Source organism: Schistocerca piceifrons, chromosome 5, assembly GCF_021461385.2.
Source record: "Schistocerca piceifrons isolate TAMUIC-IGC-003096 chromosome 5, iqSchPice1.1, whole genome shotgun sequence".
Lineage (NCBI taxonomy): Eukaryota > Metazoa > Arthropoda > Insecta > Orthoptera > Acrididae > Schistocerca > Schistocerca piceifrons.
In genome coordinates this window covers 680,464,846-680,536,934 of record NC_060142.1, presented here as the reverse complement: position 1 = coordinate 680,536,934, position 72,089 = coordinate 680,464,846, and the positions used below count along the sequence as shown (strand labels likewise).

Sequence of the window (72,089 nt, the reverse complement as noted above, 5' to 3'; positions counted from 1 at the left end):
AATCACTCCTTCGAAATTTTATATTTACAGCCCGTATGAGACAACAGTGCGGTGCCTACTCTGTCAGACATGACCGGCACCATACATTTCGTAGGTACATTATTGTCTCTGCAATGCTGTGCCTATTCTTACGTCGTCTTTGTTGCTAGTTTCAAACTGTAGATGTTCTTATGAAAAGAGTGCTGATCGCTTTTTCCAGTTTCTCAGATATGGAAATTTCACGAAAAAAGAGTACTCGTTGTTTTGTAATTTTATTTATAAACCAAAAGTGGCCGAGCGGTTCTAGGAACTTCAGTCTGGAACCGCGCGACTGCTACGGTCGCAGGTTCGAATCCTGCCTCGGGCATGGATGTGTGTGATGTCCTTAGGTTAGTTAGGTTTAAGTAGTTCTATGTTCTAGGGAACTGATGACCTCAGATGTTAAGTCCCGTAGTGCTCAGAGACATTCAAGAAACCAAAAATCTCAGCGCTGCCGCTGTGGCGAATGTTAAGCCTGTATTTCAACCAGTTCTTAGCAGAAAATTGAAAGAATCCTGTTATAACCAAGACTAAACACATACTGAAAAAAACCGCTTGCTCAGGACTAAAATACCGGTATCGGATTTACCCGGCTGATAATTCCTATCCCTAGCGCACAGACCCATTGTAGCACTTACTGGTGACCAACTGGAAACAAGAAAGTGAATTAAATTACCTTTTTGCATGATACTTACAACTCCACTTTAGTCAATATATCTGTCCCAAAGGAATAAGTACCTGTGTTGATATTTAAAACATTTCTCATTTATTCTTCATTCTGCAAGTGAGACTGAAGAATGATGAAAGGTGTTTTAAATATCACTTGTAACTCCATTCCCCTCGCAGTTCTGCGTGCCACCCATTGTGTGCTCAAAAATGGTTCAAATGGCTCTGAGCACTATGGGACTCAACTGCTGAGGTCATTAGTCCCCTAGAACTTAGAACTAGTTAAACCTAACTAACCTAAGGACATCACAAACATCCATGCCCGAGGCAGGATTCGAACCTGCGACCGTAGCGGTCTTGCGGTTCCAGACTGCAGCGCCTTTAACCGCACGGCCACTTCGGCCGGCATTGTGTGCTCAAACAGGTCTCAGAAGACGAGTAATCAAGCCCGCAGGCTATCCATTCAGCCGCGGTCAAAAAGCTGGAACAGAGAGAATACTAGCGACAGTCACACATGAAGCAAATTGGTATACCCGAGCCATCAACTACATGCGTTTCGGTTCAAACTGATACGGCTTGAAAACCGTAAGACTTTATTCAGGCATATTGCCGCATAAGACTTCGAGGATCGAAGCTAGTTTTCACGCATCTCAGTGTTTATGACATTGTATCAGCTGACCTACGCGTGTTACAATAACACAGGGTGACTCAGAGAAACGGGAACATTTCCACAATCCAATAAAACTAGAAGTGATAAAGGAAAGAAATTACATTCATAGTAATTGAAAGCTTACAACTTTGCCGTATGTGAAACATTGATGGCATTTATCATGTTTTTTTTTAAATTACGTCCTTTAGATGGCGTCTTCCTGTACGAATACATTCGTGAAATCTGCTTTTGAGATTCCTCATTGACCACTGCAACATCTCAGCTGGGATACTGTGAATTGCATCCCGAATTGTCTGTTTCAACTTATCCAGGGTTCTTGGTCGAGTCGTGTAGACTTTTCTCTTGAGGTAGCCCCACAAGAAAGAATCACAAACGGATAAATCTGGCGATCTAGGAGGCCAGGGAACGTTACCGACTCGTGAGATCAGACGGCTGCCAAACAATTCTCGCACATATGCCATTGATTTCCGTGCAGTGTGTGATGTCGCTCCGCCCTGTTGAAACCAGGAATCTTAAACGTTTGGAAAGTTGTTCAGTGCAGGTGTAACGAAAGTTTGTAACAACTCCAAGCAACGATCGGCATTAACAGTTATTGTGTTTTCCTGTTCACTTGCGAAAAACTACGGTCCGATAATCCCATGTGATAGAACACCACACCATACTGTTACTTTACTAACTTGTAAAGGGCGCTCATGAACGTCATTAGGATTTGTGTTTGCCCAGTAACGGTAGTTCTGTTTATTCACACAACCTGTGAGATAAAAAAGTGCCCCATCTGACATCCACAACTTGTTTAGAAATTCATTGTCATTGTTCATGTTTGTTATCGTTTGTTGACAGAATCCTAATTGTAACCAGTAATTGTTTTCCTTCAATTGTTGCACCATCTGTAGTTTGTACGGATGATGTTGTATACATAGTTCCGCATAGTCAGTGCGCGTACACAATTTTCCCACTAGAGCGCGCCCCGCTAAGCAAAACAGCGCAGGCGCAGCGCTCGTCCGTCTCCGCACTACGAGATGGCGCTGCCATAGAGACGGACCAAATTCTGCTTCCGTTGATCCACGTATTAATACGTAATGCAGCCAATGAGATTGCTGCTAACGGAGAACCTTTTCTCCTCGCGGATCACACTCGCGCAGTGATACATGAACGCGTGAGGTATTATAATGAGTGTACAGACCTCCGATTAGTCAGTCTGCATTTGTATGCACCAGTCTGTATAAGTTCTACATTTGTCTGTACCAGTCTATAGTCAAGTTTCAGTCTGCACCTAATAAGATTACCATATTCCTGTATGTAGCCATGAAGATAAATGTATAGACACTTTTGTCAAGTATCAGAGATATATGTGAAAATAAGATTAACGTACCAATACCAAAGGAACTTCAGGTTGTCAATTGTAAATAGCATCCAGAACCAAGTTAAGTAATTTTTATGCTTGTTATTATTTTAATAAATGTGTGTAAAAATTAATCAAGTTCTGTTTAAAGTTGGTTACCGTCAAGTGCAAGTGGCATTTCTATCGTCTGACCTAATGGCAGATGATAAACATGCCACGATAAGCCCACGAGACATGTTGCTGACATTCGCCTACTTTGTTAGAGCGACAAGTCACTCTGATGGTGTGTATACTGAAAGTCTTACAGTACGCACACCACAGATGAAATTTTAAATCAAGGTGAAGAATTCTGCAAATACTCTCCCGGGACATTCCAACCACTGCTGCTTGCTTACGAATTGAACGCCATGTTCCCCATAAGTCAGACTCTTGTACAACGTCAATATTCGCTGGAGAACACACACTTCTTGGTCGTTCTGATTCTTCTTGAGGGTGGATCCAGTCTCTTCAAAGTTATTAATCCAACATTCTATCGCGTGTTTTGACGGAATGGCATTATGACATCCTAAGTTATAAAAACGTCGAAACTGCCTCTGCGCCGCTACCAAACTATCATTGTTTTTATAAAACATTTTTATAGCTAACGCACACTGTTGTCCGTTCCGCTGATCCATGGTTACTGAAATGGCCGACTGTTAACTCTCTAACTGTCATGAACCTGCAGTGCTGCCACCTGCCCATGGCTGCCACTACTCATTTCCAACGTTCCCGTTATTCTGTGTCACCCTCTATAATTTTTCAAGTACTTTCACTGGTATACAGTATGTGGTTATTGTCTGCAAAATGTGCTACGAGAGGTGTTAGTATTAAAAAAGTAATAAATCCATACAGGAGAGATTCAGCAAAGTTTTGAAAGTACAGGAGAGGAGGTCCTGCAAAGCTGAAGGATCGAGAGTTGTGTCTGGGTAGCTCGCCAAAGGCACACAGCCTTCAGCGTCATAGAAATTTAAAAATAGCCGAGCGAGAGTTTCACTTTGAAAAGGTTCTGTTCAGTACTCAGAAATACGAGAGCCAACTGATCTCTGGTAAGTTTTGGGTATCTGAGAAACTAATTTTGCATCAGTGAAAGGCTGAAATTGATGCACTGTAACCTTCCCTGCGTGTCAACATATTTGCTCGATCTTTGTTATTTACCAAGCATGTCGCTAAGTACCACAGTAATTACAACACAAAGAAGCTGACGTGAACTTATCTGATGTTTCAGAAGGTTGTGTCATTACACCCTTTGTTGTTCTTGATTTACATAAATTACTTGGGAGACAACTTGAAAATCCCTCTCCTAGATAGACTGAAGATTTTGCCGCCGTTTACTGTCAAGATGGAGCTATGAAAGGTCAAAATTAATTACAAAACGGTTTTGTCAGGCTATCTGAATTGAGCGAAAAAAAATTGACCCTGAACAATAAATAATGAGATCTTCAACATTACGTTGAATTTCTGTTAGATGCTAATCATTACAAATTAAGAGGTTACCGATTCCACTTAATATCTAAGGTTTACAATTACAGGTAACTTAAATTCAAATTAGAATTACAGGTAACTTAAATTCAAACACACACATAGGAAACATTTTAGGGAAATCGAGTGGGGATCGTGTTTCATTTGCAGAACACTCAGAAAGTTTAGCAAATCCACTAAAGTAGCTGCTTGCTCTACACTCAGTCGCTCTCATATTGATTATTTCTGCGCTGTTAGGTCTTCTTACTAGATATGTTTGATGGAAATAATCGAAACACTCAAAAGAGGCAGGCGGATTTTTACCAATAGGTAACAGGGGAGAGAGTGTCAGTGATATGGTATGTGAAATGGACTGGAAATTATTACAACAAAGTCGTATTTCATTCCGAATTTTTCCTCCGAATGTCAAACCATTCTGTTGTCTCCCAGAGGTGAATGATCATCGTCGTAAATATGAGACAACAGGTATCCCATTAAGCTTTTTAGGTTCTCATTTTTCTGATGCGCTTTTCAAATCTAGAACATTAGAGATATAGCCTTAAAGTGGTATATAGAACCCTTTGTGAAATACAGTTTTAGAGTAAATATAGGTGTACTTGGGACAAGATACTGAATACAACAGAATATCATGCCTGTAAGTTTTTTTTTTTTTTAAATATAAAGTCTCATTTATTTAACTGGGCTAAATGATTAATATCAAAATGCTAAGCTACTACAATTCCCTCATTTGTCCTTTTGAGTGTGGAACCAGATCTGAAATTATACCATTTGGCTGTCAGCTGTCAATCTGCGATACAGGAGGCTGTTATCAACGTCACTCACGCCATCTCAGATCTAAAACAAGAATTTCGTGCTCTGATTTTCTTGAGACTTCAAACTGGAAAACTGTACGGAATGTTACCTTCTGTTGTAAGGCTACACTGCAGACTAGCAATCTCTGAAAAAACTTCCCTACGCTTACATTTGTATTATAGGTTAACATAGTTTTCATTTTCAGAAAACGTTTTCTCGCTCTTTTTACCCTGTACCTAATATTCCCTTCCGCACCACCATACCGAAACTGTCAGGCAAAGTACTCGTGTCCCGGATGGTGTAAGTGAAAAGAACTTGCTCCTGTTTGCGAGCCAGATAAATATTAATAGACGTCGGAATCTATAAATCCCGATCAAGTCTGAGACCATGGGAAGCACTGAATAGGTCATCGATTTGTATGGATACTGAGGAAAGGTGGTAGGAATAGCAACAGTAACAATAAAAAGATTTCGAAAATATAAGAACAGAGGCGTATTCTGAATTCTGTACAGGACACGGTACTGTTTAACGAGGTCAGCCTCTACTGATACAAACACAGTCACAAAACGACACAAAGACTGACTAGTGAACTAGAGCTACACACACATACACACGGACGCACACACGCACACACACACACACACACACACAACTGGGAACACATCAGAGAGAGAACACTAAACCAAGATAACCAGGTTACTTCTCCTTCTTTCTGCGTTTTCTCTATAGCATCGCCGTCTCTCTCATCCAAGTTTACACATCCTTCTATCTTACCATTCCTCTTCTTGCATGGCTCTGTCCAGCATCGCACGCCTCATTCCATCATTCCAATGTAGCCGGTGTCTTCCCCTTTTTCTGTGCCGTGGAGGTCCCCAGAGCCACATTTCAGAAGGCCAACTTTCCTCTGACATTCTTCTAAGATGATCATATCATGATAGCCGTTTATTTTCAATTGTGTCTACAATGCACTTTGTAATTCCAATCTGTTAGCGTAATACTTCATTTCTTATCTTCTCTCTTCTCCTTACTTCACAACTTCACTTCCAAAACTCTATTTCCATTGCCTTTAATTACTTCTCACTGACCCTGGAGACCTAACACAGTTCAGCACCATAAAGAGCCATGCCCTCAACTATAGTTTCATATATTCTCCTTTTAAAGATTCTTCAAGAAGTTTCATTCCAAACAACGGAGTGTAACTGCTTAATTGACACCTTTCCCTTTCCTATTCAATGCTTTACTTCCTACTTGCTTCTATCTTTTTATCCGAAGTGATTGAACCTAAATATTTATATGACCGACTACACTCTACTATGGATCCATCATCCAAAACAAAATTCCTTCCTATACGACCGACATTGTAGTCTTTGTAAAGTTATCTTTCATGCGTTGTTTACACAACAAAAAAAGGTGTGTGACGGGAGGGCGGGGGGGGGGGGGGTGATGAGACTTCGATGAACCTTACCGCATGTCTAGCCCTGCTGCTTTGCCGTTGTATCGCGAAATACCCATGGTCACCAAACGACCGATACACGGCGGTCGAAACCGAGTGACATCACTAACCTGTGTCCAAAGTGATGAACGGTTGAACTTAACTGAAGCATAGCAGTGAGCGCCCATAGCGAAGACGCGACTGTAGGCAAGACGGCAGCTGCTGGTCCTTCCAAGAAGATTTCGCCGAATCGGCTGTTGCGGCTGCGAGCTCGGGTTTTGCTAGCAGGCCGGCGCTGCAAACTACAAAAAATACCCCTGCTGCCAACCTTCGGGGAGAGCCAAGAGCTAGTTCTCGCCAGCTGGGCCGTAGAACTGACCGCTTACTTTTTTCTCCAGAAGTTGCCCTCCCTGTCGCCACTACAACCGCCAGAATGGCGGACTTTTCTCCGTCCTTTGCGCTTCTCACTACGAAGAAGACGTTTCGTTCAAAAATAAATTTTTTCCTTGGGCGCCACGAACTTAAAGTAATTTTTAAGGTAAAGTGCCCATAATCATACAATGTAGGCTTTCACGGCCAGTGGTGTCACGACTGAGAGGCCGTGGTCGATGTATAAAATTTCCGGCAGTAGCCGGACGACCTCAGAAGATGTCTCCCGCAGATGGAGACGAAACGTTAGGTGGAAATTTTATACATCGACCACGGCCTCTCAGCCCGGAAGTTTTAACTAAAGTGCCCTTATTTAGGGTGGTTGCCTTATTCCGGATGGATAGAAATCTTCCTTGCTTGGTGATGCACACTGTAATCTCTCCGACAACCAGTAGCGAAGGGCATTTTCATATGTCAATGCGAGTTTGTTGCTGCCGATGTTAACGTTTCGTTCTCCACAGTTATTTTCGCATTGTGGTGAAGATAAACATTTTCTAGAAGATTCAGTTGGAAGCCATTCCTCAAACCAAATAAGACGTACGTTCAAAGTGTTGCATGTGAGACAGCAGTCTGAGGAATGCTCCTTCATATCTAATTGCTAGAACGTGTCGTCCACCGTTCACTTATGGGTTAGGTAGTATCTAAAAAAAAAGAAAGAGATGGTCCTTAATAGCGGGTAGTAACAGGTTGCTTTTTCTCGGGTACCTAAAATTTGGTGCCATTTATACGAACAGATGTTTTGATTTTTTTTAATGATTGCCCCAAGAAAGTGACATTTATGGGAACCGGAAGCTATATGGAAAGCCTTGGAAGTTATCCCAAAGAAGGAAATAGACTTCTGGAAGCATTCAAAAACTTCAGCGTACCATCAACAAATTTGGAAGACTATGTGAAAACGTGCAAAGAACGAGATATAAATGTAGTGCCGAATTAGAGCATTGGCAGAAAACCTATACTTCCGGCATAAATAGAAAACGATCTTACCTACTATTGCAGAATTACAGAATTATGGTATTATGGACTTACGACTGAGATATCAGGCTTCTAGCATTCCAGTTTCCAGCGCGTAATAAATTACCACAGGTTTTCAATGAGAATAAGGCTCCTGCGGGTAAAAAATGATTGGAGGGTTCCTGAAATGACATCCTGAACGGAGATTTCGGACACTTACGAAGCTTTCTGCAGACAGAGCTAAAACTTTGAAAGATAATGCCTGACTCCTGCAATTTACTACTCATCGAAATTTCAATTGTGGCAAGACCGGAAACAGTTGAACAGCGTAGATCTGGTGGGGTTATAAGTTTGAAAGCCTAAAGACGTGTCTTAAAAATATCTCCAGCAGAATGAGGAGGTTTTACGACTCTTGCTACGTGTATGGCCAACGGCCTAGCCGCAGTGGTAATACCGGTTACTGTCAGATCACCGAAGTTAAGCGTTTTCGGGCTGGGCTAGCACTTGGATGGGTGACCATCCGTCTGCCGAGCGCTGTTGGCAAGCGGGATGCACTCAGCCGTTGCGATGCAAACTGAGGAGCTACTTGATTGAGAAGTAGCGGCTCCAGTCTCGTAAACTGACGTACGGCCAGGAGAGCGGTGTGCTGACCACATGCCCCTCCATATCCGCATTCAGTAACGCCTGTGGGCTGAAGATGACACGACGGCCGGCCGGTACCGTTGAGCCTTCCTAGGCCTGTTCGGAGTTACATGTGTGAGTACAACCGGTCATTTTGTACCTCCATGCATGATTTTTCCGCGTAATAGCAAAGGCCCTAACCTTGGCATTGGAACTCCTATAGGCTCTGTGATAAAGTGTCATACACCTGGTTGGATGTCGCTTTCCCATCTTTACTGAGTCTTTCGATCACTTCATAAACAATGTAAAAATTACACACGAGGGATCCAGTGATCCTTATTTTCGATGGACATCACTATCACATTCGTAACATTGATGTTGTTGATCATGCACCATAACATGTTATCACACTGTGATTCTTGAGTTTCTCCCGGCGTATTTCATAACCAAAATATCCACGGGTGAACTGCCGATCTAGTGTCCAACGGGCACAATATTTCGGCGATCATACATGTCGCCATCATCAGGTGAACTGACGGACTGAGCTCCTGTGAACGTGCCGGCACGGAGATCCGTACACTATGGCTGCTCAGAGGGAACTGGGTTCGGTCGCGGCGGCTGCCGATTTAAATACCCTCCGCCCGCGGCGCGCTCACTCCGCCGTCCGCGCCCCGCGCCACGGTTTAAACCGTGACTGGCTATAATCTTAGCAAGGCTTGGGAACCAGCGATTGGGTTAATTAAGAGTAAATCGAGCAAATGTATAGTTGTGACGACCACGGCGGACAGAGCCATCACACCGACGTCATCTCAGACGCCGTCGCAATATGTTCCACCGCGCGACCGTGGCGCGGGGCGCGGACGGCGGAATGAGCGCGCCGCGGGCGGAGGGTATTTAAATTGGCCGCCGCCGCGACCGAACCCAGTTCCCCCTGAGCAGCCATAGTGTATGGATCTCCGTGCTGGCACGTTCACAGGAGCTCAGTCCGTCAGTTCACCTGATGATGGCGACATGTATGATCGCCGAAATATTGTGCCCGTTGGACACTGTAGACCAGCAGTACACCCGTGGATTTTTTGATTATGTTATCACACTATTCTGCCAGCAACCTCATGCAACACACCTGTTACAACCTCCTCACGAGTCTTTTAGGGACCCATTCAAGCGCTTCTTCAAGAGATGGAAAGATAGCTGGCTCTGCATACCCTCCAGTGTGTAAGAGACAAAGACGTTGGGCTATTGATGGGCAACACACCATTGAGAGCCGCAACAATAGTTCTGGGTGCAAATGGTTTCAATAAATGTGGGATTCATCCTTATGACGCCTGGCTTTATCATCTACAGATTCTGTTCCTCACAATCTTCAACAAATGCTAATGAGGCCTCAGAAGCTACAGCAGGGTCATTGTCGACTGCAGTTAATAGAATAAAAATAACCGCTATATCTATTTTCGACATCAGTCCTCCTTCTTGACTTCCACCATCAAATCCAAAAAGAAGACTAGATAAACGAGCAGTGTTGACTTCATCTTCTTTTTAAAACGCTTTGGAGCAGTCTTTGTCTAAGGGAAAAAAGAAAGCAAGTACAAGAACATAGGAATGACATAAGGTTCGACATAAACTTCTCTGGTCGCTTCATTTGATACACCTGATAGACCTCCAACGTCTGGGGCTTCCAAAACGAAGCTGTTCGTATGAAGCCATGGTGAAAGACTCACCATCTGAGTATGAAGAGGACGAGGAGTGCATTTACTTTCTGCTACCAATCATGGGTAACTGATAACTCCGAAGAGATCTGAATTCAATGCATCGGTTGCTTTGTGCAGGTGTTGACAATGATACTTTCATTTGACTTCTGTAGCAAAAAGACTGAATATTTTTCTTGTTAGTGCCGAAATGTCTACAGAGTGACAAACAATTATGCAGCGCTCTTCACTTTTGAAACAAACGTTTGGTCCGAATAAAGGTTACGTTACGAACTCAATTAAATTTTAGTTTTTATTTCCAAACCGCAAATAGGAAACCCTAAAACCTGAAATTAGGAACAATGTTTTCTGGAGATAAAATTTACATATTTTTATTCTTTGCCATACTCTTACTGAATGAGAAAATGTTGGGAATAATTTTTTTGCAAGAGCAGTATTTAAATATTCCTTAGTAATAGCAGAGCATATATTCCATAATTTAATTAAAAACGGTGTACGATAAGCGGCACTTTCCCCTAATTTTTCTCAAAATGACGGCAGCCGAAATTTATTTACAGATTCTCGTTCCTCTGTTCTTTGGGAATTATTATTAATAAGGTTTCTTTCCTCTCCGTAGTTACTTTAATGCTCTAATCAGAAATTAAATTTGTAGGTAATTCAAGATAAAATTCATCTACATCTAAATCCATACTCCGCAAGCCACCTGACGGTGTGTGGCGGAGGGTACCCTGAGTACTTCTATCGGTTCTCCCTTCCATTCCAGTCTCGTATTGTTCGTGGAAAGAAGGATTGTCGGTATGCTTCTGTGTGGGCTCTAATCTCTCTGATTTTATCCTCATGGTCTCTTCGCGAGATATACGTAGGAGGGAGCAATATACTGCTGGACTCTTCGGTGAAGGTATGTTCTCGAAACTTTAACAAAAGCCCGTACCGAGCTACTGAGCGTCTCTCCTACAGAGTCTTCCACTGGAGTTTATCTATCATCTCCGTAACGCTTTCGCGATTACTAAATGATCCTGTAACGAAGCGCGCTGATCTCCGTTGGATCTTCTCTATCTCCTATATCAACCCCATCTGGTACGGATCCCACACCGCTGAGCAGTATTCAAGCAGTGGGCGAACAAGCGTACTGTAACCTACTTCCTTTGTTTTCGGATTGCATTTCCTTAGGATTCTTCCAATGAATCTCAGTCTGGCATCTGCTTTACCGACGATCATTCCATTTTAAATCACTCCTAATGCGTACTCCCAGAAAATGCGCCGGCCACGGTGGTCTCGCGGTTCTAGGCGCGCAGTCCGGAACCGTGCGACTGCTACGGTCGCAGGTTCGAATCCTGCCTCGGGCATGGATGCGTGTGATGTCCTTAGGTTAGTTAGGTTTAAGTAGTTCTAAGTTCTAGGGGACTGATGACCACAGCAGTTGATTCCCATAGTGCTCAGAGCCATTTGAACCAGATAATGCAAATTATGGATATAGAAGCGGTCTGTTCCTTCTCAAGGTCCACAGAGTGCCCCGAGATTTAATATTCACTGATTACTTCTCGACTCATCCTTTGTTTTTGGTCTTGTGTGGCCGCCTAGGTCTCGTCACGGTGTGTGGCGTTCTGGGCGGGCTTCGTAAAACGATGCTTGTCCCATTCTCATATATGCTGATGGTAACATCTTTTGAGCCATTACATGATGTCATATTCCTCATGAAACCTCTTCAAATCTCGATATTTCCTTTGCTGCGCTGACCGCTGTGGTCGAGCGGTTTTAGGCGGTTCAGTCCGGAATCGCGCTGCTGCTGTTACGGTCGCAGATTCGAATCCTGCCTCGGACATGGATGTGTGTGCTGTCCTTAGGTTAGATAGGTTTAAGTAGTTCTAAGTCTAGGGGACTGATGACCTCAGATGTTAAGCCCCATAGTGCTTAGAGCCATTTGAATCATTTTGAATCTTTGCTGGGATCTTCCTGAATGTTTCACTGGTGTCTCTGTATATCTGAACGTTGTCGAAAGACAGTGTCGGGTTCACTTAAAAAAGAACTGTTCTCCCTCACTTTTCTCAAGAAATTGAGTTACTAGCTAAAATTCTTCAAGCTGCCGTTAATAAGATGTCATCATTGTATATGTACTGAAAGCAGATATGAAAGCGCACGAGTGATGGGGCATAGTATCTCCGAGGTAGCAATGAAGTGGGGTGTTTTCCCGTACGACCATTTCACGAGTACACCGTGAATATCACCTATTCTGTGAAACATCAGATCTCCGACATAGCTGCGGTCGGAAAAATATCCTGCAAGAACGGGACCAGCGACGAGTGAACAGAATCGTCAACGTGACAGAAGTGCAACCCTCCCGCAAATTGCTGCAAATTCCAATAGTAGGCCATCAACAAGTGTCAGCGGGCGAACTATTCAAAGAAACAAAAGAAACATCATCGAAATGGGCTTTCGGAGCCATGGAACCTGCATATCAGTAGGGGACTGTTCAAGCTGATGGAGGCGATGTAATAGTGTGAGACGTGTGCAGCTGGGGTGATTGGGACCCCTGATACAACACGTACGTAAGCATCCAGTCTGAACACTTGCTTCCATTCATATCTATTGTGCATTCCGGCGGACTTCGGAAATTCCAGTAGGACAATGCGACACCTCACACGTCCGGAATTGCTACAGAGAGGCTCCACAAACACTCTTCTCAGTTTAAAAACTTCCTCTGAACATCAAACTCCACAGACATAAACATTATTGAACATATCAGGGATGCCATGGAACGTGCTGTTCATAAGATATCTTCACCCCCTCGTATTCTTGCGGATTTATGGACAGCCCTGCAGGATTCATGCTCTTATTCCGTCCAGCACTATTTCAGACATTAGTCGAGTTCATTCACGCCATGTTGCGGCTCTTCTGAGTGCTCGCGTGGGCCCTACGCGATATTGGGCAGGTGTACCTGTTTCTTGGCTCTGCTGTGTATATAAATGAGCAAGAAGAAAGTTTGTATCGGACCAGGACTCGAACCCAGGTTTTCATCTCGCTAGGCAGATGCGCTGATCACTAAGGCATCCTGGACACAGTGGTCACCGCAACTACACAGACTACCCCATCACGTCTCCCGTCAGATCCAAATCTCATCTTATACCAAGAGTTCGAGCTCGGGTTGCGTTGCACTGAAGGAATCATCGGCCGACATCGCCGTAATGATATATTATGTGGTCTCCGTTCTTTCTGACATTCATACCACATATGTGAAAACATTATTCAATAAAATGGAAAAGCATGTGAATTTGTCAATTTCAGGTTTATTTACTTGATGACTAGTTTTGCGTCGTTGTATTTTTTATGACTAGGGAATATTGAGATAAATACAAAAGATGAAACCTCCTGGCAGATTAAAACCGTGTGCCGGACCAAGACACGAACTCGGGACCTTTGCTCTGAATAACCGGATGTCACCCGTTGGGATTTCTTGTGATCTATCAAAGGCTTTTGATTGTGTAAATCATGGAATACTTCTAGATAAGCTCAAGTACTGTGGTATGAATGGGACATGGGTCAAATGGTTTATTTCATACCTAACTGGAAGAGTGCAGAATGTTGAAATAAACAGTTCACATAATATGCAAAAAACTGGTGATTTCTCAAACTGGGAAACAATCAAGAATGGGGTGCCGCAAGGTTCGCTCTTGGGCCCTCTGCTCTTCTTAATATATATTAATGACTTGCCATTCTATATTCACGAAGATGCAAAGCTGGTACTTTTTGCTGATGATACAAGTTTAGCTATCACACCCAACAGTCAAGAATTAACTGGTGAAATTGTAAATGATGTTTTTCAGAAAATCATTAAGTGGCTTTCTGCAAATGGGCTCTCATTAAACTTTGACAAAACACAGTATATACAGTTCCACACAGTAAAAGGAATGACATTAATAAATATAGACTTCGATCAGAAATCGGTAGCTAAGGTAGAATATTCAAAATTTCTAGGTGTATGCATTGATGAGGGGTTGAACTGGAAAAAACACACTGAGGATCTGCTGAAACGTTTGAGTTCAGCTACTTATGCTATTAGGGTCATTGCAAATTTTGGCGATATACATCTGCGTAAATTAGCTTACCACGCCTATTTTCATTCTCTGCTTTCGTATGACATCATATTCTGGGGTAACGCATCATTGAGTAAAAGAGTGTTCATTGCACAAAAGCGTGTAATCAGAATAATTGCTGGAGCTCATCCAAGATCATTCTGAAGATATTTATTTAAAGAGCTAGAAATCTTCAATGTAGCCTCTCAATATATTCACTTACCAAATTTGTTATTAACAAGCCGAACGAATTCAAAAGTAATAGCAGTGTACGTGGCTACAACACTAGGAGAAAGGATGAACTTCACTTCTCAAGGTTAAATCTAACTTTAGCTCAGAAGGGGGTAAATTATGCTGCCACAAAAGTCTTTCGTCACTTACCTAATAGCATCAAAACTCTGACAGATAGCCATATAGCATTTTAAAGGAAATTAAAAGAATTTCTTAATGGCAACTCCTTCTACTCATTAGATGAATTTTTGGATATAGTAAGTGGGTAATTTCCCCAACCCCCACAAAACATTAAAAATATTAAGTGTCATGTAATATTTTGTGTAATGTAATATCTTGTATAGACACCTTTTATTAACCTGACACGTTCCACATCTTTATGAAGTGTCGTATTCATGATCTATGGAACAATTACTAATCTAATCTAATCTAATCTGCTTTTCGCGGGGAAGTGCTGTACCATCTGAGCTACCCAAGCACGACTCACGCCCCCCTCCTCACAGCTTTACTTGCGCCATACCTCGTCTCCTACTTTCCAAACTTCACAGAAGCTCTCCTGCGAACCTTGCAGAACTAGCACTCCTGAAAGAAAGGATATTGTGGAGACATGGCTTAGCCACAGCCTGGGGGATGTTTCCAGAAAGTAGGAGACGATGCACTGGCGGAAGTAAAGCTGTGAGGACGGGGCGTGAGTCATGCTTGGGTATCTCAGATGGTACAGCACTTGCCCGCGAAAGGCAAAGATCCCGAGTTTGAGTCTCGGTCTCGCACACAGTTCTAATCTGCCAGGAAGTTTCATATCAGCGCACACTCCGCTGCAGAGTGAAAATCTCATTCTGGAAACATCCCCCAGGCTGTGACTAAGTCATGTATCCGCAGTATCCTTTCTTCCAGGAGTGCTAGTTCTGTAAGGTTCGCAGGAGAGCTTCTGTGAAGTTTGGAACGTAGGAGACGAGGTACTGGCGGAAGTAAAGTTGTGAGGACGGGGCGTGAGTCGTGCTTTGGTAGCTCAGATGGTAGAGCACTTGCACGCGAAAGGCAAAGGTCGTGAGTTCGAGTGTAGGTCCGGCAGACAGTTTATTAATCTGCCAGGAAGTTTCATATGTGTGCACACTCCGCTGCAAACTGAAAATCTTAATCTGCCAGGAAGTTTTATATCTGCGCACACTCCGCTGCAAAGTGAGAATCTCATTCTGTAAACATCCCCCAGACTGTGGCTAAGCCATGTGTCCGCAATATCCTTTCTTCCAGGAGTGCTAGTTCTGCAAGGTTCGCAGGAGAGCTCCTGTGAAGTTTGGAGAGTATGAGACGAGGTAAGGGCGGAAGTAAAGCTGTGAGGACGGGTCGTGAGTCGTGCTTTGGTAGCTCAGATGGTAGAGCACTTGCCCGCTAAAGGCAAAGGTCCCGAGTTCGAGTCTCGGTCTGGCACACAGTTTTAATCTGCCAGGAAGTTTCATATCACTGCACACTCCGCTGCAGAGTGAAAATCTCATTCTGAATACAAACGATGTTTACTGTAATTAAATAGGGCGACCCCTTCCCAAGGTTTCCTTACGGCAGCGGGAGGAGTATACTGACAGCTATCTGTGTGTCTGTAATTCCTGATTTGCGCTTAGTTACTCGCATGTGTATGTTATTTTGCCTTTTTGATAATCGGGTGCGTAAACCATAATAATTTGATAACATCTGTATTGTACTTTACCGTATTTTTTGTTTTCTGTCCTGTAGCATAATTTTGGCTGTTTTCCGTTACACTGATTAACACAAGTTTCTGCCTGCAGTTGCCCCGGAAATCTGGAAGTTCGAAAATATTATCATTGTACCGCCTTAGAAGTAGCTAACGTAACTGGAAATGACGAACTTGCAGGTGTAGGCGGAGGTCAAGCGCGTCGTGTTGTTCCTCCAATCGTAACAACAGCTGTGGAACCTTAAGCGTAACGGACGTGGCGCGCATTAACTGTTAGTAGCTGGCGCCGTCGTTTCGTGCTGGGCAGGTAGTGCAGTATCGCTGTTAAGTGGTCAGCAGGTCGGGCCATTTCGCTGTCTCACGCAGACGGACCTTGCGGCCCAGAGAGCGAATTTTTGCGTTGCTAGCGAGGCCAGTTTTTTCTTAGAACTGTCGCGCCGAGTTCTTGAAGCACTCGCTGAGGAGTAACTTCCCAGCCATTTCGTGAATTGTTCTATTAGGTTGCCAAGAAGGTACTTTCAGTATACGTTTTAAGGCGCTATTTTTCGCTGTCTGCAGTATCAACAGGTTCCGTTCTGCTGAGATGCCCCATACAATAGCAGCGTATTGGAATACTGGCAGCAGCAGAGTTTTATGTAAGGCGAACCTTATGTGAGAAGGAAGGTAAGACACAGGACTTAAGAAAGGTTAAATCTTCCTCATACACACATTTCAGAAGATTGCAAGAGCTCACAAGTTCGAGGATTATCACACAATCGGCATAATAGCTCATGCATTGAAGTTGCTGACAAGAACAGTATTAGAAGAATGAAACAGAAAATTTAGGAGCTGTTAGACGATGAGCAGTTTCGATTTAGTAAAAGTAAGAACACCAGACAGGCATTTCTGATGTCGCGTTTGCTAATGTAAGCGAGAGTGAAGAAAAATCAAGACACGTTCATAGGATTTTTAGACCTTGAAAAAGCTTTCGACCATGTAAAACGCTGCAAGAAGTTCTAAACTCTGAGAAAAATAGGGGCAAGCTACAGGGAAAGAAGGGTAATATGCAATATGTACAGAAACCAAGAGGGAACTATAAGAGTGGAAGTACAATGTGAACGGATTGAGAAGAATGTAAGGCATGTAGTTTCTCGCCCCTACTGTTCAATATATACATAGAAGAAACAACGAGGGAAATAAAAGAAAGGTTCAAGAGCAGGATCAAATTCATGGTGAAAGATTACCAGTGATAAGATTTGCTGATGACATTGTTGTCCCCAGTGAAAACTAAGAAGAATTACAGGAATTATTGAATGGAATTACTACTGAATATGAATTGAGAGTATATCCAAGAAAGACGAAAGTAATGAGAATAGCACAAATAAGAGCAGCGAGAAACTTAACTTCAGAATTGGTGATCACGAAGTAAATAAAGTTAAGTAACTCTGGTACCTAGCCAGCAAAATAACCCATGATGGACGGACCAAGGAGGATACAAAAAGCAGACTGGCACTGGCCAATAGGCATTCCCTACTAAGAGAAGTCTGCTAGTACCAAATATAGGCTTGAATTTGAGAAAGAAATTTTTGAGAATGTACGTGTAAATTTGGAGCATAGCATTCTATGGGGGTGAAACATGGCCTGTGAGAAAATCGGAACGGAAGAGAGTAGAAACATCTGAGATGGGGCGCTGCAGAAGAATGTTCAGAATTACGTGGAGTGGTAAGGTGCTGAATGAGAAGGTTCTACGCAGAGTCGGAGGGGAAAGGAATATACGGAAAACACTGCAAAGAAAAAGGGACAGGATGACAGGATATGCGTTAAGACATCAGGGAACAACTTCCATGGTACCAGAGTGAACCAAAGATGGTAAAAACTGTAAAGGGAGACAGGGATCGCGATACATCCATCAAATAATTGGAACTTCTTCCCATAGGAACTCGAGTCCTGAGCGTAAGCTCCTGCTGTCACGGATGCAATCTACAAGCGAAGACAGTGTGTTCATAGCGGCTTGATTCGGGGCTAAGTGATAGGAAGATTGTCTGTGATTTTCTTACATCAGTTAATACAAATTCTGGGGTTAATCTTTTGACAGTAAGGCTGCAGATTTCTTTCGCCATCGACGCCGACGGAATGTTAGGCCCTAATTTCCCTTTTATCAGTGGTGCACGTTGTCTGAAGAGTTTGGCTAGGTGTCTTGAACACCCAGGCTACTGCAATAACATTTCATATTTCCCTCGTCACAGAATGTCTAGTTTTGGTTGGAATAATATCATTCGTACCCAACGGCTGGCTTTCGGCGTCAACTAAAGTGCGCCGTGAATCTGTCAAATGGAGCATGTATTTTCCCTGAATACTATGCATAGTAGCGCAAGCTCCTTACGGAAACTATACCAATCGAAAATTTTCTGCAGGCCATCGCTTTATATCGGAGGATGAGAAAGTACCATCATTCTTCCGTCTAACCAGAACGTCCACGAATGGTAAACAGCTAATTTTTTTGAATGATAACTTGCTTATTTTTATGAAAGGAGCTATGATAGTGAGAAAACTCGGTTATTGTTCTTTCTCCTTCGTCGATAAACCTCTACCAAACTGACCTATGGGCTTTATTGTTGGAAAGCACAGCTGATCATTTTGTTTCTCATAAGGGATTTTCTACTATGAAAGCAATACATGATCTCAAAAACTTAGATCTGGTAGAACTAACGAAGACCCATTGCACTTTTGCCGCCTCCTGTATATTTTCCATGGCCTTCGAATGTGTAGACTCTGAAACTGCACTGGTGCAACTAAATAGTTATGAAACATCCGCCGTGCATCCATAGAGACATATTTTAGCAACAGAAAACAGAGTCCCATTAGCGAATGATAACATACGAATGAAATTAAATTCTGAGTGAAAAAGCATTATATTTAATGGTTCCTCGCATGGTTCAGCACTTGATTCACTCTACATCTTGACCTAGATAAATTATTTACCTTAGTGAGTGGAGCACACTTAAAAGTGGTACTTCTGATGATGCCAATGTTACTGAGAAAGAGTTCCAAAACATCTAAGCCAACCAGTAAATAGTGGAACTGGTTTACAACTGATACGTAACAAATATTCTAAATATTCTTCTTATAACATCTCATGATATGTAGTTCCATAAGGATGACTTACAGCTACCAGAAAGAGAGATCAATGTTTACCACTTGCTTGATTGTTTTCTACATTAACATATAGGTAGTACAATTTTTTTTTCTTACTTTAATTTGTAGTGAACTCCACGTGCAATCTTTTTAACACATACACATACTCACGTACACATTACACCATTGCACATTCTGAAAAAGCTTCTGTAGAGTCGATGTTTTCAAATAGTTGAAGTTTTCAAATACATGTGATTTCAGTTTGAGTGTGAACTTAACCATCAGCTATTAGATGTTTCACATCACTGGGAAAGTAGTCAAATATCTGTATGGTTGAAGACACTACTTCTTTCTTTGGCACAGTAAAGCTACATGAAGGATAAAGTAAGTCGTTTCCACTTGTAGCGTTGTACAGGATATTGCATTTAAAAAAAGGAGTGTACCATGTTCTCGAAGGAGATAGAAGTGCTTAAAAATAAGGAAAAATCCTGTAAACATATCTCTAGATATTCTGTTCTACGATAGACTTCTGTCTGTTGCCCCTGTAGGTGGTGCTCAGTGTGGTTACCACCCATTCCTACGCATCCTTCAGCCTCCTTGTCAAAGGATTACGAATTCACGCGAACGCACTTGATTGCCTTCGTATTTGTCATATACTTGGGATACACGTTTCCGGTGGTTTTCCAGTATACCAATGCCCTTAAATTTCGTCTGGGTCAGAAATGAAAGGTATTATGGTCTGCTTATGAGTTACATCTCTGTCAGTTTCGCTTTTGGGAAGTTATGTACACCAGAGAGGCAGTTCCGCTGTGTGCCTGCTAATGGAAGCAAGATTTAAGAAAAGTAAATCAGCTTTAAAAATAAAAAAGAAGGATTTGTCAACCTGAAAAAAGTATTCGACAACGTAAAATGTTCAACGTGATTTAAATACTGAGAAAAATACGATTAAACAACAGGGAAAAGGGTATAATCCTTACAGAGCGGGATAAAAGGTTTTTGGTTTAACGGACCAGCGGTCGTTTGTGTAGCCATCTGAATATCTTTCTTACTGTAGCTATGTTACAGTACATTAAGCAAGGTTTCAACAACCAACCGGGCCTGGCGCCTAGGAATAATGTGCGAATCGATTAATTCCTTTTATAAAAGATTTTAACTGGACTGAAATTAATGCCCAGCTAATGGCACCATTTGCATGAGCGCCGTTCGTTTTTTTCCGTGCAAAAACCGTCGTTCTGATTTTACATGCAAAAATATTGGACTTGGTCTAAGTTTTAAATGTTTGAAAAAATTTTGCTTCATTTGGATTTTACATGCAAAAAAACACGTTTTCCTGTGAGGTCTTTGGTGTGTGCTACTTCTATATTTTAAACTTGAATGAATCGGTTAAAACTTTGCACGATGGTAGATAGATGATGAGTGAAAACGAAACTTTTTCATCGTCGAAATACGTACTACGATTTAAAGTTGAGCTAGGTGTAGCAAGTAAAATTCGTTCTTACGTTAAATGAATGAGCGAAAACGGTTTAAACTGAATTAAATAAACGAAAAGTGCTTTCTCACGATAAAATTGAACTTTCAAAAATCCGGCTTCATTCGGATTTTGCGTGCATAAACAGGTTTTTGTGAGTTTTTTTACGGGTACCACTTCTATGTTTCAGTCTTGTGCGAATCGGTGCATATTTTGTAAGTAGGTAGACAAATGCATGTAATTAATCGTTGTCCAGTTGTTCTGTGAAATCTTTATCCGTTGCCACGATACAGCGATCTTACGTCGCACATATAATGAACGCAAAGTCCGGTTTTGTGCGCATCGCGCGTGCTGAGAAAGTTTACAGTGACACAGATGATAAAAAAAAAATATATACCTCCGGTAATTATAAGAAGCGTTGGCAGAAGTCATTCATCGTTGGAGATTTACGTGCGAACTTTTAAATAGCACAATAATGTACAGTCTCGTCTTGCTGTTAAAATAGCTGTAAGCTTTTTGCCGTCCAGACGCCGCTTGACAAGCAAACTTTTTTAACAGCAGTATGTGGACACCGAGAGATTAGCCCATCTTCCTAAGTTTCAATGCTATTATTTCACTTAAACCAACTGACCACGTTTTTTTTGGTATAAGCATCCTACGTTTTTCTTCGCATCATAAATTTATCTATGTAATGTGGTCGTATCGTTAGTTTATCAATGTAATATAAGCTGTTCGCATACATTATTATCATAAACTTCGCAGTGTGTTTAATATTTCGTTCGGTTTCATATTTATGTTTGCTGTTATTCTGTGCACTGTGTTAAGTATTTATGGCTGTTATTCGTATGTTTGTGCTTACACTGTCATGCATACACGAATAAAATGTGTAACTGTAAAACAAAACATTAAAAAACAATAAAAAATTTAAACAAAACGTTAAAAATTAAAACAAAATAACAAAAATATTATAACAATTAAAAATATGAAAAATAAAACAAAAACGCTCACGTGGTCATGTAACGTTGAAGTGGTGATGAAGCTTGTGTTATCTGAAGGTCCAGTATGCTATACTGGGCAGATTCAACCGTAGCAGGCAGGCAACCGTAGAGGCGCAAGACTAAAGGTGCCCAACTCAAGTAACATGGTTCGAAAGACAATAAAACAAAAGAACTATACCATATCAGTCGCCTCCGAGTCAACAAAAACCTACGTTGGTTGTCAAGCTATATTGTAGAGTAAAAACTGGGAACCAGTATGGAAACTGGGCAGAGATAGGGATGCAACAAGACGGAACTACCTATTCGACTTACTTGGGCACTTCAAAGACATCTGAATCAAAAAACCTTGACATGTTTGAATTTTTTTACGACTTAACCCTCCTTCCCCAGCGTAGTGAGCTCTCTAAGCTGTGCAGTGTTGATACACCTATATCTTGCAATTTAAAACCCCTGACCCTGTGCCCAAAATCCAGAAGATTCCCCAGCCGTAGCAAACAGTATATAATATCATATATCATATGGCTGAAAAGCACACTCGTAACAGCTTAGAAAGATTTTCTTGGGGGATAGAATTTCCAGGCGTGGATTTGTTTATGGAGGGACGCTAAGACAATTTCTTTTTCTGGGTGGTTGAGGGATTGGTGCTTTCTCCTAGGAGACCATTTCTCTCCAAACCCGTTCCCTGCTGGCTGTATGGTGAGGGATGTTAAGAACAAACACAGAGTGGGATGGGTCTACCATATGAAGTATCCGAGAGTTGCTGTCCATCTACATTAATAAGTATCCCAGAGCGGGGATGCATCCATCTTAAATTTTAATGACACACTGTGGCGTATTGTGCGACATGACAAATGGCATGTTGAATGACATGGTGGTATGTGTCATGTTGTACGACATGACAACATGTACCACGTTATTTTATTTGGCACCACGTATTACATTACATGACATGGGTGCTACTAGTAACAAAAACGCACCATATAAATCTAAAATATTGTCCCCTTCTCTTCTCTTCTCTTCTCTTCTCTTCTCTTCTCTTCTCTTCTCTTCACATTTTAAGTTTTGAGAACTTATATTTTCTTCTCTATAAATAAAAGCAACACAAAACATGAATGGTAGCACTGAAGATCTATTAACCGAAGTTAACAAATATCAATGGTTGTGCAGAGATGAAAAAACATAAATCTTACATCATTTCAAAAGCTGAAATTTTCCGAATTAAATATGGTGAAAAAGTTTTATTACTTTTAGATGACAAATTTAAAATTACTCTTCCAAATCGTTATACTAAAATCCTTTCAGAAAACGATGATAAATCAGAGAAAATTATTGGATGACACTTTATTTATCGCGGTAAAAAACAAAATAAAGATGGTCCGAATTAATGTTATTGAATTAGAATAAATTTTAGATTTTTCATTTATTTTAAAGGCCCAAAATCGAGGCTCTTAAATTTTTTTAATTCAATTTTTTGAGTATCAATATTTAATTGAATAATTTATTTTTTAATTAAATGAAAATTTCTCTTTTTGAGGTATAGATAAATTTTTGATCTGGTGATGTGGTGAAATTGAAATCTTGGCATTCTTAATCAATACGCTCTTTGAGCCGGAAGTCTTTCATATACTACTTTCATCGATTATGTTGCTACCCTCAGTAAAAGTAAAGAATTAATACAGGACATATTGAATGGAACGACCAGTCTTATGAGTACAGAATATGGGTTCAGTATAAAACGTAGAACGACCAAAGTAATAAGGAGTTTCCGGAATGAGACTAGCCATAATCTTAATACCGTTACTGGGGACCGCAAAGCAGATGAAATTAAGGAATACTGGTAACTTGGAACAATACATGATGGACGAAACATATAAAAATCGAAGAGTGTATTCTTGGCCAAAACAAGTCTACAAACATCGGCCTTGAGGAGGAAATTTCTGAAAATGTGCGTTTGGAGCACAGAGTCGTGCGTTACTGAATCATGGACTGTGGGAGAAGTGTCACTTCTGAGACGTGTTGCTACAGAAGAAAGTTGAAAATCGGATGGACTGATTATAAAAGGAATGAGGATGTTCTCCGTACAATCGGCGAAGAAAATAACACACGGTAATAGCTGACAAGCAAAAGAAAGAGGATGACTGAACGTATGTTGAGACATCAGGGAACAAATTGGAGGGAGCTATAGAAAGTAAAAACTCTAGAGGAATACAGAAATTGGAATACAATCAGCAAATAATTGAGGACGTATGGTGAGACGATGAAGTGGGCACAAGACAGAGACAGGACACATCGTACCATTCAAAAGACGAACGACCCAGAAAAAAAGAAAAAAGAAAAATGAATTAGTGAAAGAGAAGAGAGTGCTGCTGGGCCTCCTCGTGCGCTCCACCTCTCATTAAATGCTTCTATGCAACTAACAGTTTCCACAACTCGTGGTCTTATCGGTCAGTATGACGCCATCATAAATCAGTAAATGGAAAGAGAAAAAGTACGTAAACTTTTTGACAGTTTTACGTCCACAGTCTGCTATTATCCGTAATGCAGGAACTGCAGAGAGTAGGTGTTTCAGATCTGAAACGTGTGACAGGTTCATATCAACATAAACATCTATGATTTCAGAATAATTTTTTTCATTCGTTGATTTAACCTGACGTATTATATCTACCAGTGTAGTGAGAATTTGTGTAGTGCAGAACTGTAACCACAAGGCTAGCTGTTGGTGCTACATTGGGGAATCCCCAGTTGGGGATAAGTATTTAGGAGGTGCTTACATGTCATGGTATTTACTCGAGAACGAAGGAAAGCCACCCGCCCTCCCCATAAAACTTGGTCGGTACTTGTGGGCTCAATCTATACTGTCTAACGAGAATATCAAGCACAGGACATGGTCCGGCGTCAGTGTAACTTCGTATACGTCGACACCATAGGCGACTATGAAAATGATTAGAGCTGCAATTCTATGCAACGACTAGAATGACCACCAGAGTGCATTAGTGTTGTTGGTATTTGGTGCTGTTACAGCCTTTACCGTGTATGTGAAGGATACGGAGACGATGCGTACTCGTGTGAAACATCGAGCGAGGTGGAGCCATGGTTAGCACACTGGACTCGCATTCAGGAGAAGATGGTTCAACTTTCCGTTCGGCCATTTAGATTTCAATTTTCCGTGATTATCCTCAATCGCTCCAAGAAAATGCCGGTATGATTCTTTTGAAAACGGCAAGGTCTTTTTCCTTCCCGAGCTTGTGCTTCGTCTACGATCTCGCTGTCGACATGCCATTAAACCCTAATCTTCAATCCTCTTCCGTGTGAGACGGCGTTATCAGCGACTGACAGAGTCATAAAGCGAGCCCGTTGTGGGTCCCCATTTGGCGGGGTTGTAGGATCGTCCAATATCCAGATTCAAGGGAAATTCGGGTGTGACTGTGGCCAAATGCTAGGTTGCATGGCAACGTGATGGCACGCCATACATGTTGTCAACGTTCCGGTCGACAATTTGGTAACCCCTCCGAGTGTCCACCTGCCATCCAAGAACAAGTAACGGAATCCCTGCAACGTTCTGTTTGTGCCACGTCACCGCTCAGAGATACTAGCAACAGCTGGCCTAGAGAATTACCATTGTATGCTTGGGCTGACGTTATCGTCACCACAAAATTTATTGTGCTCCTAATTTTTAGTTTCTTCATTTTGAGTAGATACAACGTCCCTTATTATAAACTACATTCGTTTTAGGGTATGCCTCAAAAAAGAACATAACTATGTCGGACTGAAAGACGAAGAGCTAGGGAGACATAATTTTTGTGTAGCGAAAGTAATAGGATTAATGCAGATGTTGATAACGATAATTCTATTGTCGTTCTGAGAGGTGGATTTAAATGTGCACTGAACGTAATTCCCACTAATTTTGAGAACTGTAATTGAAGTCTGATGAATTTCCAAAGCAGAATTTGTAACGCAAATCATCTTGCGTCTGAGATCAGTTTACGAGATACAACGACATTCACGTTGTGATGTCACAAGGGAATAGTTAATTTGCCGCCATTAACACAAAATCTATTTTTGCAAGGCAGGGTATCAAAGACTTGCTTCAAATGATCGAACAAATAAAGAGAAATCAAAGAATTATTTCAAGAATACACGGAACTACAATGCAGCATTTGCTACGTATCAGCTGTGCAGCTAAAATTTAAGGCACTTTAAGATATAAGACATTTGTTGTCACAGATCAGGTACAATGACGCAACAGGTCTAATTTCGACCACAGGCTACACTACTATAGATAATTGGGCTTACTGATAATTAGATTAGATTAGATTAATTATTCATTCCACATACCCATAAAAGAGGGAAACCTCCTGGGTGTGGAACATGTCAGATAAACACATTACACAAATGTAATTAGAAAAACTTGAGTTTCATTAATTTTAATGATCCTCAGTCAATAAACAGTAAAATTACGTACATGAATTACATTTAAATTTGTAATATTTACAGGTTTAATACTTACATCTGCTATCATTAAATCCATCATTCAGACATTTGCTAGTTTCTTGACTATTACAACCAAGTATTGTCAAAAATTAAAGTATAATAAATTTTAATTAAAATGGTCTCCTGCACTTGTTGAGAAACGCGTGGATGTAATAGAAGGAGTTGGCCACCAAAAATGCTTTAAATTATGTTTAAATTGTGCCTTGTCTGAAACTAACCTCTTAATGGTTGCTGGTAACTTATTGAAAATATGCGTTGCTGAATACTGGACTCCTTTCTGGGCAAGAGTAAGTGATTTTAAATCTTTATCTATATTGTTCTTATTCCTAGTATTGATACTGTGTACTAAGCAGCTAGTTGGAAAAAGAGATGTATTATTTACAACAAACTTCATTAAGGAATAAATATACTGAGAAGCTGTGGTTAATATGCCCAATTCTTTGAATATGTTTCGACATGATGTTCTTGGATTTACACTACTCATTACTCTTATTATAGGCTTCTGTACTCTAAACATTTTTTCTCTGTTTGTGGAGTTACCCCAAAATATGATACCATGTGACATAATGGAGTGAAAATAAGCAAAATATGCCAGTTTTTCAATATTAATTTCTCCTATGTCTGACGTCATTCGCATTGCAAACACAGACTTGTTTAGGCGCTTTAGCAGTTCGTTAGTAGGTCTATGTTGCTCCCACCTGAATTTATCATCAAGTTGTAATCCCAAGAATTTTACACTCTCAACTTCTCCTATTTCCATGTCATCATATTTTATACACACACCAGAAGGAAATCTCTTGAAGATTCTGAACTGCATATAGTGGGTCTTTTAGAAGTTTAATGGCAGTGAATTGGCTATGAACCACTTGTCAGTAAAAATTTGATTAGCTGCCCTTTCTAAATTTATATTTGATTTACTGTTTATTGCAATATTTGTTTCATCTGCAAATAAGACAAACATGGCATCTGGTAATGTAACAGATGACAGGTCATTAATATACACAAGAAACAGTAGTAGACCTAGTATGAAACCTTGGGGAACACCACATATAATTTCTTCCCAGTCAGATGATGTCTGATTGCCTACTGCTGAAGTGTTACGTAATGACACCCTTTGTTTTCTTTTAGTAAGATATTACTGAAACCACACTCGTGTTGCAGGATGTGGCCGGTGCTGGGCGTGGCGCTGGCGACCTTCCTATGCCTGTCCATCTGCTTCTCCTGCTGCAAGGTCTACTTCATCCGCAGGCGCATGGAGGACGAGGCAGCCGCCACCAGGGCCAGGGCGGCGCGCGGAAACCTCTCCTCCCGTGAGTTCCTCTGTCACCCGCCCACCTGCCTTTGCCATCGATCTGTACTGCACTTCGTAATTGTCATGTTAATAATGCCACCTGTTCATCCTACGAACGTTTTGTAAAATGGTATTCAAAAAGTTCTGATGATTTTATTCCCGACGTATAGCCGACGCCAGCGCCGTAGCTACGGTGGCATCTTGAACTAACAACAGTAAACAAGAAATGTGCACTCGTCCAGCCAGCGTGAGCACGCTGTGTTAAGTAGTGGACGTGCCGCAAAGCTGTCTCAATGTCGTTGAGTAGGATATTGTAATGGAGTAATTTCAGTACCGCTGTGCAGCATATCGTAATGTAGTAGCAGACACACTAACACAAAAAAAGAATAACGGCGCACCACAAAGGAATCATCCGAATGGGACAGAAATCGGTAGATGTGATGTACATATGTTGTTGCTGTTGTTGTTGTTGTTGTTGTTGTGATCTTTGCACTGGTTTTATGCAACTCTCCATGCTACTCTATCCTGTGCAAGCTTCTTCATCTCCCAGTAACTACTGTAACCTATATCCTTCTCAATGTCCTTAGTGTATTCATCCCTTGGACTCCCTCTATGACTTTTACCCTCCGCACTTCCCTCCAGTACTAAATTGGTAAACCCTTGGTGCCTCAGAACATGTCCTACCGATCTATCCCTTCTACTAGCCAAGTTATGCCACAAATTCCTCTTCTCCCCAATTTTATTTAGTACCTCCTCATTAGTTACGTTGTCTACCCATCTAATCTTCACCATTCTTCTGTAGAGCAACACTTTGAAAGCTTCTATTCTCTCCTTGTCCAAATTATTTATCGTCACGTTTCACTTCCATACATGGCTACACTCCATACAAATACTTTCAGAAACGATTTCCTGACAATTAAATCTATACTCGATGTTAACAAATTCCTCTCCTTCAGAAACGCTTTCCTTGCCATTGCCAGTCTACATTTTATATCCTATCTACTTCGCCCATCAACAGTTATTTTCCTCCCCAAATAGCATAACTCATTTACTTCTCTAAGTGTCTCATTACCTAATCTAATTTCCTCAGCATCACCCCACTTAATTCGACCTCATTCCATTATCCTCGTTTTGCTTTTCTTGATGTTCTTAAATCCTCCTTTCAAGACACTGACCATTCCGTTCAACTGCTCTTCCAGGTCCTCTGCTGTCTCTGAGGGAATTACGATGTCGCCGGCAAATTATCGAAGATTTTATTTTTTCTCCATGGATTTTAATTCCCACTCCGAAGTTATCTTTTGTTTTCTTTACTGCTTCCTCAACGTACAGATTGTATAACCTCGGGGATAGGCTAAAGCCCTGTCTCACTCCTTTCCTAACCATTGCTTCCCTTTCATGCCCTCGACTCTTATAACTACCATCTGGTTTCTGTACTAATTGTAAATAGCCTCTCGCTCCCTTTATTTTACCCCTGCCGCCTTCAGAATTTGAAAGAGAGTATTCCAGTCAACATTGTCAGAAGCTTTCTCTAAGTCTACAAATGCTAGAAACGTAGGTTTGCCTTTCCTTAATCAACCTTCTAAGATAAGTCGTAGGGTCAGTATTGTCTCACGTGTTCCACCATTTCTATGGAATCTAGACTGATCTTCCCCGAGGTTGGCTTCTATCAGTTTTTCCATTCGTCTGTAAAGAATTCGCGTTAGTATTTTGCACCCATGACTTATTAAACTAATAGTTCGGTAATTTTCACATCTTCCAAACAAACGATTACAATTTCCCAAAAATTGGATAATTTATTCAAGAGAAAGTTCTAGAAATTGTTCAAGTCAATACCGCATTGGTCCACCTCTGACCCTGAAACAAGCAGTTATTTGGCTTGGCATTGATTGATATTGTTGAATGTATTCCTGAGGTACATCTTGCCATCGTGACAGATTCTGTCCAATTGGAGCATTAGATCGTCAAAATCCCGACGTGGTTTGACAGCCTTATCTAAACATTCTCAACTGGTGATAGATCCGAAGTTTGGCAAGCAGTACAAACTCTCGCCGTCTGTGGGCCGGCGTTATTTTGCTGCATTGCAAGCCAAGGTCGGCTTGCCACGAAGGGCAACAAAAATATCGTCGACTTATCGCTGTGCTCTGAAGGTGCATTGGGTGACAACCAAAGGGGTCCTGCTATGAAAATAAATGGTACTGTAGTCCATCACTCCTGGTTCTCTGGCCGTATGATGGGCAACAGACACGTTCGTATTCCATCGCTGTTTGGGGCATTTCCAGACATGTCTTCCGCCTGTACTCTCATAGATTGGAGTACGAGGTGAATTCAGGTTCTAAGGCCTCCGATTTTTTTTTTCTCCGGACTGGAAAGAGATAGAAACATGCGCATTGTTTTAAAATGAGGCCGCGTTCATTGTCAATACGTCGCAGAGATGGCAGCACCGTACGGCAGATAGAATTTTACCGCCAGCGGCGAGAATGAGAACTGTTTTAAATAATTAAAATGACGACGTTTTCCTTACTTGAACAGCGTGCAATCATTCGCTTTCTGAATTTTCGTGGTGTGAAACCAATTGAAATTCATCGACAGTTGAGGGAGATACGTGGCGACGGAGTTATGAATGTGTCGAAAGTGTGTTCGTGGGTGCGACAGTTTAATGAAGGCAGAACATCGTGTGACAACAAACCGAAACAACCTCGGGCTCGCACAAGCCGGTCTCACGACATGATCGAGAAAGTGGAGAGAATTGTTTTGAGGGATCACCGAATGACCATTGAACAGATCGCCTCCAGAATTGGCATTTCTGTGTGTTCTGTGCACACAATCCTGCTTGACGACTCGAAAATGCGAAAAGTGTCATCCAGGTGGGTGCCACGAATGCTGACGGACGACCATATGGCTGCCCATGTGGCATGTTGCCAAGCAATGTTGACGCGCAACGACAGCATGAATGGGACTTTCTTTTCGTCGGTTGTGACAATGGATGAGACGTGGATGCCATTTTTCAATCCAGAAACAAAGCGCCAGTCAGCTCAATGGAAGCACACAGATTCACCGCCACCAAAAAAATTTCGGGTAACCGCCAGTGCTGAAAAAATGATGGTGTCCATGTTCTGGGACAGCGAGGAAGTAATCCTTACCCATTGCGTTCCAAAGGGCATTACGGTAACAGGTGCATCCTACGCAAATGTTTTGAAGATCAAATTCCTTCCTGCACTGCAACAAAAACGTCCGGGAAGGGCTGCGCATGTGCTGTTTCACCAAGACAACGCACCCGCACATCGAGCTAACGTTACGCAACAGTTTCTTCGTGATAACAACCTTGAAGTGATTCCTCATGCTCCCTACTCACCTGACCTGGCTCCTAGTGACTTTCGGCTTTTTCCAACAATGAAAGACACTATCCGTGGCCGCACATTCACCAGCCATGCTGCTATTCCCCCAGCGATTTTCCGGTGGCCAAAACAGACTCCGAAGCCTTCGCCGCTGCCATGGAATCATGGCGTCAGCGTTGTGAAACATGTGTACGCCTGCAGGGCGATTACGTCGGGATGTAACGCCAGTTTCATCGATTTCAGGTGAGTAGTTAATTAGAAAAAAAATCGGAGGCCTTAGAACTTGATTGCACCTCGTAGAATTGTCTTCAGTGATGAGTCCCGCTTCGAACTGAACCTTGATGACCGAAAACGCGTCTAGAGATAATGTTCTCCCGCACAAGGTGAGAGTTTGTACTGCTTGCCTTTGTGCTTGCCGAACTCCAATTCGACCAGCAAGGTCGCCAGACCTCTCCCCAACTGACAACCTTCGTAGCATTATTGGCAGCGCCCTCCAACCACCTTGGGATGTTGACGATCGAGAGGATATCCAACAACTCTGGCAATCACTGCCAAGCCGAGTAACTGCTTGCATAGGGGCCAGAGGTGATCCAAGCGCTGTTGACTTGCTCACTTTATGAAGCTGTTTCTCTTCAATAAATTATCCTACACTGCTAATATTTAAATTTTGTTCGTCTGTACATGTACATCGCATCTACCGACCTCGGTCCCATTCGGATAATCCCTCCGTGGTGTGCCCCTTCTTTATTTCTGTTTTTTGTTCAAATGGTTCAAATGGCTCTAAGCACTATGGGACTTAACATTTGAGCCCATCAGTCCTCTAGACTTAGAACTACTTTAACCTGACAAACCTAAGGACATCACACACATCTGTGCCCGAGGCAGGATTCGAACCTGCGACCGTAGCAGCCGCGCGCTTCTGGACTGAAGCGCCTAGAACAGCTCGGCCACAGCAGCCGGCCTTTTTTTTGGTCTTAAATAAAGTGTTGAAGAAATTACCCATACTTTTCTGGAGACTAGAAATCTACTGTGGAGGAACCAGCATGGGTTTCGAAAAAGACAATCGTGTGAAACCCAGCTCGCGCTATTCGTCCACGAGACTCAGAGGACCATAGACACGGGTTCCCAGGTAGATGCCGTGTTTCTTGACTTCCGCAAGGCGTTTGATACAGTTCCCCACAGTCGTGTAATCAACAAAGTAAGAGCATATGGACTATGAGACCAATTGTGTGATAGGATTGAAGAGTTCCTAGATAACAGAGCGTAGCATGTTATTCTCAATGGAGAGAAGTCGTCCAGAGTAAGAGTGATTTCAGGTGTGCCGCACGGGAATGTCGTAGGACCGTTGCTATTCACAATATACGCAAATGACCTTGTGGATAAAAAATGGTTCAAATCGCTCTGAGCACTGTGGGACTTAACTTCTGAGGTCATCAGTCAATACAACTTAGAACTACTTAAACCTAACTAACCTAAGGACACCACACACATCCATGCCCGTGGCAGGATTCGAACCTGCGACCGTAGCGGTCGCGCGGTTTCGGACTGAAGCGCCTAGTTCAGCAGAATTTTTTTGCAAAAGACCTAACGATATTCAGAAAATATAGGCTAAATACAGTTGACAGGGGCGTCTTTGATACTGCTAGAAGTGGTTTATCTTGTAGCGAAATTGAAATACACAGTCCCTGTGAGTTAGTATGGGTAGAGGTCATTGACAACCGGAATAAAATAATGATTGGATCATTTTATCAACCTCCCAGCTCAGATGATACAATTTATGAAACATTCGAAGGGTGTTTGAGTATAATTTCAAACGCGTATCGGATTCATACAACTATAGTTATTGGTGACTTCAATTTACCCTCGATATGTTGTCGAAAATATTTGTTTTAAGTCCGGAGGTAGCATAAAACGCGTTTTCTGATAATTATTTCTAGGAGTTAGTTTACGAGCCCACTCGAGCAGTGAACGGTTGTGAAAACACACTTAAACTGTAACAACAAATAATCCTGAGCCAATAACGATCATCAAAACGGGTACAGGTGTTAGTGAACTCAGCGTTGTGTAGCGATACTGAATACCGTGACTCCTAAATCCTCTAAAAATAAAGGAAAAATGTAGCTGTTCAAACAAGGAAATATAAATTCGCTTCACACCGTCCTGAGAGATAATCTTCACTCCTTCCTAATTAACAATGTAAATGTTGACCAGATGCGGCTTCAATTCAAAGAAATATTATCGACAGCAACTGAAAGAGTTATCCCGGTACCAAGTGAATTAATAAAAGAACGAGCTGATCCTCCATGGTACACAACATGTGCCAGACTTCTGTTGCAGAAACAACGAAAGAAGCAAACTAAATGCAAACGAACGCAAAATTCCCTAGATTCGCGATCTTTTACAGAAGTTCGAAATTTAGCGCGGACTTGAATACTTATAATAGTTTCCGCAGTGAAATTCGTCTCGAAAACTGGCGGAAAATCCAAAGAGATTCTGGTTGTATGTAAAATATGCTAGCGGCAAGACACGATTAATGCCTGTCCTAGGTGATAACAATGGAAATACTATCGATGACAGTGCTATTAAATCGGAGTTGCTAAACACAGGCTTCCCAAATTCCTTCACCAAAGAAGACGAGGTAAACATTCCAGAATTCGAATCAAGTACAGCTGCCAACATGAATAACTTAGAAGTAGATATCCCCAGAGTTGTGAAGCAACTAAAATCACTCAATAAAAGCAAGTCTTTCTTTCCAGACTCCATACCTATTAGGTTCCTTTCAGAGTATGCTGACACAATAGGTACATACATAACAATCAATAAAGGCAATATGGAGTAATCTACTAAATTACAGGTCCATATCATTACCATCGATATGAAACAGGATTCTGGAACATACATTATGTTCGAACATTATGAATTACCTCGAAGAGAACCGTCTACTGACACACAGTCAATACGGATTTAGAAAAAATCGTTCTTGTGAAACACAACTAGCTCTTCACTCACAGGAAATGTTGAATGCTATTGACAAGGGATTTCAAATTTATTCCGTATTTCTAGTTTTCCAGAAGGCTTTTGACACCGTACCTCTTCGTGATTTCCTGTCGGAGAAGCCACAGTTAGTAAACGACGGAGAGTTATGGAGTAAAACAGAAGTGCTTTCTGGCAATTCCCAAGGTAATGATGCCAAAATTGGCAATTGACCCTAAATAATGAAAAGTGTGAAGTCATCCATATGAGTGCTAAAAGGAATCCGTTACACTTCGGTTACCTGAAAAATCAATGAAATCTAAAGGCCCCAAATTCAATTAAATATCTAGGAATTACAATTACGAACAAATTGAGTTGAAAGAAACTTAGAAAATGTTGTGCGTAAGGCGAACCAATGACTGTCTTTTATCGGTAGACCACTTGGAAAATGCAACACATCTACTAAAGAGACTCCGCACACTACGCTTGTCCGTCCTTTCCTGAAATACTGCTGCGTGGCGTGGGATCCTTACCAGATAGGATTAACGATGTACACCGATAAAGTTCAAAGAAGGAAACTATGTTTTGTTTTATCGAGAAATAGATGACATCATCAAATCAAATGGCGTTTTGCGTGGCGGAGGCATCTGCTCTCGAAATTTCAATCTCCTGCTTTGTTCTCGGGATGCAAAAATTGGGAGAAACAATCATCGTAATAAAAATAAGAGAAATCAGAGCTCGCACGGGGAGATACAGGTGCTCGTTTCTCCGGGCACTGTTCGAGAGCGGAATAGCAGAGAATTATTGTGAAGGTGATTCGATGAACCATCTGGCATTTAAGTGTGCTTAGAAGGGTAGCCTTGTAGATGTAGTTGTTAAGAAATGGCATAATATACGCAATACTTTTGAATTAACAACGTTCGAATGTAGGCACAATTTACACAGATATTTCAAATTGATACATTTGTGTACTTGATTTACATGTCAGGCTAGTTATAAATAAACGTGTAATAAGTTGGATTTGTAGTATTAAGCATCGCTTTAATTACTGAAATAGTGTATCGTCTTATTTACTTGCAATGAAATCTAGCCCTGACCAGTTCCATTACGAGATGAGGCTTTAATTTATAGTGATTATAAGAATTTGACAATTTTTCACTCAAAATCGCCATTAAAAGGAACTTACGGAGACAGGAACCTAGTTTAAATATCCTTTTGGATTGTACGCGTCACTTATCACGTTCCAGCAGGCTCATGGTAAATTCGTCACAGTCCAGCTGCTACACAGTGCGCATGATCATCACGGCCAAGGAAATCAATGTTGGTAGAACTTGGCACTTCTCGTCGCTAGACACACGAGGGCATGTTGAAACGTAACGTCTCTGAATTTTTCACGTGAAAACTCTCAAAACTTTTTAAGTAAAAGAAACTTTATTAACATTCTACATCTGTATTTTTCATGTCTACATATTTCATTTCTCAACTTAGTCACGTTGGCTACGAATACATTTCTTAACGAGATACCGTCACTGCAGAATGTTTGACTTTGTTGTTGGAGCCACAATCTCACCTCTGCTTACGCCACTCAATCACTAACAAAGTGAAGTCCTCGAAGTTTTGGAAAATAGGTGAAAAGTTGATAGCACCAAGTCGGGACTGCATGATTGATGACTTATGACAGCGAACCCAAGGCGTCGGATTGTTCCACACATAGCAGCATTGTCATGCTGAAGGATACGGTGCTCTATATGTGTACGAACTCTTGGAATTCGAAACTGGATTACGTTACACACCACCAAGCTACACGCTACAATTCAAATCCCTCTAGTGGCAGAAGCTTGCAGATATGTATACATGAAGAATAAAGACGTAGGATATTAATTAGCTTCATTTAATAAGCTTTAGCAGCTTTCACGTACAAAATTTTATGGCATTACTTTTCAGCACAGTCTCATACATACAAACTCCAAACAAGCCGTATTACAACGTGTGGTGTGTGCGTCTGCAGCAGTACTAGAGAGCAATATCAAAACGTTTCTTCTGAGAGACATCGCATAAAATTGCTGTTGGCTGTGATTCAGTTGTCAGTGTTGTAATACGTAAGATAAATATTATAGTTGTAGTATTGTGAACTTGTCTACAGTCGGTAGTAAAGGCATAACCTTTAATATATTAGATGTGGCGATTCTCAGACCAGACGCTACTGGCAGTAGCAGATTAGGAAGAAAGATCGACACACAACCTACTCTTAAAAAAACCAGTAAAATTTCATTTGCTCCTTGAAATACAATAACTGTTGTAGAATATAATCTTATCATTACAAATTTACCTGAATTAATTTAAAGAAAAGACGAGAACCTCTGCTAAAATTCAAGAAGGAATATCTTTATAATCATTACTTTATTATAAATTAGGTTTTTAAAAAAAAAGACAAGAAACACTACTGAAATTTGACAAGTAAGATCGTTGTAATCAGCAGTCTACCAGAAACTATTTTTCTAAAGAACTGGACCAGGTAAATCTGCCAGTCACGTACAACTAATATGATTACGATATTGTTAACGCTGACCGGCACCTTAAAATCATCTCATAATTAAAATTCAAACCCTCCAAAGAATTAAGAGCACCACAGCTGAAGTACAATACATAAAAACGTTGAACGTTAACCGTTTCAATAACAATTCCGTTGTATCAATACCTCTTGTAACAATTACTGCGAATTTACTATGGAAGCTTTGTAAGTCGGTATCTATTACCTTCGGTTATCCACATCAACAAGTAGCAGGGTCCATAGACATGCCACTTGTACACGTCACCAAGAATGTTTTTGTTACTGAAGTCCGGAGCCTTCTCTGAAACTTAAGTACTTTTGGAAAAGTTAAAATGATTGTATTACACTCACGCTCAACACAGGTTTGATTCCTGTACTCTGAAACAAGATATCAGACCCCAATAACTGCTCACTATTGTAAGGAGCAAAACGAGGAAGATAATCATGAAACAATCAAGTATAACTGGTATTATTCTTGTCTGACAAAGGCTGCATTAATATCGGAAGATCCACAACTTGCACTGCCTTACATATTAGGTTGGTTCATAAGTTTGTAGCTATTTTGTTTTGCATGTTGGTATTGCGGTTGCTACGGGTTTATTTATCGATTTTCATTTTTTATTTGTAATTCACTGTTGCTATTTGAGTTTGCATATTGTCATTTTGTCGTTTGGAGATACTGAGTAGAGCTGTGAACGCTAGAAAATGGAGTGCCAAGTGGAGAAATCGCAACAGTTCCGGCATATTCTTCTGATTGATTTCAATAGAGGAGTGACAGCTGCGGAGGCAGACAGATACATTTTACGCCGTGTATGGGGATAATGCCACTGGACAGATCACGGCAAGACAACGCTTTTCTCGTTTTAAGGAGCATCGCTTTGACATTAGTTGTAACCTCCCCCTCACTTATCGACCTTAATGACAGTGAAAAATTAAACCGCGCGTACCTAATGGAAATTTGGGAAAAGCAATCGTCACCGAAGTTAACCTGTCGGTAAAGAGGGAGGAAGTGTTACATGTAAATGAAAGGAAAAATGCAAATGAAATTGGTGGAAATTAATTTTGAAAAGGGGTAAAGTTTATAAAGACAGTAAATGGGCGGTCGTTACGTTAACAATTAATAGGCGTTAGTTAGATATCTGAGATTTGGGGAAAATCACGGTCGCCAGTCCTATGGGTAACTACTATAATAACTGAAAATGGAAGATTAATGCACATATAATTAGCACTAAAAGCGTGGCAACTGAAGGTAGACACGTGTTGTGTGAAAACTGAATGTTTGTCAGAAGTAATAAATTTCGCTACACTCTCACTTAATTTAGCAAAAGAATTAATAAAACCGGAATACTGAAAGTTAATTTCGTGACTGAAATTAATAGCGAACTTTGTTTCTGAAGCACTACGAAATTCAATAAAATAAAGTTAGTCTTGGGCTATCTCAACAATCATTTCAATAGCTACTTGAATCTACGCAATTTAGAAATAAGAGATTTAACTTTGAACTAGAATTAAATGATTCTGAACAATTAACAACAGTAAAATTTAGTACGTACCAAGCTGAACTGCAGTCACAGGTAAGCTAAAATATGGTAACAAAACTCGCACTCTTAATTTCAGCTTGTGTAATCTAAATATTGTAGCCAGCTATGAATACTGTAACTGAACTTTGAAATTAAGGCAGTGAAATGGAATGATATTACTTTAATGCTGGCGTCTGAATTTCAACGACACTCGGGTTCATTCCGGAAAACGAAACGACCCTGCTTGGTAATGCAATTAGGACAATGAGCAACAAAGGTTCATGCTAAGTTGCTGTATGTTTGTGATGCAACAGTTTTAAAAGCTGAGGTCTGCCATACAGTTCTAAAACTTTACGTGCTTCCAGTCTTCCTTGTTGGTTGATTGAAGGTTTGAAGCCGTCGATCGAGGAGGTGGCGACAGTCACTCATTGTCGGCTGTCGCTGTTGCAGAAGCTAGATGTTGGCGCGCCTTCTTCTCGACACGGTCACCAGGCGAAACGGGCTCTAGATGAGCGCCAGATAATGCTTCCCGTCCGCGACACCGTGTCAGAAACCATCATAGCGAGTCGAGCGCAATTACATGCTGCCAAACCCCGAAAGCGCGGCAACTCGTGGGAGCGTCACACAACACACCTGCTCCACCGCTCTCCTCCAGCCAGACTCTGCTCTGCCCGCGCTCCACGCGGCAGAGTTAACACTCCCAAAGATCCTAAACACTTTGGTTCTCCACACGACCTATCGATGTAATCGTTCGATAGCATAGTTGTCCCTAGGCAAGACCCAGCGTAAAAATACAAATAATATTTACAAAACAAACCAATTATATATCGACATAAATGCGTAAATATATATATATATATATATATATATATATATATATATATATATATATATATACAAATAGTAAAACAATTGCAATATATAAAGACACAGAAATGTAATATCTTCAGGTAAAAATAAGGAAAAAATTTTATATTACAATAGATGGAAACAGGAGTACATGCATTTCCGGCGTTACATAGTGACTCTATGTTCAGAGAGGCCATCGGAGTTTGATGGAGATCGTTTAAACACATTAATCCACAATGATCCAAGCCACTGTTCGCGGTAACAGGCAAATGTGATGAACTGTGATCATTCCACCATGCTGCGACATTTTCATCCAATGGGCAACGTTCCAAAACCAGGTTTATATGTACAGTATGCTCTAAGCCAAGCCAACGAAGATGAGCTGATGGCCATATGTGCATCTCTGCTTACTCGTCATCAATTGATTCGTGAACAACATCGACAATTCCAATCCTATATCGTCACTTGTGACAAGAAATGGTGTCTTTATGCTGACATAAAGAACAAAGCAGCAACTTCCCGTACAAAGACCTGCGCGCATCCACAAAAGATGACGTAATGTAACGCATCTGCTGGAACAGCGACGGTGTGATTGTACTACGAGCTGCTCTCCCGAGGTGGCACCATCTCCGCTGACACATCACCCCTGACGTTCATTGCCATCAACTGAGACGTCTTGCAGAACGCAGTCCAAGAACAACAACCAAGACAACTGCGTGAAGTGATGCTGGTCCACGATGTCGCCCGACCGCATTCTGCCACACAGATAAGAAACGCTATACAGGAGTTGGGTTGGGAAGTCAATCAGCACCCACCTTATTCACCTGATCTTGTGCCCTCAGATTTTCGCCTTTTCCGCTCTCTGTCGAACAACCTGTATTTCTTATTCGGTAATTCATTTCCTCTCCTAAAGACTCATTCAAAAATGTATCACAGTGTACCATTCACTGAAATACAATGTTATTAATTACATAACACATCACTGACTTTGAGCCCGGGATCACAAACTCGTCCACTTGCTGGAGTTGTCAGAAAGCTAATGAAAACCAAGTAAAAACCTAACCAAAAATTGAGTTTGACTCTGCTGTACCATTTCCCAAGAGTATAACATGCAAAGGTGCTCAATGTGGTGACCCTGCACACCGATAAACTTGTACACTCGTTGAATGAAAGAATTATTTACTGCTTCCAGTGTTTCCTGCTGAAGAGAATTACAAGCAAGCGCGATACGTTCCTGTATGTCCTCTGGTGTTGTTCAAAAATGACGATAGACAACGTCTTTAATGCAGCCCCAAAGAAAAAAGTCCAGAGGATTTAAATCACGAGACCTAGCAGGCCAAGTAACTGTTCCTCCTCGAGCAGTCCATATGGTAGGATACCTTCGGTTCAAAACACGACGTGCACGCAGGGCATTATGAGCTGGACATCCATTGTGTTGGTACTACATAAAGCATTACGGTTCTTAGCTGCACTTCATCCTGAAGAGAAGGAAGGTCTGAAGAAGTTGGCATACGCTGTGCCGTTTAGACTGCCATTAATGAAATAAGGGTCAATAATTATTGTAGTACCAAGCAGTCCACACCAGACGTTAACCTTCCATTGACGCTAATGTTCCACCTGTCTAAAACATCGTGGGTCGTCGCTGGACCAATAATGCATTCTCCTTTTATTTACCTGTCCTTTGTTTGAGAAGGAACATTCATCGGTAAATAGAACATTGGAGAAGAAGTTCGGGTTGGCGAGGATTTGCTGCTGTGCCCACTGACAGAACTGTGCACGATACTGAAATCGTTCCCATGCAATTCTTGATGTAGGTGTACATGGTAAGGATGGAACCGGTGACGTATAAGAATACGTTGTACACTGGTGTTCGTGTTCGAGCTGCCCTGTGCTTACATGTGGATTCATAGCAACGGAAGCGAGAACACTAACTTCGGCAGCTTCGTCTATGCGAGTGCTACGACGATTGCGTTGTCGTGGTTGAAACTTCCCGTTTCCTGAAGCGTCGCAACAAGACGAGAAAACATCCGTCGGGAAGATGGGTTCTCGTTAGGATATTGCTCTCTGTACAGTTCCTCTGCCTGCGTAGCATTTCGCCTACCTTCAACAATAACCATAAAAGAAACTTTATGTCGATGCAGTTTGTAGGACAGCCTTTACTGTATGCCTACTCTGCAGAACAGTATTTAAAATGATTAAACAACTGTACTAAATTTACCCGTGCATAACAAAACAGTATTGCAATTACTGTTCTGCTGACTTACAGTCCCCATAAATGAGCAGCATTTCTACCTTCCCTTCGTTGGTGTACATTCTACTCACACAACTCTTCAACTGACGATGGTTGACGGAATGACGGATGTGCATTCATCTTATGTTTACATTTGTCCTCTGTCAACGTCAGCTCGTGGATGTGTTCCATTACCCCGAGTACCTGCACTAAGCACTGGGAGCGTCAACCTCAGTGCTGTGTTATGTATTTAATAACGTTGTGTTTCAGTGAATGGTACACTGTGATACATTTTCGAATAGACCTTTAGGAGATGAAATCAATTACCGAATAAAAAATTCAGAGGGCCATTTAAAAAAGTCATACCGCTGTTCATATTTTTGTAAAAAACAAAGCTACAACGAAGGCTATCATGTTGATTGATATCCCCCTGACGGCTAAAGAACAATTGCTTGAAACATTTTTAATTTTCATCAGGATAAACATTTAGGATGGTCAAGATAAATGGGAGGGGTGGTCCATTCATCATGACCGGGAGAAATATCTTGCGAAATAAGCGCCAAACGGAAAAACTACAAAGAACGAAACTTGTCTATCTTGAAGGGGGAAACCAGATGGCGCTGTGGTTGGCCCATTAGATGGCGCCGCCATAGGTCAAACGGATATCAACTGCGTTTTCTTAAATAGAAACACTCATTTTTTATTACATATTCGTGTAGTACGTAAATAAATATGAATGTTTTAGTTGGACCACTTTTTTCGTTTTGTGATAGATGGCGCTGTAATAGTTACAAATATATGGCTCACAATTTTAGACGAACAGTTAGTAACAGGCAGATTTTTTAAATTAAAATACAGAACGTAGGTACGTTTGAACATTTTATTTCGGATGATCCATTTCTCAGAACGCATGCTGTTACAGGGTGATTACCTGTAAATACCACATTAATGCAATAAATACTCAAAATGACGTCCGTCAACCTCAATGCATTTGGCAATACGTGTAACGACATTCCTCTCAACAGCGAGTAGTTCGCCTTCCGTAATATTCCCACATGCATTGACAATGCGCTGACGCATGTTGTCAGGTGTTGTCGGTGGATCACAATAGAAAATATCCTTCAACTTTCCACACAGAAAGAAATTCAGAGACGTCAGATTCGGTGAACGTGCGGGCCATGATATGGTGCTTCGACGACCAATCGACCTGTCATGAAATATGCTACTTAATACTGCTTCAACCGCACGTGAGCTATGTGCCGGACATCCATCTGTTGGCAGTACGTCGCCATTCTATCATGCAGTGAAACATATTATAGTAACATCGGTAGAACATTACGTAGCAAATCAGCATACATTGCTCCATTTAGATTGCCATCGATAAAATGGGGGCCAATTACCCTTCCGCCCATAATGCCGCACCATACATTAACCTGCCAAGGTCGCTGAGGTTCCACTTGTCGCAGCCATCGTGGATTTCCCGTTGCCCAATAGCGCATACTATACCGGTTTACGTTACCACTGTTGGTGAATGACGCTTCGTCGCTAAATAGAACGCATGCAAAAAATCAGTCATCGTCCCGTAATTTCTCTTGTGCCCAGTGGTAGAACTGTACACGACATTCAAAGTCGTCGCCATGCAATTCGTGGAGCACAGAAATATAGTACAGCTGCAATCGATGTTGATGTAGCATTCTCAACGCCGACGTTTTTGTGATTCCCTATTCTCACGGAGTTTGTCAGCTACTGATGTGCGGATTAGCCGCGACAGCAGCTAAATCACCTACTTGGGCATCATCATTTGTTGCAGGTTGTGGTTGACTTTTCACATGTGGCTGAACACTTCCTGTATCCTTAAATAACGTAACTATCCGGCGAACGGTCCGGACACTTGGATGATGTCGTCCGGGATACCGAGCAGCATACATAGCACACGCCCGTTGGGCATTTTGATCACAATAGCCATATATCAACACGATATCGACCTTTTCCGCAATTGGTAAACGGTACAGTTTAACACGGGTAATGTATCACAAAGCAAATACCGTCCGCACTGGCGGAATGTTACATGATACCATGTACTTATACGTTTGTGACAATTGCAGCGCCATCTATCACAAAGCGAAAAAAGTGGTCCAACTAAAACATTCATATTTCTTTACGTACTACACGAATATGTAATAAAAAATCGGGGTTCCTATTTAAAAAAACGCAGTTGATATCCGTTTGATCTATGGTAGCGCCATCTAGCGGGCCAACCATAGCGCCATCTGGTTTCTCCCTTCCCTCTAGACGAGTTTCGTTCTTTGTAGTTTTTTCGTTTGATGATTATTTCGTGAGATATTTGGCCCGGTCACTATCAATGGACCACCCTGTATTATGGATGACTGAAGTCCCTATAATGTGTACCTGCTGTGTTTATTAAACTTATGGAAAAACGTTACGAACTAATCCGACAACCTAATACGACCACTGAATGTCAGCAGTTCTTAGCGTACAGAATGTGCCATAAAAATATGGAGTCACGTTGGGTCCACTTCATAATACGAAGTGTCAGTTCCCAAAGTTCCACTCAAGGGCAAATATGGTTGGCACTCAGGCCTTTACATGTGTTTGTCAAACTGTTTCTGTCCGGAAGAACTCGAATCCCGTACCATACAGTCACTTCCGGAACGTAGGCGACTCTTATAAATAACTACCTAGTCGTTGGGGTCGAGAGCGTCAACCACACATTCCCACTGCCAGGAAATAATTGCTTTTCTCCTCATTCCACACAAAAATCCACTCAAGTCACATGACACACTCCACCTCTCTGCTTCGGCGATGCTGTTTCAGCGATGGTGCCAACCTTCGGCACACAGATCGTTACAACAGAGTCGTTACAGTCACTGCCGCTCATCTTCGTAAGTCCGCCTGTGAAGATGCAGTGTTCTCGAACTCGCTAGATATTCCTCACACCCAAAGCAGAAATCCTCCAAATTAATCTTAAATTAATTTCTTTGTTAAATTTTCGTAACTTATGATTACAAGACGGCATCGGTCTTCGCCTGCCTTAGTAACATAGGGCACATCAATATTCCCGCACGTAAAAAAAAATGCATAACATTTCAGTCTGCTTGTTCCACTGCATTATGGGAAAAAGACAGGGTGACGGACGAAAATACTGCTGAAATTCATGACTTTTTCTCCGTACTTGAATATAGTAGAAAGTTGGGTTTGCTGCAATGAATAAAGCATACAACGTAGTTTTTATTGGTACTCATTGAAAAATATTTATATCTTCACTGTGTATTTGGGTTTTCTCGAGGCAGATCTGAAAGGAGGATTATATGATAGCGGAACAATCACTGGTAGCAGTTACTTCTGTAAAATATCTGGGAGTATGCGTACGGAACGATTTGAAGTGGAACGATCATATAAAATTAATTGTTGGTAAGGCGGGTGCCAAGTTGAGATTCATTGGGAGAGTCCTCAGAAAATGTAGTCTATCAACAAAGGAGGTGGCTTACAAAACACTCGTTCGGCCTATACTTGAGTATTGCTCATCAGTGTGGGATCCGTACCAGGTCGGGTTGACGGAGGAGATAGAGAAGATCCAAAGAAGAGCGGCGCGTTTCGTCACAGAGTTATTCGGTAAGCGTGATAGCGTTACGGAGATGTTTAGCAAACTCGAGTGGCAGACTCTTCAAGAGAGGAGCTCTGCATCGCGGTGCAGCTTGCTGTCCAGGTTTCGAGAGGGTGCGTTTCTGGATGAGGTATCGAATATATTGCTGCCCCCTACTTATACCTCCCGAGGAGATCACGAATGTAAAATTAGAGAGATTCGAGCCCGAACGGAGGCTTTCCGGCAGTCGTTCTTCCCGCGAACCATACGCGAGTGGAACAAGAAAGGGAGGTAATAACAGTGGCATGTACAGTGCCCTCCGTCACACACCTTTGGGTGGCTTGCGGAGTGTAAATGTAGATGTAGATGTAGATCAACGGTAGTCACTGTAACCACGGTTGTGGTTATCTGAAACATGATCCTTACAGATGTAATTTTAGTTCGTCCTAGAGATTTGCCAAATTAAGCGTTTTGGGGAAATTATAGATATTTGGAAAAATGTCTGTTTTTGGACCCCTATTTTGTGGCTGTAAATATACTAAATATCATCATAAAAAAGTCGGCCACGATGAACTGAAGGGAATTCAATTTACTTCAAGGGAGACCAAAAATCATTAAAATCGAATGAAAATTGTAGCGTGCGCGACGACAACAACGCCGAAAACTATGGTTTTGGGAAAAAGCGTTTAAAGATTGACAGGTATTTCTCATATAAAAAACGGACAAAGCTCGAAAGGTGCGAAATATCATCGATGCTTGGTCATAGTAACTATCGCCCCGGCTCGTGGATGGCCGCTTTCAGCTGCTTTGACCTGAGAAGCCCTCATTTTCGTCCTCAAAGCCCTTTTCGTCGCTGATCGCCTCGCCGCTGGCGTTTCTGTCATCACAGATTCGGCGCATTTCATCGCCGATTTTGGCACGCCGATGACGGAAGTTCCCAAAGCTCCGTTCAAGGGCAAATACGGGAGGCATTCACGCCTTTACATGTGTCTGTCATACTGTTTCTGTCCGGAAGAAGAGTACATTTATTCAGTATGGCCTACACTGAGTAGGCATACGACAAAATCTGAAGCAATGTTGACAGTCTCGCTTCGGCTGGGTATTATTTCTGGAGCGTATCTTCAGATGAGGCTATTGAAACATTCGTTCACATTTCGAGTACAACCGCTCAAACAACGCTCCAGCAGATCAGATTTACTCAAAACCCTATACATCTCACTGAAGCAACGAAGGGAACGTAAGCGAGGAACCGGTTTCCTAACGCCGAGGTATGCCGTGCACAAAATCGCTCACAGAATCGTTACTTTTTCGAGCTGGAGCATAATATTTTGAGAAATAATTCCTCAATGTATACACATTTTAATTCCGTAATAAAAAAATTTCGAGGTTTTCAGTCCGTCACCCTGTCATTCCTCCTTAAAACAAGGATTACCAGGTCTTTACGTCTTCATTAATAATTTATTTGATAACATATTGTCTTTATTTAAGTAAAGAAAAGAAGATTCTCACGTTGTCTGTTTCTTATCAAACATTTGTCATACTGACGCGTAGAATTCATTGACTTTTTTAAAAAATAATTGAAAAGCCACGACCGCTTCAATATCGTTTACTGGATGACAGGTTTCAGCACTCTGAAGTTACCATCATCAGATCTGTGAAGGTATAACCTAAAAGGTTTGAGGGAAGGCTTACATGAGTTGACTATATACATAACAGTTATTACAGAACCACACACCTGAAACGTGGATTAACATTTATAAAACCATATGGACATCATGGCACATGACGGTAAAGTAAATACTTGTTATAAGGCTTGAAGTGTAGTTGGCCAGCTTCACCAGTAAAACGTTACTCGATGATTAACATTGTACGCCAAGCGTGTCTTCTTTGCACTCCGACTTCAGGCCACGAGTGGCCTACCAGGACCATCCGACCGCCGTGTCATCCTCAGAGGAGGATGCAGATAGGAGGGGCGTGGGGTCAGCACACTGCTCTCCCGGTCGTTATGATGGTATTCTTGACCGAAGCCGCTACTATTCGGTTGAGTAGCTCCTCAATTGGCATCACGAGGCTGAGTGCACCCCGAAAAATGGCAACAGCGCATGGCGGCTGGATGGTCACCCATCCATGTGCCGGCCACGCCCAACAGCGCTTAACTTCGGTGATCTCACGGGAACCGGTGTATCCACTGCGACAAGGCCGTTGCCGTGTCTTCTTTACGTTCTTATTTTATTCATTTTTATATTTTACAGACACATTTGTGAATGAAGCCAGAACGCTTGTCTTTTTGGTATCATAGTAATATGGTTTTTCATTATTCCCCATTCGGTGAGGCCCATGGACGAAACAAGTGCCGTGCCGATGGGAGCGTACGTGGAGTCACTGTGGATCTTGGTCCACATGTCATTTACCCCCTGTTCCTGTGCCTTTCGGTTTGCTTCTGACCTGGCATTCTTTAATTCCATGTGCCTATGCAGGTTTTCGTAGTTGATTCGTACCTTGCTCATAACGAATGTATAGATGGTGAGAGACTTTATAGCAAGTTAATACGTTCTTCTTTAGCGCTTACAATACCTAAGACTATAGTGCCTAGACAGGTAAAGCCCAGCATACAGATTTTAATCACTCGTCACATTGGACCTAAGTCATGTTATGAACAACTTTCTGTGTGCATATTTCTGACGTCCTTATATGAATAAAGGTAAATTATAATATGTAGTTTTGTGAGGTGCTAATGGATAATGTCTGTGCCTCAGATGCTTTTACTTTGTAATCGGCGTACTTTATAGTGGTTGTAGTACGTACAGGAAATGTACGCGCAAATGTGGGCTTTGCATGAGTATGTGACAAGCAGTTATAGTAAAGTTGTGTTTTAGTAGTAATGAGTCGTTATACCGTGGCACTGTGTATGCGCTGCTTGGACAGCGCTATCTGGTGGCCGGTTGTGAACCTCTAGAATCACAGCAGGTAAGCCTGCGCGGAATAGGGCAGTGATGATAACGACCGATGTTAGGCGAACAGTGGTAGTTTCATCTGGTGACTTCAGTTTTATAATTTATGGATAGAACGACCATGAGAGCAGTTTTTTTATAATTTTTTGTTGGTTGTGATAATGATGTTTATTAGATGGTCTGCCTCATGTGCCATGATGTCCATATAGTTTTATAAATGTTAATCCACGTTTCAGGTATGTGGTTCTGTAGTAATTGTAATGTATATAGTTAACTCATGTAAGCCCTCCCTCAAACCTGTTATGTTATACCTTCACAGATCCGATGATGGCACCTTCAGGGTGCTGAAACCAGTCAGCTAGTAAACGATATTGAAGCGATCGTGGCTTTTCAATTATTTTAAAAAGAGAGTGATCGCCCCACGACACACCATGCGTTCACTGAAAACTATTATTTCGGTATAACTTCCTTGAGCTTACTGTTCAGAATTTACGATGTTTTCGGTGTTGCACCCTGCTGGTGCTACTCATATCTTCGTTTGTTTCATATAACGCGCTTCCATCGAATGGCAAAAGCTTCTCTCGGCATTCCGCGCCAAAACATCGTTCCGTACAAGCAATTAAACGAGGAACATTTTCGCAGCATGTCCCTTACTCTTACTTAAGCCAGCTTTATTTTGTTTCCACTTCAGTATCTTGCTTATAATGTCCCAAGACTTCCATTCGGAACTTGATCCCATTCGTGTCGAAATATAATGAAGGAGAGAAAGAAAACATTAATTGTGCCTGCATATATAGACTTGTTACACCACGTCGGAACAAGTATGCCGTGACACCTCGACATCAAGACATGACCACAGTATGGAGGCGATGGATGTCATGCCTTCATACATCTACATCTACATTTACACTCCGCAAGCCACCCAATGGTGTGTGGCGGAGGGCACTGTACGTGCCACTGTCATTACCTCCCTTTCCTGTTCCGGTCGCGTATGGTTCGCGAGAAGAACGACTGCCGGAAAGCCTCAGTGCGCGCTCGAATCTCTCTAATTTTACATTCGTGATCTCCTCGGGAGGTATAAGTAGGGGGAAGCAATATATTCGATACCTCATCCAGAAACGCACCTTCTCGAAACCTGGACAGCAAGCTACACCGCGATGCAGAGCGCCCCTCTTGCAGAGTCTGCCATTTGAGTTTGCTAAACATCTCCGTAACGCTATCACGGTTACCAAATAACCCTGTGACGAAACGCGCCGCTCTTCTTTGGATCTTCTCTATCTCCTCGGTCAACCCGACCTGGTACGGATCCCACACTGGTGAGCAATACTCAAGTATAGGTCGAACGAGTGTTTTGTAAGCCACCTCCTTTGTTGATGGACTACATTTTCTAGGGACTCTCCCAATGAATCTCAACCTGGCACCCTCCTTACCAACAATTATTACATGTAACCTAGATAGTTGCAAACGCGATTTCCACTCTGCAGCGGAGTGTGCGCTGATATGAAACTTCCTGGCAGATTAAAACTGTGTGCCGGACCGAGACTCGAACTCGGGACATATGCCTTTCGCGGGCAAGTTCTCTGCCATCTGAGCTACCCAAGCACGACTCACGTCCCCTCCTGTACTTCCGCCAGTACCTCGTCTCCTACCTTAGCGCACACTCCGCTGCAGAGTGAAAATCTCATTCTGGAAACATCCCTCAGGCTGTGGCTAAGCCATGTTTCCGCAATTTCCTTTCTTTCAGGAGTGCTAGTTCTGCAAGGTTCGCAGGAGAGCTCCTGTAAAGTTTGGAAGGTAGGAGATGAGGTACTGGCATAAGTAAAGCTGTGCGGACGGGGCGTGAGTCGTGCTTGGGTGGCTCAGATGGTAGAGTACTTTCCCGCGAAAGGCATAGGTCCCGAGTTCGAGTCTCGGTCCGGCACACAGCTTTAATCTGTCAGGAAGTTTGAACCTAGACAGTTATCACATGTCGTCCATCCTGCGCCACCATTTATCACCCACATACAAACATTAAAGAAAGCCACTAACGAGGAGGATGGCTCTGTGGGGGAAATGTCAAGTGTTCAAATGTTCAAATCTGTGTGAAATCATAAGGGACTTAACTGCTAAGGTCATTAGTCCCTAGGGGTACTGTCATAGTAGTTGTTGCAGAAGTACCCTCCACCACACACTGTGAAGTGCCTAGCGTAGTATAGACTTGACGCGGATTCAGATGGACTGATGGAGTCGTATGACCAATTCTTTTTTTTTTTTTTTTCTTTACCGGTAGTTCCATCTCTCTTATTTATTTGATGAGCCAAGGTAAACAGTAGTGAAGATCTGCAGAGAAAAGTGCCTTGTAGACTGAGTCCGGATGGCGGCTAATGAGAGGGTATCTGGCGCCGGTACTGCCTCTTCGCCGATGCCCCGGGCAGACTCCGACATACGAAACCGGGCAGAAGCAGCCTCGGCAGCAGTCTCCCGCCGACATAACGAGATCTTTCTGTCTCCCTCCGCCTCTCTCTGCTTCCCTCTTACCTCAGCCCCGCGTATGGCTCTCGGGTTTCCTTCTGCCTCTGCGCTCGGGCTCCTCGGCAGGCACCTCCGTTTGCCGTTATTGAGGCCGGCGATGAGTTTCTGTAATTCTTCTCGATCTCTTGAGCCACGCGCCCCAATTACGCGGCTTCGCTGGCGATGCTCCCTTTGTGTGCTCGGCGTGCGTATCGCCCGGATGGCGCCGTTGATTTATATTGCATCGCCGGTCTGTCGCCAGGCTGTAAACTGGATCTCGGAAAGGGCGAAAGCCGAGATACGTGCCGCTGTACTCTACGCCGGCGTTTCACTTTCACGTGTGCGGAAACAGAAGTATCTTTAAATAAGAAATACCCTTGTAACATACCTTTCTTTGTCCACACATGATTGACTATTATGTTAGTCATGTCGGCTTAATATAAAGAGGTAAACATTTAAAATCTGTTACAATATTGTTCTAGGTCTAGACCGCATCGTGTTGCAAAACAATATTTCAATGTTTCAGCCACAAATAAGGTGGGATTTTATTGACAGCTCTATGAGAGAAACAATTTATATCATGACAAAAATTATTTTTGTATGTACTATTTACAAACAGGTTAATAATATCTTCAAAAAAGTTTGGTGGACGATTTGTTCATATTGCTTTACTAGTCGTCGTTTACGTAAAACAAACACACACGCACACACACACACACACACACACACACACACACACACACACACACACGAACGTCTGACTGGAGGATACCACGCTTTTGCGATTCGTGAATTGCGTAATTTCATTTTTTTCTCCACATACTGCGCTAGTTGCCAGTATTTGTACTGGGATGATATTTTCCCGAGATCTAACTCAGTTACACTAATTTTCTTAGCACACATTTCATTTATGAAGATAGTAACTGTTCTCGAAAGAACAGATACCATAGACGACCGTGTAGCTTCTCTAGAATATATGATAATTAATTGAAACCCTCAGCTGCCGACAGGTGTTGTTGATATACCTCGATGGCGACAGCTGAAATTGTGTACCCCGACCGGGACTCGAACCCGGGATCTCCTGCTTACATGGCAGACGCTCTATCCATCTGAGCCACCGAGGACACAGATGACTGGTGCGACTACAGGGACTTACACCTTGCACCCTTCCCGTGAGACACACATTCCCAGCTGTCCGCAATCTACATACGTAATGTGCCAAATAGGTATTTGCCCAACCTCTCTTTACTCGCGTGTGTGTGGTGTGTGTGTGTGTGTGTGTGTGTGTGAAGATAGTAACTGTTCTCGAAAGAACAGCTACCATTGATGACCGTGCAGCTTCTCTAGAATAAATGATAATTAATTGAAACCCTCAGCTGCCGACAGGTGTTGTCTGTATTGGAATCGACACCTTAGTGTGCGCGAGTAATGAGTGAATGGGGAAATATCTCTTACGTACATTACGTATGTACATTGTGGTCAGTTGGGAATGTGGCTCTCACGGGAAGCGTGCAAAGGACAAGCACCTGCAGTCGCACTATTCTACTTCTACATCTACATCCATACTCCGCAAGCCACCTGACGGTGTGTGGCGGAGGGTACCCTGTGTACCTCTATCGGTTCTCCCTTCTATTCCAGTCTCGTATTGTTCATGGCAAGAAGGATTGTTGGTATGCTTCTGTGTGGGCTCTAATCTCTCTGATTTTATCCTCATGGTCTCTTCGCGATATATACGTAGGAGGGAGCAATATACTGCTTGACTCTTCGGTGAAGGTATGCTCTCGAAACTTTAACAAAAGCCCGTACCGAGCAACTGAGCGTCTCTCCTGCAGAGTCTTCCACTGGAGTTTATCTATCATCTCCGTAACGCTTTTGCGATTACTAAATGATCCTGTAACGAAGCGCGCTGCTCTCCGTTGGATCTTCTCTATCTCTCCTATCAACCCTATCTGGAACGGATACCACATTGCTGAGCAGTATTCAAGCAGTGGGCGAACAAGCGTACTGTAACCTACTTCCTTTATTTTCGGATTGCATTTCCTTAGGATTCTTCCAATGAATCTCAGTCTGGCATCTGCTTTACCGACGATCAACTTTTTATGATCATTCCATTTTAAATGTGTACTCCCAGATAATTTATGGAATTAACTGCTTCCAGTTGCTGACCTGCTATTTTGTAGCTAAATGATAAGGGAACTATCTTTCTATGTATTCGCAGCACATTAAACTTGTCTACATTGAGATTCAATTGCCATTCCCTGCACCATGCGTCAATTCGCTGCAGATCCTCCTGCATTTCAGTACAATTTTCCATTGTTACAACCTCTCGATACACCACAGCATCATGCGCAAAAAGCCTCAGTGAACTTTCGATGTTATCCACAAGGTCATTTATGTATATTGTGAATGGCAAACGGTCCTACGACATTCCCCTGCGGCACACTTGAAATCACTCTTACTTCGGAAGACTTCTCTCCATTAAGAATGACATGCTGCGTTCTGTTATCTAGGAACTCTTCAATCCAATCACACAATTGGTCCGATACTCCATACGCTCTTACTTTGTTTATTAAACGACTGTGGGGAACTGTATCGAACGCCTTGCGGAAGTCAAGAAACACGGCATCTACCTGTGAACCCGTGTCTATGGCTCTCTGAGTCTCGTGGACGAATAGCGTGAGCTGGGTTTCACACGACCGTCTTTTTCGAAACCCATGTTGATTCCTACAGTGTAGATTTCTAGTCTTCAGAAGAGTCATTATACTCGAACATAATACGTGTTCCAAAATTCTACAACTGATTGACGTTAGAGATATAGGTCTAAAGTTCTGCACATCTGTTCGACGTCCCTTCTTGAAAACGGGGATGACCTGTGCCCTTTTCCAATCCCTTGGAACGCTACGCTCTTCTAGAGACCTACGGTACACCGCTGCAAGAAGGGGGGCAAGTTCCTTCGCGTACTCTGTGTAAAATCGAACTGGTATCCCATCAGGAGCAGCGGCCTTTCCTCTTTTGAGCGATTTTAATTGTTTCTCTACCCCTCTGTCGTCTATTTCGATATCTACCATTTTGTCATCTGTGCGACAATCTAGAGAAGGAAGTACAGTGCAGTCTTCTTCTGTGAAACAGTTTTGGAAAAAGACATTTAGTGTTTCGGCCTTTAGTCTGTCATCCTCTGTTTCAGTACCATTTTCGTCACAGAGTGTCTGGACATTTTGTTTTGATCCACCTACCGCTTTGACATAAGACCGAAATTTCTTAGGATTTTCTGCCAAGTCAGTACATAGAACTTTACTTTCGAATTCATCGAACGCCTCTCGCATAGCCCTCCTCACACTACATTTCGCTTCGCGTAATTTTTGTTTGTCTGCAAGGCTTTGGCTATGTTTATGTTTGCTGTGAAGTTCCCTTTGCTTCCGCATCTGTGTCCTCGGGGACTCGGATGGATAGAGCGTCTGCCATGTAAGCAGGAGATCCAGGGTTCGAGTCCCGGTCGGGGCACACATTTTCAGCTATCCCCATCGAGGTATATCAACAATACCTGTCGGCAGCTGAGGGTTTCAATTAATTACCATTTACACAATTTCATCATATATAACCGAATCATTCAAGAAAGAATCATGCAGGCCTACCAACTAATACTATCCGCAAGTTGGGCTTCCCAAGGATCTCAATCACGAAAAGGAATCATACGGAACACTTTGAAAATCCTGGTACTTTGGTGTAACACTTTGTTTATTTTAAAGGTTATTAAAATCTTACAAATTAAAGTACTTCCTTTGCAGGATTTTGGCAACGGCCTTCCGCAGTGGATACAACGGTTCCCGTGAGATCACCGAAGTTAAGCGCTGCCGGGCGTGGCCGGTACTTGGATGGGTGACCATCCGACCCGCCATGCGCTGTTGCCATGTTTCGGGGTGCATTCAGCCTCGTGATGCAAATTGAGGAGCTACTCGACCGAATAGTAGCAGCTCCGGTCAAAGAAACCCATCGTAATGACCGGGAGAGCGGTGTGCTGACCACACGCCCCTCCTATCCGCATCCTCAACTGAGGATGATATGGCGGTCGGAAGGTCCCGATGGGCCACTTGTGGTCTGAAGACGGAGTGCTTTTTGCAGGATTTTGGGCATGATATGACCTCTCGATTACGTCCCACAAATGTTTGTTGTGATTCATGCTGTGTGATATGGGTGGCCAAATCATTCACTCGAACTGTCCAGAATGTTCTTCAAACCAATCGCTAACTACTGTGGCTCGGTGACACTGCGCATTGCTATCGATAGAAATTCCATCGTTGTTTGGGAACGTGAATCCATGAATGGCTGCAAATGGTCTCCAAGTAGCCGAAAATAATTTATTCAGCAATGCATTCCATGCAAACACAGCCCGCGCCATTATGGGGCCACCACCGCCTTGTAAAATGTCTTGTTGACAACTCTGGTCTGTGGCTTCGTGCAGTCTGTACCACGCTCCAATCCTACCATCAGCTCTTACCAACTGAAATCGGAACTCATCTCACCAGGTCACGGTTATCCAGTCGTCTAGAGTCCAACCGATACGATCGTATGGCCAAGAGAGAGACTGCACGCGATGTCGTATTGTTCGTATTGTTAGCAACTGCACTTGCGTCGGTCGTCTGCTGCCATAGCCCATCAACGCCAAATTTCGTCTCAGTTTCCTAATGAATACGTTCGTCGTACGTCCCACATTGATCTCTGCCGTTATTTGACGGCGTGTTGGCTGTCTGTATGCACTGGCAGCTCTACGCAAACACCGCTGTTCTCGGTCGTTAAGTGAAGGGCGTCAGCCAATGCGTTGTCCGTGGTGAGAGGTAATGCCTGAAATTTGGTATTCTCAGCACCATCTTGACATTGTGGATCTCGGAAGAATTCCCTAATGACTTCCGAAATGGAATGTCCCATGCTTTTAGCTCCAACTATCATTCCGCGTTCAAAGTATAATTTCCGTTGTCCGCCCATACTCACGTCGGAAACTTATACACATGAATCCTTGAGTACAAATGACAGCTCCACCAATGCACTGCCCTTAGTATGTACATATCGCTTTTGTCACCTTAGTGTACCAAAATACCAATAGAAAATATGGATGAAATAGCTCCGAAAAGTTGTCGATGGCGCTCGTGTTCCACTACCGCATTACTACACCTTCCACTCATACTCCATACGTAATTCCTATTCCACTGCTACCCATATACAGTTCCTATGATCCCTCGGTGATCCTAGCAGCAAGGTCAGGTGGTTTAAATAGGATGCTAGGTTATGTGCAGTGAAATATTCTGCTGAGACATGCACTTGATGACATTTTCATCTACTGTTTATGCATGAGTCAGTGGCTTCTATAAAGCATAAGATACTTATAAATATGTACTACTACATAATCCTCTAATTTTAAGTTGTTTAATATTAAACTAACATAAATAAAACATTGCATAAATGAAACATTTCATTCCTCGTAACAAAGAATTTATAGTTAAACAATTATCTCTTTTAATTCTTTGTACATCTTAACACTGTTACATGAAATATATTTCGTGAACATAATATTAAAAATTCAAGTTAACAAGATGTGTAATATTTACTCTTATATGCATGATAATCAGTTGAAGAATGGTTTCATTTACGTAACAGCACAGCACTATACAAACACATGTCTGTGTGTCTATATGTATTCACCAATACGAGTATAACGACATCGTAGGTCAGAGAAGTAACTGTGCAGCATAAATGTAATCCAAATTAAGTCTTCGTGACGTTTTTCTACTGTGTTCTCTCTACAAAAAAATGCATCTTCAAGATGGAAGATAGTTGATTTATTTTATGTTGCTCTTCTGAAGAATTGAATGAGGTAGAGTAGAAGTAGTGTACGCGTGAATCATATGTACTGAGACATTTAAATTATGATTGTTTTAAAATATTTATTGTCGTAGCCTAATTAATTTGAAAGTGTTTGTAAAATCTACAAATATCTTGGCTATGACGAATTGCCGGCCGAAGTGGCCGTGCGGTTAAAGGCGCTGCAGTCTGGAACCGCAAGACCGCTACGGTCGCAGGTTCGAATCCTGCCTCGGGCATGGATGTTTGTGATGTCCTTAGGTTAGTTAGGTTTAACTAGTTCTAAGTTGAGTCCCATAGTGCTCAGAGCCATTTGAGCCATATGAGGAATTATGTGATAGTGTGATGACCCACTGAGAATGCTCAAAGAGCAGTAGGGTTCATCCACAATTATTTCGGAACCAAAAAACCGAATAATTTCATTTGAAGAAACGAGTTTGATACCTCAGTCTTATGGATAATGTGGGGGACGATAACAAGTTGTTCATCTTCATGAAACCATAGTGAGTATTCGTCAAACTGAAAATAGATTTGAAAGCCCTCCACTACATTAAATTCTAACACGTGAATTCATAATATACTAAGACTCTAGTTTTCATGCCCTGAAAACACATCCCTTTATGTAACGTCTGACCGTTAAGCGAACAACATGCAACTTTATATTGTACGTTGTGGTAGCCAGGAGATTTCTCATAGAACAACGGAATAATGAAAAGGACATTTTACGTAAGTTCAACAAATATAAATTGAAACGATAGCGTTTACAACACTTCTCATATAGCTACTCCCCATTCATCATTGTAACAATGAATCGTGTAATGTAGATTGATTTGCACGTTATGTCCTGCACCTAATAAATTGAAATGATCTTGTATGGTAGCTAATGTCTTTGTCACTGCTAACACGTGCCTTGCAACCCCGCTGCATCATACACACGTTTTAGCCGAATTTTCATTTACAAATAAGAAAGTATCATTTCTGCTAATTGCAGTTTCTTCTCTCTTCTTCTTAAACATAATAAAACGAAACGTAATTCTCTCTGAATGATGTTCATACGTGAGCACATGACAGGATTAGAAGATAGATTAGATGACTGAAGAACAGCTCCGTAATAGTGGTGCATTATATCAAAACTGAATAAGCATGTATGTGTGGCGTAGAAAATAAACACTGAGTGTCATGTCTTCCATACAAGTGCTCTTCAACGGCACAGGTGACTGTACTTAACCATACATCTACAGAAGGCAGAGAAAGAATCCTGTGTTAATGTTAAAGCACATAGTATTATTTAATGAGTGGAAAATCAGTGTCGTAAGCAACGTGTAGACTCGGATGACTTCATTAAAAATGGGTATTGATTCCCACGAATTCATCCGAGTGATGAAAGTGAACGAAGAACTAGCACTGCTCACATGAAATTCAAATACAGTATCTTGCGTAAATAAACCTGAAAAAGCACGTAACGCGTAATCATGCTAAGGCAGCGCACGCCAGCAATAATCCTGGATGAAGTCTCTTCAATGTACCCATTTAAGTATCACAAGACGAATTATCTGTATCAAACGTTTGGGCTCTTCCATGCAATAGAAAGCGGGAGAGGGAAGATGTATACGGGCACTAATCGGAAGCGAGAAGTGTGTCCCTTTGACCACAATCCATGATATCCGATCTCAGAATTTAAGTGGCTTTCTTTAACACATGACTTTCCGGATGTGACAGCTGGAGCGTTGCACTGTATGGTGCGGAGATCTGGACATTGAGGAAGGAAGATGAAAAGAATATTGGAGGCACTAGAGATGTGGATATGGAGAAGAATGGAAAAAATGAAATGGGGAGACGAAGAAGTATTTAGAAGAGTTGGAGAAGAAACAAACACGCTGAAAGTCATCAGAAAAAGAAAACGGAACTGGACTGGACATTGTTTGAGGAGGGAATGTTTATTGAAGAAAGGAATGGTGGAGGGAAAAAGGAAAAGAGGAAAAAGAAGATCAATATGAAAGGAGACAAATATTCAGAAAGACTGGCTATGGACAGACAAAAGTGGAAGAGGCTTAACCCATGACAAGACCTGCCGTAAGGCACAATACCATACTACTGCTACTACTTCTGGATTCTCAACCACAGATAGAGCTGCTGTAGTAAACGGAAGATTGACTATACAGGGTGTTCCCGCATGCGCTGAAAAAATGTAACAGGGCATAGAGAATGCTCCACTGTACAATTTGAGGTAGCGAACCTCGGATCGGAGAAGCCAGCTTGAGGAGATATGGTTCAAACGTGTCAAATGGCTCTGAGCGCTATCTACATCTACATCTACATTGATACTCCGCAAGCCACCCAACGGTGTGTGGCGGAGGGCACTTTACGTGCCACTGTCATTACCTCCCTTTCCTGTTCCAGTCGCGTATGGTTCGCGGGAAGAACGACTGTCTGAAAGCCTCCGTGCGCGCTCTAATCTCTCTAATTTTACATTCGTGATCTCCTCGGGAGGTATAAGTAGGGGGAAGCAATATATTCGATACCTCATCCAGAAACGCACCCTCTCGAAACCTGGCGAGCAAGCTACACCGCGATGCAGAGCGCCTCTCTTGCAGAGTCTGCCACTTGAGTTTGTTAAACATCTCCGTAACGCTATCACGCTTACCAAATAACCCTCCTCCGTCAACCCGATCTGGTACGGATCCCACACTGATGAGCAATACTCAAGTATAGGCCGAACGAGTGCTTTGTAAGCCACCTCCTTTGTTGATGGACTACATTTTCTAAGGACTCTCCCAATGAATCTCAATCTGGTACCCGCCTTACCAACAATTAATTTTATATGAGCATTCCACTTCAAATCGTTCCGCACGCATACTCCCAGATATTTTACAGAAGTAACTGCTACCAGTGTTTGTTCCGCTATCATATAATCATACAATAAAGGATACTTCTTTCTATGTATTCGCGATACATTACATTTGTCTATGTTAAGGGTCAGTTGCCACTCCCTGCACCAAGTGCCTATCCGCTGCAGATCTTCCTGCATTTCGCTACAATTTTCTAATGCTGCAACTTCTCTGTATACTACAGCATCATCCGCGAAAAGCCGCATGGAACTTCCGACACTATCTACTAAGTCATTTATATATATTGTGAAAAGCAATGGTCCCATAACACTCCCCTGTGGCACGCCAGAGGTTACTTTAACGTCTGTAGACGTCTCTCCATTGATAACAGCATGCTGTGTTCTGTTTGCTAAAAACTCTTCAATCCAGCCACACAGCTGGTCTGATATTCCGTAGGCTCTTACTTTGTTTATCAGGCGACAGTGCGGAACTGTATCGAACGCCTTCCGGAAGTCAAGAAAGATAGCATCTACCTGGGAGCCTGTATCTAATATTTTCTGGGTCTCATGAACAAATAAGGCGAGCTGGGTCTCACACGATCGCTGTTTCCGGAATCCATGTTGATTCCTACATAGTAGATTCTGGGTTTCCAGAAATGACATGATACGCGAGCAAAAAACATGTTCTAAAATTCTACAAGAGATCGACGTAAGAGATATAGGTCTATAGTTTTGCGCGTCTGCTCGACGACCCTTCTTGAAGACTGGGACTATCTGTGCTCTTTTCCAATCATTTGGAACCCTCCGTTCCTCTAGAGACTTGCGGTACACGGCTGTTAGAAGGGGGGCAAGTTCTTTCGCGTACTCTGTGTAGAATCGAATTGGTATCCCGTCAGGTCCAGTGGACTTTCCTCTATTGTGTGATTCCAGTTGCTTTTCTATTCCTTGGACACTTATTTCGATGTCAGCCATTTTTTCGTTTGTGCGAGGATTTAGAGAAGGAACTGCAGTGCGGTCTTCCTCTGTGAAACAGCTTTGGAAAAAGGTGTTTAGTATTTCAGCTTTACGCGTGTCATCCTCTGTTTCAATGCCATCATCATCTCGTAGTGTCTGGATATGCTGTTTCGAGCCACTTACTGATTTAACGTAAGACCAGAACTTCCTAGGATTTTCTGTCAAGTCGGTACATAGAATTTCACTTTCGAATTCAATGAACGCTTCACGCATAGCCCTCCTTACGCTAACTTTGACATCGTTTAGCTTCTGTTTGTCTGAGAGGTTTTGGCTGCGTTTAAACTTGGAGTGGAGCTCTCTTTGCTTTCGCAGTAGTTTCCTAACTTTGTTGTTGTACCACGGTGGGTTTTTCCCGTCCCTCACAGTTTTACTCGGCACGTACCTGTCTAAAACGCATTTTACGATTGCCTTGAACTTTTTCCATAAACACTCAACATTGTCAGTGTCGGAACAGAAATTTTCGTTTTGATCTGTTAGGTAGTCTGAAATCTGCCGTCTATTACTCTGCGACTTAACTTCTGAGGTCATCAGTCGCCTAGAACTTAGAACTAATTAAACCTAACTAACCTAAGGGCATCACACACATCCATGCCCGAGGCAGGATTCGAACCTGCGACCGTAGCGGTCACGCGGTTCCAGACTGTAGCGCCTAGAACCGCACGGCCACACCGGCCGGCCTGAGGAGATATAGAAGTAAACTTGTCTATCCCTTTATCTAGCATTCCTGTTTTTTGCAGCTTTTCTACAATTAACATGCGTACAAGTTTACATATATTGTGCTGTTTATTTACATGTACATTCCTTATTCCCTGCAAGGAATCGAGGAGGGCGAGCCTGATTAGTAGGAAGTATTTCCTGGTCACTGGATTGGCAGAGGATGTTCTGTTCCATGGTCTGCGAGGTCACCTGACCTGTATCCCCTTGATTATTTCCTATGGGGATATCTATAGTCACTTGTGTATGAGACCCTGGTGGGTCCGGAGATGGAAGTAGTTGCCAGAACTGTAGCTGCCTGTAGTGTGATTCTAAAGACACCAGGGATATTTGTTAGAATCTTGTTCGCCTGTGCCACGCTTCCATTCAGGTTGGTGGCCGTCAGTTTGAGCACATTTTGTAAGATACAGGACAAATGACGCGTTCATTGTGTCATTGATGGTATTAGCAGTTAACTGTAGCTATTGTAAATAAAAAAGTACTCTCTAGTGTGATTTTATTTCCATTACGTCTCTAAGCTGACTTCTTCGACCCAGGTTCCCTACCAAAATTGTCCGGTGCAGCGTCTTCTACGTCCTGTTTAACATTTGCGCGCTCTTACGGAAACACCCTGTAGATTGTTTGATACATGCAATGCTTGTCGATAAGCGCACGAATGCATAGCATGGAACAGATTACATCAGAAGTGTTTCGAATTATTAATGTCTATAGCGCCTCAGAAAACATCTAAAGTGAAACAGGCGCCTCACCCATGTCTGGGATTCGAGGAAGCGACGCCTCCGCAAAAATTGCTCCGTGTCCACTCTCAGATTACAGGAGAATTGTCTTCGGTGATGTGTCCCGCGTCGAACTCAGCCCCCCTGGCCAGTAAAGACGTACCCGGAGACCCACGGACAGTGGTGGAATACCAACCGGCTGTCGCCCACCATACTGGGCGACAACCAGAAGTGATGATCAAGGGTACCATTTCTTTTCTACATCTACAACGATACTCTCCAAGTCACATTTAAGTGCCTCGCAGAGGGTTCATCGAACCACCTACACAATTCTCTATTATTCCAATCTCGTATAGCGCGCGAAAGGAACGAACACCTATATCTTTCCGTGCGAGCTCCGATTTCCCTTATTTTATCAAAATGGTTCAAATGACTCTGAGCACTATGAGACTCAACATCTGAGGTCACCAGTCCCCTAGAACTTAGAACTCCTTAAACCTAACTAGCCTAAGGACATCACACACATCCATGCCCGAGGCAGGATTCGAATCTGCGACCGTAGCGGTCGCGCGGTTCCAAACTGTATCCCCTAGAACTGCTCGGCCACCAGCGGCCGGCCTCATTTTATCGTGGTGATAGTTTCTCCCTATGAGGTCGGTGTCAACAAAATATTTTCGCATTCGGAGGAGAAAGTTGGTGACTGGAATTTTGTGAAAAGATTCCGTCGTAACGAAACACGCCTTTCTTTTAATGATGCCCAGCTTAAATTCTGTATCATTTCTGTGACACTCTCTCCCATATTTCGTTATAATACAAAACATGCTGCCTTTCTTTGAACTTTTTCGGTGTACTCCGTCAGTCCTATCTGGTAAGGATCCCACACCGCGCAGCAGTATTCTAAAAGAGGACGGACAAGCGTAGTTTAGGCAGTCTCCTTAGTAGAGCTGTTACATTTTCTACGTGTAAGCCAATAAAACACAGTCTTTGGTTAGCCTTCCCCACAACATTTTCTGTGTGTTCCTTCCAAATTAAATTGTTCGTAATTGTAATTCCTAGGTATTTAGTGGAATTTACGGCCTTTATATTTGAATCATTTATCGTGTAACCGAAGTTTAACGGATTCCTTTTAGCACTCATGTGGATGACCTCACTTTTCGTTATTTAGGGTCAACTGCCAATTTTCGCACCATTCACATATCTTTTGTAAATCGTTTTGCAGTTGGCTTTGATCTTCTGATGACTTTATTTGTCGATAACGACAGCGTCACCTGCAAACAACCTAAGACGGCTGCTCAGATTGTCTCCCAAATCGTTTATATAGATAAGAACAGCAAAGACCCTGTAACACTACCTTGTGGAACGGCCAGAAATCACTTCCGTTTTACTCAATGACTTTCCGTCAATTACTACGAACTGTGACTTCTCTGACAGGAAGTTACAAATCCAGTCACATAACTGAGACGATATTCCATAAGCACACATTTTCACTATGAGCCGCTTGTGTGGTACACTGTCAAAAGACTTCCCTTTCATAGGAAGACCCTTTAGTTTGTCACACGCTTCACCTTTTCACCACGGCGGTACGTCGACTATATTCTACGCCTCGTTTTGTTGCCCTTCCCACGGCAAACCATCCTGGGCTTCCATTTCAGCAATGTAATGACCACCTCCTCAAGGAGAGAGTTTCTACTGCACGATATCCCTCAGGAGGACATCCAAAAACTCTATCAATCAATGCCAAGCCTAATAACTGCTAATATAAGGGCCAAAGGTGGACCAACGCGTTATAAACTTGTCAATTTGTGAAGGTGTTTCTCTTGAATAAATTATCCAATTTTTCTGAAATTGTAATCATTCGTATATCTGTACATCATTACATCTACTGATTTCCGTCTCATCAGGATAATTCCTTCGTTGTGCGTCCCTCCTTTTTTAATTATTTATTTATTTAGAATATACAGAGGAACTCCAGTCCTAGAAAACTGCACGAAATGCGAGAAGATCTGTACAGCATAATTGCTTGATGTAGAGACTGTCAGTTGCTACACGCTGTGCGTTAGTGCAATGAAAGGCTTGTAATTTCTGGAAAATGCCGCATTATATAAATTCCTGAAAGGATGCTGGAAGGGTCCTTAATAGGTAGAACAAATAGATAGAGGAGATCCAAGGAAGAGCAGCGCGTTGGGTCACGGGTTCGTTCAACAAGCGCGAAAATCCAGAAAGATGCCATCCAACTCCAGTGGCACGTTACAAGGGAGAGCTTTGCATTTCGGTTACTGCTGTAATTCTGAGAGCGTACATTCCTAGCAGTTTGCTCCATTTATTGTTTTCTCCTACATATATCTGACGGTAATACCATGACGGTAAAATCAGAAAGTTACGAACTCAGAAGGAGTCTTAGCACAGGTGCTCTCGCTTCGTAACATTCGTGACTGTAACAAGAACGTGTGGAAGTGAGATTGGTACACCACATACGGTAAGGTGGCTCGCGGAGTTTAGATGTAGGTGTGGAAATCCCTCTGTGGTGCTCAGCGCCTCTCTTTCAGCGTCCGTAAGTGGAGTTTTATTTCCGCAATGTTCTCTCACTTACCAAACGATACCGGAAATAAACGCCCCGCCCTTCTCTGGATATATTCTGTCTTCTCCAATAATCATACGTTGCATGGGTTCCAGTCCGACCAGCAAACTTCAGTAATTGATGGTGTAACGAATGTTTTGTAAACTACTTCTTTACTAGCTGAATTACGTTTGCTTAGAATTTTTTTCAGTCACTGTCAGCCTGGCAACCGCTTTTCGGAAGACTCGTTTTATGTGCCTGCCCTGTCGTGGGCTACCCCGGACAGTCACTCGGTCCGAGAGTGTGCATAATAATGCCTGGTGAATGGGCTGGACTGCACACGCGACACAGAATAAGGGTTAACGGTCAAAACGATAGACTGCAGTAGGTGGAAAGAGGACCAGCTACGAAACATCAAAATTGAGAGACACACACAGTAGTGTAAGAACTGAAAGAATTCTCCTATGTAAAGTTTCGTATCCATGCCTATGAACAAAGTTTCCATCAGAAATAGAACTTTTCTGGAGCCTTTTATCAGCCAATAACCTAGATATTAAGTCCCTGAACGTGTTCAATCGGAACATACGGAATGTACAAGTGCGTAATATAGACGATAGGAGTTTTCAGAGAAGAAGGAACTGAAAACGTTTGAAATATGATTGTGTTAAAATTATTTCAGCAGCAAATTTGTCCTTTAATTTATATTTCATTCAATATTTGAATTGGCTTGAACGCCAGTAATGGCCTTCCACTGAAACATTTGCTATAAGATCATAAAAATGTTTACAAACAGCTGGACTTACACGAAAATTAAATTTATCTATATGCAGTGTATCATCAGTCTGTGCTGTTGCGGTAGATTTCGTGAGCTATTCACTGTGCACTTCGCGGTAACTACACTGAAGAGCCAATGAAACTGGTGCACCTGCCTAATATCGTGTAGGGCCCCCGCGCGAGCACGTATAAGTGCCGCAATACGACTTGGCATGGACTCCACTAATGTCTGAAGTAGTGTTGGAGAGAACTGACGCCATGAATCCTGCAGGGCCACCCATATACCGGTTATAGTATGAGGGTGGAAATTCCTCTGAGCAGCACGTTGCAAGGCATCCCAGATATGCTCAATAATGTTCACGTGAGGGGAGTTTGGTGGCCAGCGGAAGTGTTTAAACTCGGAGGAGTGTTCCTGGAGCCAATCTGTTGCAATTATGGACGTGTGAGGTGTCGCATTGTCCTGCTGGAATTGTTCCCAAGCCCGTCGGAATGCACGATGGACATGAATGGATGCAGGAGATCAGACTGGACGCTTAAGTACGTTTCACCTATCAGAGTCGAATCTAGACGCACAAACTGCACACTCCCCACACCATTACAGATCCTCCACACATCTTGAACAGTCCCCTACTGATATGAATGGTCCATGGATTCATGAGGTTATCTCCATATCCGTACGCTTCCGTCCACGCGATACAATTTGAAATGAGACTCGTCCCACCAGACAATATGCTTCCAGTCATCAACAGTCCAATGTCATTGGTGGTGACGGTCCTAGGCGAGGAGTAATGCCTTGTATCGAGCAGTCATCAAGTGTACACGAGTGGGCCTTCCGCTCCAAAAGCAAGTATTGATGATGTTTCGTTGAACGGTTCTCACACTCACACTTGTCGATGGTCCAGCATTGAAATATGGAGAAATTTGCGGAAGGATTGCACTTCTGTCACCTTGAAAGATTCTCTTCAGTCGTCGTTGGTCCCCTTCTTGAAGGATCTTTTTCCGGCCGCAGCGATGACGGAAATTTGATGTTTTACCAGAGTCCTGATATTCACGGCACAGTCGTGAAATGGTTGCACGGGAAAATCCCCACTTCATCGCGACCTCGGAGATTCTGTGTGCATCGTTCGTGCGCCAACAATAACACTACGTTCAAACTCACTTAAATCTTGATAATCTGCCATTGTAGCAGCAATAACCGATCTAACAACTGTGCCAGACACATGTCTTATAAAGGAGTTGCCAACCGCAGCGCCCTATTCTGCCTGTTTACATAGCTCAGTATTATACACATGCAGATACCAGTTTCTTAGGCGCTTCAGCGTACCACACCACCTATTCATGGATTCATGTTCACTTCCTTTCCGTTTGTCTTGCAAACCGAGCTTATTTTCAAACGTCCCACGTCCTGCCCTCAATAAATTTCTGCTCGATATCAGTGCCATATGCAAACCTCACCTCTCCTCCCACCCTATAACCACCAACATTAGTACAGAAAATCCTTAGTCTTATACGCCATAACACTTTATAATATTTTACTGCTCCATTCCTCCTTAAGGATGGAACTACATAATAACGGCCCACATGATGTCATTCGAAATTCTTATCATTATATTTCGTCACCTCTACGTCTTACGACAGGTTGATACCAAATTTCTAGATTTCCAGAACGCTTTTGACAACGTGTCTGACAATCGGCCGCGCGGCGTACCCGGGCGGTCTAGGGTGCCTTGCCTGGGTTCGCGCGGCTCCACCAGTCGGAGGTTCGAGTCCTCCTGCGAGCATGGGAGTGTGTGTTATGTCCTTAGTGCAAATTAGTTTAAGTTAGATTAAGTAGTGTGTAAGCTTAGGGACCGATAACCTCAGCAGTTTGGTCCAATAGGAACTCACCAACACCACCATCACCATCATAATCGGCTTGCAATGAAATTGCCTTTCTACGCAAGTTAGGTTCAGGTCGGTGATTTTGATCGTGATTTTCTTTCATAATGATCACAGTTCGTAGCAACTGACTGAGAGCGATACAGTGAAACTGATGACATCACCATGGATGGATTAATGGCGCTCTGCTCTTCTCACCAGCAGACAATCGGAGCACACCTCTTAGAAAGTTTGCAGACGATGGTATCGTTTGCCTTCTAATAAAGGTATCCATGAATGGCTGCAAATGGTCTCCAAGTAGCCGAAAATAATATTTTCGTCAATGCATTCCATGCAAACATAGCACGCACCATTATGGGGCCACCACCGCCTTGTACAATGTCTTGTTGACAACTCTGGTCTGTGGCTTCGTGCAGTCTGTACCACGCTCCAATCCTACCATCAGCTCTTACCAACTGAAATCGGGACTCATCTCACCAGGTCACAGTTATCCAGTCGTCTAGAGTCCAACCGATAGGATCGTATGGCCAAGAGAGAGAATGCACGCGATGTCGTATTGTTCGTATTGTTAGCAACTGCACTCGCGCCGGTCGTCTGCTGCCATAGCCCATCAACGCCAAATTTCGTCTCACTGTCCTAATGAATACGTTCGTCGTACGTCCCACATTGATCTCTGCCGTTATTTGACGGCGTGTTGGCTGTCTGTTTGCACTGGCGTCGGCCAATGCGTTGTCCGTGGTGAGAGGTAATGCCTGAAATTTGGTATTCTCAGCACCATCTTGACATTGTGGATCTCGGAAGAATTCCCTAATGACTTCCGAAATGGAATGTCCCATGCTTTTAGCTCCAACTAGCATTCCGCGTTCAAAGTATAATTTCCGTTGTCCGCCCATAATCACGTCGGAAACTTATACACATGAATCCTGGAGTACAAATGACAGCTCCACCAATGCACTGCCCTTAGTATGTACGTATCGCTTTTGTCACCTTAGTGTACCAAAATACCAATAAAAAATATGGATGACATAGCTCCGAAAAGTTGTCGATGGCTCTCGTGTTCGACTACCGCATTACTACACCTTCCACTCGTACTCCATACGTAATTCCTATTCCACTGCTACCCCTATACAGTTCCTATGATCCCTCGGTGATCCTAGCAGCAAAGTCAGGTGGTTTAAATAGGATGCTAGGTTATGTGCAGTGAAATATTCTGCTGAGACATGCACTTGATGACATTTTCATCTACTGTTTATACATGAGTCAGTGGCTTCTATAAAGCATAAGATACTTATAAATATGTACTACTACATAATCCTCTAATTTTAAGTTGTTTAATATTAAACTAACATAAATAAAACATTGCATAAATGAAACATTTCATACCTCGTAACAAAGAATTTATAGTTAAACAATTATCTCTTTTAATTCTTTGTACATCTTAACACTGTTACATGAAATATATTTCGTAAACATAATATTAAAAATTCAAGTTAACAAGATGTGTAATATTTACTCTTATATGCATGATAATCAGTTGAAGAATGGTTTCATTTACGTAACAGCACAGCACTATACAAACACATGTCTGTGTGTCTATATGTATTCACCAATACGAGTATAACATCGTAGGTCAGAGAAGTAACTGTGCAGCATAAATGTAATCCAAATTAAGTCTTCGTGACGTTTTTCTACTGTGTTCTCTCTACAAAAAATGCATCTTCAAGATGGAAGATAGTTGATTTATTTTATGTTGCTCTTCTGAAGAATTGAATGAGGTAGAGTAGAAGTAGTGTACGCGTGAATCATATGCACTGAGACATTTTAATTATGATTGTCTTAAAATATTTATTGTCGTAGCCTAATTAATTTGAAAGTGTTTGTAAAATCTACAAATATCTTGGCTATGACGAATTATGTGATAGTGTGATGACCCACTGAGAATGCTCAAAGAGCAGTAGGGTTCATCCACAATTATATCGGAACCAAAAAACCGAATAATTTCATTTGAAGAAACGAGTTTGATACCTCAGTCTTATGGATAATGTGGGGGACGATAACAAGTTGTTCATTCTTCATGAAACCGTAGTGAGTATTCGTCAAACTGAAAATAGATTTGAAAGCCCTGCACTACATTAAATTCTAACACGTGAATTCATAATATACTAAGACTCTAGTTTTCATGCCCTGAAAACACACCCCTTTATGTGACGCCTGACCGTTAAGCGAACAACATGCAATCTGAGTAACTTTATATTGTACGTTGTGGTAGTCAGGAGATTTCTCATAGAACAACGGAATAATGAAAAGGACATTTTACGTAAGTTTAACAAATATAAATTGAAATGATAGCGTTTACAGCACTTCTCATATAGCTACTCCCCATTCATCATTGTAACAATGAATCGTGTAATGTAGATTGATTTGCACGTTATGTCCTGCACCTAATAAATTGAAATGATCTTGTATGGTAGCTAATGTCTTTGTCACTGCTAACACGTGCCTTGCAACTCCGCTGCATCACACACACGTTTTAGCTGAATTTTCATTTATAAATAAGGAAGTATCATTTCTGCTAATTGCAGTTTCTTCTCTCTTCTTCTTAAACATAATAAAACGAAACATAATTCTCTCTGAATGATGTTCATACGTGAGCACATGACAGGATTAGAAGATAGATCAGATGACTGAAGAGCAGCTCCGTAATAGTGGTACATTATATCAAAACTGAATAAGCATGTATGTGTGGCGTAGAAAATAAACACTGAGTGTCATGTCTTCCATACAAGTGCTCTTCAACGGCACAGGTGACTTTACTTAACCATACATCTACAGAAGGCAGAGAAAGAATCCTGTGTTAATGTTAAAGCACATAGTATTATTTAATGAGTGGAAAATCAGTGTCGTAAGCAACATGTAGACTCGGATGACTTCATTAAAAATGGGTATTGATTCCCACGAATTCATCCGAGTGATGAAAGTGAACGAAGAACTAGCGTTGCTCACATGAAATTCAAATACAGTATCTTGCGTAAATAAACCTGAAAAAGCACGTAACGTGTAATCATGCGAAGGCAGCGCACGCCAGCAATAATCCTGGACGAAGTCTCTTCAATGTACCCATTTAAGTATCACAAGACGAATTATCTGTATCAAACGTTTGGGCTCTTCCATGCAATAGAAAGCAGGAGAGGGAAGATGTATACGGGCACTAATCGGAAGCGAGAAGTGTGTCCCTTTGACCACAATCCATGATATCCGATCTCAGAATTTAAGTGGCTTTCTTTAACACATGACTTTCCCGATGTGACAGCTGGAGCGTTGCACTGTATGGTGCGGACATCTGGACATTGAGGAAGGAAGATGAAAAGAATATTGGAGGCACTAGAGATGTGGATATGGAGAAGAATGGAAAAAATGAAATGGGGAGACAGAGCAAGGAATGAAGAAGTATTTAGAAGAGTTGGAGAAGAAACAAACACGCTGAAAGTCATCAGAAAAAGAAAACGGAACTGGCTTGGACATTGTTTGAGGAGGGACTGTTTATTGAAGTAAGGAATGGTGGAGGGAAAAAGGAAAAGAGGAAAAAGAAGATATCAAATTCTGGACAATATGAAAGGAGACAAATATTCAGAAAGACTGGCTATGGACAGACAAAAGTGGAAGAGGCTTAACCCATGACAAGACCTGCCGTAAGGCACAATACCATACTACTGCTACTACTTCTGGATTCTCAACCACAGATAGAGCTGCTGTAGTAAACGGAAGATTGATTATACAGGGTGTTCCCGTATGCGCTGCAAAAATGTAACAGGGCATAGAGAGTGCTCCACTGTACAATTTGAGGTAGCGAACGTCGGATCGGAGAAGCCAGCTTGAGGAGATATGGGTCAAATGGCTCTGAGCACTATGCGACTTAACTTCTGAGGTCATCAGTCGCCTAGAACTTAGAACTAATTAAACCTAACTAACCTAAGGGCATCACACACATCCATGCCCGAGGCAGGATTCGAACCTGCGACCGTAGCGGTCACGCGGTTCCAGACTGTAGCGCCTAGAGCCGGCCGAAGTGGCCGTGCGGTTAAAGGCGCTGCAGTCTGGAACCGCAAGACCGCTACGGTCGCAGGTTCGAATCCTGCCTCGGGCATGGATGTTTGTGATGTCCTTAGGTTAGTTAGGTTTAACTAGTTCTAAGTTCTAGGGGACTAATGACCTCAGCAGTTGAGTCCCATAGTGCTCAGAGCCATTTTTTTTGTAGCGCCTAGAACTGCTCGGCCACCAGCAGCCGGCCTCATTTTATCGTGGTGATAGTTTCTCCCTATGAGGTCGGTGTCAACAAAATATTTTCGCATTCGGAGGAGAAAGTTGGTGAATGGAATTTTGTGAGAAGATTCCGTCGTAACGAAACACACCTTTCTTTTAATGATGCCCAGCTCAAATTCTGTATAATTACTGTGACACTCTCCAACATTTCCTTATAAAACAAAACGTGCTGCCTTTCTTTGAACTTTTTCGATCTACTCCGTCAGTCCTAACTGGTAAGGATCCCACACCGCGCAGCAGTATTCTAAAAGAGGACGGACATGCATAGTTTAGGCAGTCTCCTTAGTAGAGCTGTTACATTTTCTACGTGTAAGCCAATAAAACACAGTCTTTGGCTGGCTTTCCCCACAACATTTTCTGTGTGTTCCTTCCAAATTAAATTGTTCGTAATTGTAATTCCTAGGTATTTAGTTGAATTTACGGCCTTTATATTTGAATCATTTATCGTGTAACCGAAGTTTAACGGATTCCTTTTAGCACTCATGCGGATGACCTCACTTTTCGTTATTTAGAGTCAACTGCCAATTGTCCCACCATTCACATATCTTTTGTAAATCGTTTTGCAGTTGGCTTTGATCATCTGATGACTTTATTTGTCGATAACGACAGTGTCATCTGCAAACAACCTAAGACGGTTGCTCAGATTGTCTCCCAAATCGTTTATATAGATAAAGAACAGCACAGACCCTGTAACACTACCTTGGGGAACGGCCAGATATCACTTCTGTTTTACTCAATGACTTTCCGTCAATTACTACGAACTGTGACTTCTCTGACAGGAAGCCACAAATCCAGTCACATAACTGAGACGATATTCCATAAGCACACATTTTCACTATGAGCCGCTTGTGTGGTACACTGTCAAAAGACTTCCCTTTCATAGGAAGACCCTTTAGTTTGTCACACGCTTCACCTTTTCACCACGGCGGTACGTCGACTATATTCTACGCCTCGTTTTGTTGCCCTTCCCACGGCAAACCATCCTGGGCTTCCATTTCAGCAATGTAATGGCCACCTCCTCAAGGAGAGAGTTTCTATTGCACGATATCCCTCAGGAGGACATCCAAAAACTCTATCAATCAATGCCAAGCCTAATAACTGCTAATATAAGGGCCAAAGATGGACCAACGCGTTATAAACTTGTCAATTTGTGAAACTTTTTCTCTTGAATAAATTATGCAATTTTTCTGAGATTGTAATCATTCGTATATCTGTACATCATTATATCTACTGATTTCCGTCTCATCAGGATAATTCCTTCGTTGTGCGTCCCTCCTTTTTTAATTATTTGTTTATTTAGAATATACAGAGGAACTCCAGTCCTAGAAAACTGCACGAAATGCGAGAAGATCTGTACAGCATAATTGCTTGATGTAGAGACTGTCAGTTGCTACACGCTGTGCGTTAGTACAATGAAAGGCTTGTAATTTCTGGAAAG

General features: G+C 42.2%; 1 non-coding gene across 1 annotated transcript; it reads right to left on the bottom strand.

The window, feature by feature from the left end:
* Positions 1-51,048: 51,048 nt before the first annotated feature.
* Trnat-ugu lies at positions 51,049-51,122 on the bottom strand. Its single transcript has one exon. It is a non-coding gene; the product is annotated as a tRNA-Thr (tRNA).
* Between the last annotated feature and the right edge of the window lie 20,967 nt (positions 51,123-72,089).